Below are 56,727 nucleotides of genomic sequence, written 5' to 3' on the forward strand. Positions count from 1 at the left end.
TGTTATCATGTTCATTATACATTTACCAATATACATTTGATCACAAGGAATAAACATGGGTCTACACGCATTTGTAGCTATGATTAAGGAAATAATCAGAAATTTAATTGATATGTATTATTTTGTACTATTGAAATTATCTTAAGACGTTGATAAATTGAAGAGAAAAACATTTTAGCAATATTCGAACTCATATTCTCGTATAAGATACATGTACTTATTACTTAGCGACTAAATCACCGAGCTACCCCGGCTTATATTTAGATATATACAACTATTTGTTTTCGATAGATAGAAATAAATAACAACAAAACACAACTATTTTGCGTATTTTCGAGGTTAATGGGCACTTTTCGAGAAAAGTGTTTTGCTCTGAAAAGAGCCGTTGCTATAGGATTCAAGACTGCTTCGATTCTTGGTCACTCTTCATCATCGTCTTCGGATCCGGAAACAACGTCTACAATTTCGCCATACAGGTCTCTTCGTAATCCGGATATGTCTTCAGCTTTTTGGTGGGCATAGTCGTAGTACATGTTACGCAGGCCTTCTACAACCGACATTCTAAGTCTGTAGCTGTAGCGAAAGGTTCTCAGTCCGTCTCTCTTGGCACCGAGGTAACGGGACTGCAACTCGTCTAGCTTGTAATTCAGTTGTACGATCTGTTCACAGGCTCTTCGGAATCGACGTTCGCTATTCAGCAGAGTGAATCGTTGATCGAGTCGGGAGTTTCTTGCTTTCGTCTTCATGATTGTCTCAAGATTAAGTGATGACAGTAGATTGTCGTCGGGTATTTATACCCCTGACTTCAAGTGTCATAGGCCATAACGAGAAACTCGTGTACACATTGTCAGTACACATTCTGACGCGTGTCAGCGCATTTAGTATATTGAGTGAAAGGCACACCATTTACCGTTACGCGGTCACGGTCTGTGCGCTCGACTGCAGGCTTGACCAGACACTGGACAGTAGAAATAACTGCATGGTATACTAGTGATATATATATAAGCCACATAACTTAGAATTGCCGAGAAAGATATTGTGACGCTCCATGGTAACGTTATTGATGACGTCATAGAACAATGGGATACAATCGCAACATCTCGTCGGCAGTCTTCGGAAGTTAACGGTTGTAACCGAACACTATAGGCAGTGAACTTCCGTTAATTACACGCGGCTAATTATGAAAATGTACGCCGGGCGAGACGGTTCGATTTACAACATACCGTCGCATGTATCGAAAAGCAGTATTTCATACTGGTCGGGCGCCTCTTATACGTGTATGTATCAAATCTAATTTATATCAACGGAATCGTGACAACGGGGGGTGGGTTGGGGGGGGGGCTATTTCATTGTCATAAACAAAGTAGTATTTACGCACAAAAAGCTATTTCATTGTCATAAACAAAGGAGTATTTACGCACAAAAAGGTGAAGACGCGTCTTTAGTTATACCTCTGTATGTGGTATATTTAAGCATATTATACGAGTGATTTTGTTGTCGAGTAATTATACATGTATACCAGCTTGATTCAAGGGACGTAACTCGTGTTATCATGTTCATTATACATTTACCAATATACATTTGATCACAAGGAATAAACATGGGTCTACACGCATTTGTAGCTATGATTAAGGAAATAATCAGAAATTTAATTGATATGTATTATTTTGTACTATTGAAATTATCTTAAGACGTTGATAAATTGAAGAGAAAAACATTTTAGCAATATTCGAACTCATATTCTCGTATAAGATACATGTACTTATTACTTAGCGACTAAATCACCGAGCTACCCCGGCTTATATTTAGATATATACAACTATTTGTTTTCGATAGATAGAAATAAATAACAACAAAACACAACTATTTTGCGTATTTTCGAGGTTAATGGGCACTTTTCGAGAAAAGTGTTTGGCTCTGAAAAGAGCCGTTGCTATAGGATTCAAGACTGCTTCGATTCTTGGTCACTCTTCATCATCGTCTTCGGATCCGGAAACAACGTCTACAATTTCGCCATACAGGTCTCTTCGTAATCCGGATATGTCTTCAGCTTTTTGGTGGGCATAGTCGTAGTACATGTTACGCAGGCCTTCTACAACCGACATTCTAAGTCTGTAGCTGTAGCGAAAGGTTCTCAGTCCGTCTCTCTTGGCACCGAGGTAACGGGACTGCAACTCGTCTAGCTTGTAATTCAGTTGTACGATCTGTTCACAGGCTCTTCGGAATCGACGTTCGCTATTCAGCAGAGTGAATCGTTGATCGAGTCGGGAGTTTCTTGCTTTCGTCTTCATGATTGTCTCAAGATTAAGTGATGACAGTAGATTGTCGTCGGGTATTTATACCCCTGACTTCAAGTGTCATAGGCCATAACGAGAAACTCGTGTACACATTGTCAGTACACATTCTGACGCGTGTCAGCGCATTTAGTATATTGAGTGAAAGGCACACCATTTACCGTTACGCGGTCACGGTCTGTGCGCTCGACTGCAGGCTTGACCAGACACTGGACAGTAGAAATAACTGCATGGTATACTAGTGATATATATATAAGCCACATAACTTAGAATTGCCGAGAAAGATATTGTGACGCTCCATGGTAACGTTATTGATGACGTCATAGAACAATGGGATACAATCGCAACATCTCGTCGGCAGTCTTCGGAAGTTAACGGTTGTAACCGAACACTATAGGCAGTGAACTTCCGTTAATTACACGCGGCTAATTATGAAAATGTACGCCGGGCGAGACGGTTCGATTTACAACATACCGTCGCATGTATCGAAAAGCAGTATTTCATACTGGTCGGGCGCCTCTTATACGTGTATGTATCAAATCTAATTTATATCAACGGAATCGTGACAACGGGGGTGGGTTGGGGGGGGGGCTATTTCATTGTCATAAACAAAGGAGTATTTACGCACAAAAAGCTATTTCATTGTCATAAACAAAGGAGTATTTACGCACAAAAAGGTGAAGACGCGTCTTTAGTTATACCTCTGTATGTGGTATATTTAAGCATATTATACGAGTGATTTTGTTGTCGAGTAATTATACATGTATACCAGCTTGATTCAAGGGACGTAACTCGTGTTATCATGTTCATTATACATTTACCAATATACATTTGATCACAAGGAATAAACATGGGTCTACACGCATTTGTAGCTATGATTAAGGAAATAATCAGAAATTTAATTGATATGTATTATTTTGTACTATTGAAATTATCTTAAGACGTTGATAAATTGAAGAGAAAAACATTTTAGCAATATTCGAACTCATATTCTCGTATAAGATACATGTACTTATTACTTAGCGACTAAATCACCGAGCTACCCCGGCTTATATTTAGATATATACAACTATTTGTTTTCGATAGATAGAAATAAATAACAACAAAACACAACTATTTTGCGTATTTTCGAGGTTAATGGGCACTTTTCGAGAAAAGTGTTTGGCTCTGAAAAGAGCCGTTGCTATAGGATTCAAGACTGCTTCGATTCTTGGTCACTCTTCATCATCGTCTTCGGATCCGGAAACAACGTCTACAATTTCGCCATACAGGTCTCTTCGTAATCCGGATATGTCTTCAGCTTTTTGGTGGGCATAGTCGTAGTACATGTTACGCAGGCCTTCTACAACCGACATTCTAAGTCTGTAGCTGTAGCGAAAGGTTCTCAGTCCGTCTCTCTTGGCACCGAGGTAACGGGACTGCAACTCGTCTAGCTTGTAATTCAGTTGTACGATCTGTTCACAGGCTCTTCGGAATCGACGTTCGCTATTCAGCAGAGTGAATCGTTGATCGAGTCGGGAGTTTCTTGCTTTCGTCTTCATGATTGTCTCAAGATTAAGTGATGACAGTAGATTGTCGTCGGGTATTTATACCCCTGACTTCAAGTGTCATAGGCCATAACGAGAAACTCGTGTACACATTGTCAGTACACATTCTGACGCGTGTCAGCGCATTTAGTATATTGAGTGAAAGGCACACCATTTACCGTTACGCGGTCACGGTCTGTGCGCTCGACTGCAGGCTTGACCAGACACTGGACAGTAGAAATAACTGCATGGTATACTAGTGATATATATATAAGCCACATAACTTAGAATTGCCGAGAAAGATATTGTGACGCTCCATGGTAACGTTATTGATGACGTCATAGAACAATGGGATACAATCGCAACATCTCGTCGGCAGTCTTCGGAAGTTAACGGTTGTAACCGAACACTATAGGCAGTGAACTTCCGTTAATTACACGCGGCTAATTATGAAAATGTACGCCGGGCGAGACGGTTCGATTTACAACATACCGTCGCATGTATCGAAAAGCAGTATTTCATACTGGTCGGGCGCCTCTTATACGTGTATGTATCAAATCTAATTTATATCAACGGAATCGTGACAACGGGGGTGGGTTGGGGGGGGGGGGCTATTTCATTGTCATAAACAAAGGAGTATTTACGCACAAAAAGCTATTTCATTGTCATAAACAAAGGAGTATTTACGCACAAAAAGGTGAAGACGCGTCTTTAGTTATACCTCTGTATGTGGTATATTTAAGCATATTATACGAGTGATTTTGTTGTCGAGTAATTATACATGTATACCAGCTTGATTCAAGGGACGTAACTCGTGTTATCATGTTCATTATACATTTACCAATATACATTTGATCACAAGGAATAAACATGGGTCTACACGCATTTGTAGCTATGATTAAGGAAATAATCAGAAATTTAATTGATATGTATTATTTTGTACTATTGAAATTATCTTAAGACGTTGATAAATTGAAGAGAAAAACATTTTAGCAATATTCGAACTCATATTCTCGTATAAGATACATGTACTTATTACTTAGCGACTAAATCACCGAGCTACCCCGGCTTATATTTAGATATATACAACTATTTGTTTTCGATAGATAGAAATAAATAACAACAAAACACAACTATTTTGCGTATTTTCGAGGTTAATGGGCACTTTTCGAGAAAAGTGTTTGGCTCTGAAAAGAGCCGTTGCTATAGGATTCAAGACTGCTTCGATTCTTGGTCACTCTTCATCATCGTCTTCGGATCCGGAAACAACGTCTACAATTTCGCCATACAGGTCTCTTCGTAATCCGGATATGTCTTCAGCTTTTTGGTGGGCATAGTCGTAGTACATGTTACGCAGGCCTTCTACAACCGACATTCTAAGTCTGTAGCTGTAGCGAAAGGTTCTCAGTCCGTCTCTCTTGGCACCGAGGTAACGGGACTGCAACTCGTCTAGCTTGTAATTCAGTTGTACGATCTGTTCACAGGCTCTTCGGAATCGACGTTCGCTATTCAGCAGAGTGAATCGTTGATCGAGTCGGGAGTTTCTTGCTTTCGTCTTCATGATTGTCTCAAGATTAAGTGATGACAGTAGATTGTCGTCGGGTATTTATACCCCTGACTTCAAGTGTCATAGGCCATAACGAGAAACTCGTGTACACATTGTCAGTACACATTCTGACGCGTGTCAGCGCATTTAGTATATTGAGTGAAAGGCACACCATTTACCGTTACGCGGTCACGGTCTGTGCGCTCGACTGCAGGCTTGACCAGACACTGGACAGTAGAAATAACTGCATGGTATACTAGTGATATATATATATAAGCCACATAACTTAGAATTGCCGAGAAAGATATTGTGACGCTCCATGGTAACGTTATTGATGACGTCATAGAACAATGGGATACAATCGCAACATCTCGTCGGCAGTCTTCGGAAGTTAACGGTTGTAACCGAACACTATAGGCAGTGAACTTCCGTTAATTACACGCGGCTAATTATGAAAATGTACGCCGGGCGAGACGGTTCGATTTACAACATACCGTCGCATGTATCGAAAAGCAGTATTTCATACTGGTCGGGCGCCTCTTATACGTGTATGTATCAAATCTAATTTATTTATCAACGGAATCGTGACAACGGGGGTGGGTTGGGGGGGGGGGGCTATTTCATTGTCATAAACAAAGGAGTATTTACGCACAAAAAGCTATTTCATTGTCATAAACAAAGGAGTATTTACGCACAAAAAGGTGAAGACGCGTCTTTAGTTATACCTCTGTATGTGGTATATTTAAGCATATTATACGAGTGATTTTTGTTGTCGAGTAATTATACATGTATACCAGCTTGATTCAAGGGACGTAACTCGTGTTATCATGTTCATTATACATTTACCAATATACATTTGATCACAAGGAATAAACATGGGTCTACACGCATTTGTAGCTATGATTAAGGAAATAATCAGAAATTTAATTGATATGTATTATTTTTTGTACTATTGAAATTATCTTAAGACGTTGATAAATTGAAGAGAAAAACATTTTAGCAATATTCGAACTCATATTCTCGTATAAGATACATGTACTTATTACTTAGCGACTAAATCACCGAGCTACCCCGGCTTATATTTAGATATATACAACTATTTGTTTTCGATAGATAGAAATAAATAACAACAAAACACAACTATTTTGCGTATTTTCGAGGTTAATGGGCACTTTTCGAGAAAAGTGTTTGGCTCTGAAAAGAGCCGTTGCTATAGGATTCAAGACTGCTTCGATTCTTGGTCACTCTTCATCATCGTCTTCGGATCCGGAAACAACGTCTACAATTTCGCCATACAGGTCTCTTCGTAATCCGGATATGTCTTCAGCTTTTTGGTGGGCATAGTCGTAGTACATGTTACGCAGGCCTTCTACAACCGACATTCTAAGTCTGTAGCTGTAGCGAAAGGTTCTCAGTCCGTCTCTCTTGGCACCGAGGTAACGGGACTGCAACTCGTCTAGCTTGTAATTCAGTTGTACGATCTGTTCACAGGCTCTTCGGAATCGACGTTCGCTATTCAGCAGAGTGAATCGTTGATCGAGTCGGGAGTTTCTTGCTTTCGTCTTCATGATTGTCTCAAGATTAAGTGATGACAGTAGATTGTCGTCGGGTATTTATACCCCTGACTTCAAGTGTCATAGGCCATAACGAGAAACTCGTGTACACATTGTCAGTACACATTCTGACGCGTGTTAGCGCATTTAGTATATTGAGTGAAAGGCGACCTGCCCGACTCTTGTAAAAACACACCATTTACCGTTACGCGGTCACGGTCTGTGCGCTCGACTGCAGGCTTGACCAGACACTGGACAGTAGAAATAACTGTATGGTATACTAGTGATATATATATAAGCCACATAACTTAGAATTGCCGAGAAAGATATTGTGACGCTCCATGGTAACGTTATTGATGACGTCATAGAACAATGGGATACAATCGCAACATCTCGTCGGCAGTCTTCGGAAGTTAACGGTTGTAACCGAACACTATAGGCAGTGAACTTCCGTTAATTACACGCGGCTAATTATGAAAATGTACGCCGGGCGAGACGGTTCGATTTACAACATACCGTCGCATGTATCGAAAAGCAGTATTTCATACTGGTCGGGCGCCTCTTATACGTGTATGTATCAAATCTAATTTATATCAACGGAATCGTGACAGGGGGGTGGGTGGGGGGGGGGGCTATTTCATTGTCATAAACAAAGGAGTATTTACGCACAAAAAGCATTTCATTGTCATAAACAAAGGAGTATTTACGCACAAAAAGGTGAAGACGCGTCTTTAGTTATACCTCTGTATGTGGTATATTTAAGCATATTATACGAGTGATTTTGTTGTCGAGTAATTATACATGTATACCAGCTTGATTCAAGGGACGTAACTCGTGTTATCATGTTCATTATACATTTACCAATATACATTTGATCACAAGGAATAAACATGGGTCTACACGCATTTGTAGCTATGATTAAGGAAATAATCAGAAATTTAATTGATATGTATTATTTTGTACTATTGAAATTATCTTAAGACGTTGATAAATTGAAGAGAAAAACATTTTAGCAATATTCGAACTCATATTCTCGTATAAGATACATGTACTTATTACTTAGCGACTAAATCACCGAGCTACCCCGGCTTATATTTAGACACTATAGGCAGTGAACTTCCGTTAATTACACGCGGCTAATTATGAAAATGTACGCCGGGCGAGACGGTTCGATTTACAACATACCGTCGCATGTATCGAAAAGCAGTATTTCATACTGGTCGGGCGCCTCTTATACGTGTATGTATCAAATCTAATTTATATCAACGGAATCGTGACAACGGGGGTGGGTTCATAAACAAAGGAGTATTTACGCACAAAAAGCTATTTCATTGTCATAAACAAAGGAGTATTTACGCACAAAAAGCTATTTCATTGTCATAAACAAAGGAGTATTTACGCACAAAAAGGTGAAGACGCGTCTTTAGTTATACCTCTGTATGTGGTATATTTAAGCATATTATACGAGTGATTTTGTTGTCGAGTAATTATACATGTATACCAGCTTGATTCAAGGGACGTAACTCGTGTTATCATGTTCATTATACATTTACCAATATACATTTGATCACAAGGAATAAACATGGGTCTACACGCATTTGTAGCTATGATTAAGGAAATAATCAGAAATTTAATTGATATGTATTATTTTGTACTATTGAAATTATCTTAAGACGTTGATAAATTGAAGAGAAAAACATTTTAGCAATATTCGAACTCATATTCTCGTATAAGATACATGTACTTATTACTTAGCGACTAAATCACCGAGCTACTACCCCGGCTTATATTTAGATATATACAACTATTTGTTTTCGATAGATAGAAATAAATAACAACAAAACACAACTATTTTGCGTATTTTCGAGGTTAATGGGCACTTTTCGAGAAAAGTGTTTGGCTCTGAAAAGAGCCGTTGCTATAGGATTCAAGACTGCTTCGATTCTTGGTCACTCTTCATCATCGTCTTCGGATCCGGAAACAACGTCTACAATTTCGCCATACAGGTCTCTTCGTAATCCGGATATGTCTTCAGCTTTTTGGTGGGCATAGTCGTAGTACATGTTACGCAGGCCTTCTACAACCGACATTCTAAGTCTGTAGCTGTAGCGAAAGGTTCTCAGTCCGTCTCTCTTGGCACCGAGGTAACGGGACTGCAACTCGTCTAGCTTGTAATTCAGTTGTACGATCTGTTCACAGGCTCTTCGGAATCGACGTTCGCTATTCAGCAGAGTGAATCGTTGATCGAGTCGGGAGTTTCTTGCTTTTGTCTTCATGATTGTCTCAAGATTAAGTGATGACAGTAGATTGTCGTCGGGTATTTATACCCCTGACTTCAAGTGTCATAGGCCATAACGAGAAACTCGTGTACACATTGTCAGTACACATTCTGACGCGTGTCAGCGCATTTAGTATATTGAGTGAAAGGCGACCTGCCCAACTCTTGTAAAAACACACCATTTACCGTTACGCGGTCACGGTCTGTGCGCTCGACTGCAGGCTTGACCAGACACTGGACAGTAGAAATAACTGCATGGTATACTAGTGATATATATATAAGCCACATAACTTAGAATTGCCGAGAAAGATATTGTGACGCTCCATGGTAACGTTATTGATGACGTCATAGAACAATGGGATACAATCGCAACATCTCGTCGGCAGTCTTCGGAAGTTAACGGTTGTAACCGAACACTATAGGCAGTGAACTTCCGTTAATTACACGCGGCTAATTATGAAAATGTACGCCGGGCGAGACGGTTCGATTTACAACATACCGTCGCATGTATCGAAAAGCAGTATTTCATACTGGTCGGGCGCCTCTTATACGTGTATGTATCAAATCTAATTTATATCAACGGAATCGTGACAACGGGGGTGGGTGGGGGGGGGGCTATTTCATTGTCATAAACAAAGGAGTATTTACGCACAAAAAGCTATTTCATTGTCATAAACAAAGGAGTATTTACGCACAAAAAGGTGAAGACGCGTCTTTAGTTATACCTCTGTATGTGGTATATTTAAGCATATTATACGAGTGATTTTGTTGTCGAGTAATTATACATGTATACCAGCTTGATTCAAGGGACGTAACTCGTGTTATCATGTTCATTATACATTTACCAATATACATTTGATCACAAGGAATAAACATTGGTCTACACGCATTTGTAGCTATGATTAAGGAAATAATCAGAAATTTAATTGATATGTATTATTTTGTACTATTGAAATTATCTTAAGACGTTGATAAATTGAAGAGAAAAACATTTTAGCAATATTCGAACTCATATTCTCGTATAAGATACATGTACTTATTACTTAGCGACTAAATCACCGAGCTACCCCGGCTTATATTTAGACACTATAGGCAGTGAACTTCCGTTAATTACACGCGGCTAATTATGAAAATGTACGCCGGGCGAGACGGTTCGATTTACAACATACCGTCGCATGTATCGAAAAGCAGTATTTCATACTGGTCGGGCGCCTCTTATACGTGTATGTATCAAATCTAATTTATATCAACGGAATCGTGACAACGGGGGTGGGTTGGGGGGGGGGGGGGCTATTTCATTGTCATAAACAAAGGAGTATTTACGCACAAAAACCTATTTCATTGTCATAAACAAAGGAGTATTTACGCACAAAAAGCTATTTCATTGTCATAAACAAAGGAGTATTTACGCACAAAAAGGTGAAGACGCGTCTTTAGTTATACCTCTGTATGTGGTATATTTAAGCATATTATACGAGTGATTTTGTTGTCGAGTAATTATACATGTATACCAGCTTGATTCAAGGGACGTAACTCGTGTTATCATGTTCATTATACATTTACCAATATACATTTGATCACAAGGAATAAACATGGGTCTACACGCATTTGTAGCTATGATTAAGGAAATAATCAGAAATTTAATTGATATGTATTATTTTGTACTATTGAAATTATCTTAAGACGTTGATAAATTGAAGAGAAAAACATTTTAGCAATATTCGAACTCATATTCTCGTATAAGATACATGTACTTATTACTTAGCGACTAAATCACCGAGCTACCCCGGCTTATATTTAGATATATACAACTATTTGTTTTCGATAGATAGAAATAAATAACAACAAAACACAACCATTTTGCGTATTTTCGAGGTTAATGGGCACTTTTCGAGAAAAGTGTTTGGCTCTGAAAAGAGCCGTTGCTATAGGATTCAAGACTGCTTCGATTCTTGGTCACTCTTCATCATCGTCTTCGGATCCGGAAACAACGTCTACAATTTCGCCATACAGGTCTCTTCGTAATCCGGATATGTCTTCAGCTTTTTGGTGGGCATAGTCGTAGTACATGTTACGCAGGCCTTCTACAACCGACATTCTAAGTCTGTAGCTGTAGCGAAAGGTTCTCAGTCCGTCTCTCTTGGCACCGAGGTAACGGGACTGCAACTCGTCTAGCTTGTAATTCAGTTGTACGATCTGTTCACAGGCTCTTCGGAATCGACGTTCGCTATTCAGCAGAGTGAATCGTTGATCTTACTGCACAGGGGCCGGATGGGAGAAATTGTGTAAAGACCATATTTGTAATAACCATTTTATGACGCGGGTTTTGATTGGCTGACCAATCGTTATCTTGCTTCGACTGCTGTATCCAACATGGCGGCAGATAACAAATGCGAGGGTTTCCTGAGCGGGACAACCAATATGCAGTCAAAAGAGGACGAGTGGTAGGTATCTTGATGTTTGAACTAATAAGATAATCATTAATATTCTCTAAGAAATTGTTTATATTTTAATGTACATGTAATATGTGTACCCCCACCCCTAGGCTCCAGCTCCATCACAACGTGAAGCTTAGCAGTTACTCACTAGGCCTAATTACTGGTATGTTAAAGTTTAGGCTACATGCCATGCGATGGGATACGTAAACATTGATATGCTGGGACATGTCTTTTTATATTTGGATTTGATGAAACTATGTATATAAAACGAAAGTATACATGTTTTAGTATAAACAGAATACAGCCCAGGGGTTTTGAGGGGACACATGCACCCAATACTAGTCTAACATATAAATACACCCGTATCATTACAGAGACGGCCGTAGGGAGTGTAGATAACGTTTAGATTCCATTACACTCCATTGATGTAGTAAGGTGTAGAAAATGCATTTGACCTGAAGTACAGGTGGTCTAAAGGTCACCCGAACATGACTCCTTATGGGATGTTGTCAGATCCTCTATTGGATGGATTGGGTATAAGGATCATCATCTTATTTTAATCAGTTTGGCGTGTCAGTCTAATTTAAATTACACTTGTAATTCTGCTCCACTACGATGCTTTATGTACGTTACGCTCCCATACAAGATCTAACAAATCCCTGTTCAGATCGAGTCACCTCAGCATGACCAATGGCCTAGAATCGTAACATTTCGGGACGTACTGTTAGCCGTTTATATTTCCAAATGACACAATAACCACACCGAAGATTCCGTAGACGCTGATTGGCTAACCTCAGGGGTCATGCTGAGGTAACCCCGAATGGGGCATTGTTAGCTATAGATCTTGTATTGGAGCACAACGAAGAGCATCGTAGTGGAGCGGAATTACAATATAATTTTAATTAGTTTAACTGGCGTGTGCAAGGTCATGAAGGGTCAAAGTGACACTCTCGACCAATTCATTTGATTGACACAGGGACATGTAAATTCAGACAATACTCAGCGTATGTATTTAAAACACTTAATTTATATATATTATATATATACAGCGAATTTAAACACAGATGTTTAAATGTTGGAGGCTGATTTAGTTCTTACGATAGCTGACAGTTGGCGTCGCCTCGCACATGCTTATCAGAAAAATGTGAAACGTCAATTGTTCCATTTTGTGTGTATGAGATGTCATGGTACGCATTTTTCTAATATGCGTGTACTAGATTACAGCCACTGTCAGCCATATATATATAGTAAGTTTGATAGTCTGTGATAGATGTGGGATTGTAATTGATCCACATTTTCCAAGGAATAGATACTATTAGTAAAAAATGCAATCTCCAGCGAAAAGACAAAATACATATGTCCAAGGACCACATCCTGGTAGACGTCATAGTTAAAAGAGTGTGTTGATGAGCGTTTGTCATTGAGAACAACTGATTGAGAACAACTGAGTAAGAGTCTGATCGCACGCGGCTCCATTTCTTTATATATGTACCAGAATATACGGGACAAGGAAGTAATTCCAACCGTGTGGACAAAACAAAATTGTCAAATTTTCGAGGCGATCTGCCCCTTTATCAAGACATACAAAACGAACACGATTACATAATAGGATACGAACAGTAATGCGGGACAAAGCAGACAGATATTAAACTATATAGCACATTGGAGCGCAATTAACCTTTCGGCAAGTGGCAGCCGAAGGCCGGATCTACACAAATTTATCCATGCCGTTCGGCAGAACGCTAAAGTATGAGCGATGACTGGAAAGCGTGCCACGTGTGACGTCAAATGTGTGGCGAAATTTATTTATGGTGCTCATTGGTATAGGATGCAAATTTAGTCGCCTATTTCCTCGGTGTGTTTGCAAAGAAACAAAGCCCCAAATTTAGTCGCCTTTTGCTGGGCAGCATATGTAAAGGATCAAAAACGCGTAGAACAGAACGGGAAAATGCTGGAAGTAGGTATTAGTAATTGAAGAGCAAGTGCGCAGAATTGAAGAGCAGTGTACCAGATATATATATATATATATATATGCATGCCTAAAGACGCCTGTGAAGGCAGTAAGGCCTAGCGACCAAGTCTAGTGTTTCTTATATTTTATATAAAATATCAAAGAAACACAATTTAACAAAGCATGACAATTTATTGACTCGTGCCATATCCTGGCCAACTCACGATCTACGGCACCCAATCGCCTAGGTAAACATAGCTGCGCCTTCTACCACTACCACTATGTGTTGTTGATCCATAGATTTAATTGACAATTTCCACAGTGATCATGTCAGCATATCGAACCGACTATCACTTCGTCATTGAAACATCCTTTTTTGGGGATGTGGATGTGGCGCAGTGGTAGAAGGCGCAGCTATGTTTGGCTAGGTGTTTGGGTGCCGTAGATCGTGAGTTCGAGGCCCGGATAGGGCACGAGTCAATAAATTGTCATGCTTTGTTAAATTGTGTTTCTTTGATATTTTATATACATGTACATGTACATGCTTATAGATTGATATAAAGGTTAATAATTAAAGCTAGTTGTGTAATCAAATGGTTGATTTTGATTTTATATGGTTATATAATGATCTTGGTGGCTACTGGCACGTACATGATATCATGATCATTGTGACTACTGGCAAGTAAATGCAAAAGGTTACAAAAATCAATTTAAAATAAAATAATAATTCTTTTTAGGCGTTTGACCTATGCTGAAGTAGTGTGGGCTATGCCAGCTGTGCATGTTCCAAGTGAAAGAAAGAAAGAAACAGTAAAAGTAAGTATAATAATATTAATGTATATACATGTACATACAACCTGGTATGGTATTTCAGATATTGTTTTCTATGTACCAGTATATATAACTCTTTAGATTTTTTCTGTGAAGGATGATTTAAAGGGGACTTGTAGTACATTTGCATGTATATATTTCTTTTTTTAGCATATATAAATGTTATTAGAAAATGTAATGAAACTGCACATAGTAAGGCTATGAAACTTTTTTGTTATTCATCTTTATGCAATACACATTTGAATTAGTGTTTTAATGACTTCAATAGGCAATGATATATTGTAGGAACTCTGTTTGACGTTTTTATTGTGTGATGATTGCACTTAATTATATTATTGAACATTGATAGAAAAACACCTGCAGAACTGAATGTACCGATAAATTGAAGAGGAGGAGGAGGAGATTCAAAAGAAAGAAATTTTCTAATCGTAGAGTGGTAAGTGATATATATTCTTGTTCTACTTCACATTTAGTTATAATGTGTTTGTAATGAATTTGCCAATATGCTATATATGTCCACTTCATTTCATTTCCGTTCTACATCCATATATATAGAGGCTGTGGACTGTTCAGATTTTTATTTTTTTCTATCCTTTATGTTTCTCTTGTGTACATATTGAAGTTGTATGTGCCGTAACTGTGCGAACATTTTGACATGTTATTTTTGCTTCAGTAATACATTGAAAACCATAAGGTTTGATGAATTAATTAAGCTGTGAAAATCATTGAAATGGACAGACAAATATGTATGATACTTTATAAACATTACCTACGATTAGCAGTAAAGTTATTGTTTTTTTATGCCTGAACTGAAGAAATTACTTTACAATTACAAATAATGCTACACAAATGTGAATGAGATTGTAGACCACAACTTAGCGTCATGGTCTGACTCTATGTACTCATTCCACTACACTGTAAACATAAATATAATGTCAGCTCTAATTTGTACTTGTAAAATTGAAACCTGTACATATACATGCATTGCAATTATTGTAATTTTCAAAATATTGTGAACTTTTTAGGTGAATAACATATAGGAAGCTCTTATTGATTCATGGGACATATAACTTTAACTTTTTATTTGTAAAGTCTTTTGATCATGTAGAAAATGAGCACTAATTTTAAACCAGTATTTAAAGCATTTATAAAATTTTGCATAACACTTTTAAGTTATATTTTAACAATGTACATGTGTAATATGATAATATCTTAGCATTAATTATTTATTTGCTCTGAACATGTTTCTGTTGTTGGTGAATGAATATGCTTTGCTGTGTGCTCACAATTAATACGGAATATTCTTCTGCATATTTTTCACAACATACATGTTTTTTCTTAGCTGTCCTCATACTCACTAGATGGTGAACATATTTATCAACGGTATACATTTATAATTAAAAATATCCTGTTGATTAACTTTGTTCATACTAAAAAGAGTTGAGCATGTAATGTTGATTAACTTTGTTGATACTAAAGCTCTGTTTTTGTTTGGTAGACTAGAAACCGCATTAATGCTTTTCTCACGAAAAGTTTATTTTCGTGCAATTTTTCTTCTTTTTATGGACTTTTAACTATTGAGTTATCTTAGCTGTTAAAGTTTTAAATGTAGTATACATTCAACTATACCATTAAGTATTGTATAAAAGCTATTTTTAAATGGAATTATATGTCTATACATTATGTCATTTGTATATTAGAGTTATTAATTATTTGATAGAAGTTATTGTGATAAAACAAAATTACCTAGTATATTTTTTATGTCCTTGATTTTAAACAAACTACTTGGGTGTTTCTGACCTAACTCTTTATATTGACATTATGTGGCTGCCAAGGGCTAAAAAAAAAAAAAAAAAATTTGCATTGAACTGATCTCATGACTAGGGGTGAAATGGTACGCTTTCTCTGGTTCGGTTCGTATTGTGATACATTGTTCATGGTTCGGTTAATACATTTGATATTCATATCTGCCAAAATGGGAAAATATCAAGAGTATATCAAAAGTAACACCCACCATTGTAAACTCTTACATCATAGATAATACATTTCTAATATTAAGACCTAAATCTTACATGCTACAATGTTTCAAATCTTGAATCAACCATATGCTAGACAAGTACACTCTTTAAATTTGTTTATATAACCGTTTCTACATAGAATATCCCAAATAATGCCATATAGCAGAGCGTTAAGATGCCAAGGCAGATTATATTGACAGATTACATTTTTCCGTCAATAACAAGGTTACTGTAATGCCGCGTGATTGGCCGTTATGAAAACTGGCTACACTAATCAGAAACCCGCTTATATACAGTATATAAGTGCTTTGGACTGCCACAAGCCACCCAGAAAAAGTTTTCGGTATATTCATGTACCGTAATTCTGAGAATACTGTGTATAGAACGAAAAGAAGTATACCACGGTTCATGACGTTAGAACTGTTTCACTCCTACTAATGATATCACATGCATGAAGGATTCGTTTGTTATATGAATGCTTCATTATCATTTTTCTGTAATTGCATGCTGGCATCAATGTTTATTGCTTTACTAACTAAATGTGTAATTTCGATTTAGTGCATTTTGTTATTAATTTGCATATCCTTGTTTTCATCTGCTTTAACTTTAATTGATTTGTGGCTGTCTCTCTTCTTTCTACCACAGTTTTTTTTCTGTAATTGTAAAAAGAGCACCTGATGTGGTTGGATGTTTATAAGCAAAGCCTCTAAATCTTTGCTGTCAGATGGAGTATGGCGCCTCTTTCACTCAGTTGGTAGAGAGATCTAGCACTGTTGATCATACAGGAAAGATTTGATAGTATTGAACATTGTCTGTACTGTACATTTAAAAAAAAAGTTATTCACATTTATGTACATATATATATATTTATATATATAGCTGTGTATTGACACCCGACATCTTTCCATAGTATATTTACTACTTATAATTGTAGGAAGTGTGGTCATTAATTATCAATATGTCTCATTTTATTTTCATTCAATTTCATTTCAATAGGCTGTCTCCATACAATGTTACACTGGACATTGACGACAGCTTTGCGATTGTTGTGAAACCAAAGTGTGTTGTGTCATTATTTGAGGAGACCAAAGTCAAAAATGAGGTATGTTAAAGAAAGATGTTATCAGAATTCTCGGTTAATTTGTCCTCTTGATCACCTTTCTTATATTCATCAAATTTTGACGAAGTCTATGTTAATATTTTACTTATCAGTTACAGTTTGATTTGTTAAGTATAATCTTTCGCTTGTTTAGAATTCCATTATTCATTTAATTATATGTTGAAATTGGTATACATCTCCATGATAATTTTTTCGATACTTCTTGGACCACTTGTTAAATTTGTGTTTAAATTTCAGGTCAGTAACTCCTTTGAAATTTAATTAGATTTAACCTTTGCTCTTTCCATATTCTTAATTCATAAAAAAAAGATATTATTGACATTATGTATTAACTAAAAATTGTACATTATTAGAGATTTTTTATAGATACATGAATTTAGTGCTTTATTTCTAATTGCAGAACAATCACATTCGATCGGTCAAGAAGACAACAAAAAGAAAAGATACAGTAAGATAACATCATGAAATATAAGTTACAATAACTCGGAGTTTAATCAGTCAGCATGTTCAGATTTCATTTCCAGTGATAATATGTTATGTTATCTACATTGTACAAAGTGCAATTGATTTTTTTTAGAGATTCATAATAATAAAATGGTAAATATCTTGGTCTTTAAAAACAATAAAATAAAATGTGTGTAGATTAAAGTAGAAGCATAGTACATTTTATAAGTAAAATAAAATAATTTGTTTTATTATTATCATTTCAGCAAATCACCAAGAAGCTGGGGACGCATTGTTGTGGCACATACCACAACAATGACATAAAATTCCTTGACCACTATCGCAAGTGCCACAGGAGCCAGGGAAATAGTACTGGTATGTATAATTGACTCAGTGATATAGTTTTTATTTGCATATTCATTTGAGGACATTTTCTGGGTGAAACCTACAGTAAGTGGAGAATACCACAACAACAGCAAATTTCATTGCAACACATAGATTTTCAATTTAAAAAGCAAGCAGAAAGTAGCAATATAGAGAGAGAAAAAGAAATTTAAAGGAAGTACTACGGATATATTAATTTTAATATGTAATATATACCAAGACAATTAAATCGATTTTTTTTTAAATAATGTGATAACTTGTTTAATGATTTCCTTTTGTGTAATGTTATTATTATCTATACATGTATATTATATATTACTTTCAGACAAACAAACAAGTCACAAACACACCAGCACACATAACACACAGCCAAAATCATTAAACAGAAACAATAACACAACCAACACAACATCCCAACCCAACATAAATAACCATTTCGCACAAGAAGACCCAACTACAAGCAACACAAACACTAGCATCATTGGTCTTCACACAGGAACATCTATACCCTTGTTGTCCTGTGGTGATATTGAGGCAAATCCTGGCCCAATCTATAAGGTAAGTAAATCAGCAATGCATACATTCTTTTACACAATAGTTTGAATTGTCTTAGTTTTCATCATTTTGTTTCAGATATAATTTCTTGTATTATTTTTAAAGTAACAAACTTATATTAGGATATTTATGTTGTCTACTATTGATGTACTGAACTGTATTTTACGGCTTGCAACAAATGCATTTGTAATAATTTTGTTTATCTATGTTTGGATGCTATAGATGTAATAATGTTTTGCATCGTTTTGTAGTGTGAACATGAAACATGTGGAGGTAATGAGCAGACGTTTCCATCAATACAAGACCTTGCCAGACACATATCTGGTACCCATGTGTTTGACATCATATGTGGATGGGGAGATTGTGTCTGGGGAGCTCCTGACATTATTGATAGAGATATGGAATCTCATATTCTTCAACACATATACAAGGTAATAAATAACACCATTCTGTTTTTATACATTCTAGTAGTTTGTTTTGAAATAAGTGTTGAGCAAACAATAACATAACATTCAAAATTCATAAAGCTTTATTTTGGATTCTTTTAAAAGAAATTCTTTACTTTGTTTTTGATAATTGGTATTTTAATTACAGACTACTATTTTCGAATCACTCGATTCCTGGTGTGAGGCATTGCCTTCCGGTTATCTTGATGAGCATTCCACAGATCTACGGCTTTGCCCGCCTGCCTTGGTTAGTATAATGCTATCTATATTTGTTACTTGAAATATAAATCATTGAAATGTATTAACTTGTTATTGATAAGCTTTGGTTGCATTGCCCTGATTTTTAACATTTATAATATTAAAGCCATTTATTATTGACATTAACTACATTTTTAGCCCACCATCATCAGATGGTGGGCTATTCAAATCACTTTTTGTCCGTGGTCCGTCGTCCGTCCGTCCGTCCGTTAACAATTATTGTTATCGCTATTTCTCAGAAAGTACCGAAGGGATTTGTCTCAAAATTCATATGAAGGTTCCCCTAGGGCCCTAGTTGTGCATATTGCATTTTGGGACGGATCGGTCAACAAGACAGCCATCTTGGATTTTGATAGCTTGAGTTTGTTATCGCTATTTCTCAGAAAGTACAGAAGGGACCTGTGTCAAATTTCATATGTAGGTTCCCCTAGGAACCTGGTTGTGCATATTGCATTTTTGGACCGATCAGTCAACAAGATGGCCGCCAGGCAGCCATTTTGGAATTTGACATTTAAAGTTTGTTATCGCTATTTCTCAGAAAGTACTGAAGGGATCTGTCTCAAATTTCACATGTAGGTTCCCCTAGGGACCTAGTTGTGCATATTGCGTTTTGGGACCGACCGGTCAACAAGATGGCCGTCAGGCAGCCATCTTGGATTTTGATATTTAAAGTTTGTTATCGCTATTTCTCAGAAAGTATTGAATGGATCATTCTCAAATTTCACATGTAGGTTCCCCTAGGGCTCTAGATGTGCATATTGCGATTTGGGACGGATCATCAACAAGATGATCGCCAAGGAACCATCTCGGATTTTGATAGTTGAAGTTTGTTACTGCTATTTCTCTGAAAGAACTGAAGCGATCTGTCTCAAATTTTATGTGTAGTATATGTTTGAAAAGGTTTAAAAAGTAGAGAAAAGATCCATCTTTCCATTGTCAGACATAGATCATTCTTTGGTGGGCGCCAAGATCCCTCTGGGATCTCTTGTTATAAAACTCACAAGGTTTGAAGACATAGACTTTGAGCAGAAGTTCCCTTTATATTATATTTGACAACTTATATTACTCTTAAATGAGTTTCCCTCCATATTAGATTTATAATGCAAGTTTATAATTTTTCATGGCCTTTTAAGAGCAAAAAATGAAAAATTTGAAAAGAATATCATCAATCTAATATGAAGGGAAACGAATGATAGATTCTATTTATCATATGGCTAATATATGCCTATGTTTCTTCCTGTTTGGAGTTTTCTGCTAGATGATCAATCAATCGATCAGTTGAAATACGTACCATTCATCAGAATCAACCAATCACCATGCAGATAGGTTATATTACACGTGTAAATAAGATTTATTAAATGGATATATTGAATGGGAAAACATGGAAGTCATATGATAAATAGTAATCTTAATATGACCTCATAGCATATGTACTGATAAATAAAATCATTTATTTCTCACGAAAAGCGACTGAAGCATTGAAGGCACTTGGGAAAGCAGATTTTATGTTTAATGAATAATCTTGAACATGTTATTTGTCAAAGTGATCTACTTTAATTTTAAAATTAATTTCAGATTTACAGTAAGAATCTTGAACTGAAGCAACAACATGTTTTATATTTATCTTATAGACAAAATGGTTTAATTGATATTGATTAGTAATTTTGCCATTTGGGAATTCAGTACCGATTTACCATTTGAGTATAAACATGTGGATCAAGTTTTGTTTGAAAGCACTCTTTGTGGAGAGTGACAACTTGGCAAGTTAAAAACCTCATGTCTCAAACTGAGAATAGAAGACAAATCAAAACTTAAATTCTTCTCCTTATGTAATTTATGTGACAAAAAATTACTTTGGTCAGAATTTGACTTTAATAAGTTTATTTGAGAAATCGGAACCAGTTACTCAGTTCACGACTCATTTGATTTGTGTATTCTTTTTCTTTACAGAGAGGTGACTTGAACCTTTTACTGTTGGATTCTTCATTTACCATCAAGAAGAGGTACACCATATTTGACCACATGATGTACCTTTTCCATTTACAACAGAAGAGTCCAAAAGAATATTACGAAAAGGTGGAGAATTTCATTTCAAGGCAGCCACCAGGAAAATGGGAATTCAAGGGTAATGAATATAGAATCGTTGATGAGCAATATTGTATTAATGACGATACTGATAAACAGGAACTAAATATGCCATTATTTAATGATGTGTATTGTGTGAAAATGCCTGACAACACTGATCACACTAGAATTGTAACTTCTAGACCTGAACTCCAAGGTACAAGTACTACCTTCACTCTACATAATACTAAAAGAGTTAAAAAAATGAAAACTTCTCATTCGCAACCACATCTTTATGACTGTCCATGGAAGACAATTTTAATGAAAAATTTAGAGAGGTGTAACACTGCTATAGTTACAGAGTTGAAAATAGTAGAAAAATTACAAGAAAATAATTTTATTACAAAAAAATCTAAATTTTTACTAGAAGCAGAAGATTGTGCAATAAGGCTTTCTACATCACCGGATACTACTGAAGGTGTATTTGTTTGTAATGTGTTTATGGTAGAGGTTGATGAAAGAAGCATTTTTTATGCAAGATATGTTGAATCAGGTTGCTATACTGGTTTCATGTCTCAATGGCTGAAAAATTACTTACTCGAGGCATTAGACATTTCTTCTGAAGCATTATTTTTGAGTCAAGTTGTTACAAAATCTGACATTAAAACATTAAGTAAAAATCGTGAAAGTGAAAGGACGATCAAAGGCAAAAAAGGAAGAACTGATAAAAATTATAAGTATAATTTGAAAAACTTTAAACAACTTTTGGGAAATAGTTTAAGTCATGCTGAAAATTGTGGTGTGAATTTTGTGCTTAATCTCTCTCATTGTGTCAGAAAGGGATTTCATGCACATATAGAGTCAGAGTCCTCAGATGATTGGTTTTTACATACAAATACTTCTGATTCTGACAGAAAAAAATTTCAAGATCAATTTCTGTCATTTCCTCTCCAAAGACGGACCGAACAAAGCAAGTTGTCTGAGCATTTTGCTGAAGAAAATTTTCCCAATTCTCTACCTCTTTTAAACCAGTCTATTTATCTGAATTATTTATCAAATAGCCATTCACTATTGAAAGAAAAAGTTAGATTTGAGGAAAGACTGCCAACATCTAAGTCAATACCAAAATCTTTCCGTTACCAAATCTCATGGCTGTTTTTGAAAAATGATACTCATAAGTTATTCAATATTTTTGAAAGTTCAATGGGGTTAAGTTTACAAGGAAATGTAACTTCCACACCGTTAGTTGCTTGTCCTAATACAGATAATAATGTTGAAGTTGCTCCTGCAACAAAACTTACTAGAAATGGCATAGCAACTAGGGAAATGCTTTCTATTGCCCTTGGAAGCTCACCTGTAGAAAATTTAGCAGAGACATGTACAATTTTCGATAGCTTCAAGCGAGATGTTATACAGTCAGGTACTTTAAGTATCCATTTAAATACTGATGATAAAATAGTCATAGTTTTAAATGATTACAATCCTGAAAATGGAAAATTTTCGAATTTTGATTATGTTCATACCTCTCGGCAAAGAACAGAGGATGGTTTTGTGTATAGGTGTTCGTGTAGAATATACAGAACTCTAATAGAATGCGCCAGAGGAGAAGATGTTTTCCAAAATAGCTTAATTGATGTTTCAACTAGTGTAAAATGCATGCATTGTCGCTTTTTGAAAGAATGTGTTATTCCAAGTATCCTTATTTCTCAGGAAAATAAAACTGCACTTGATCTTAAAGTCTCTGAAGGTTTAGAATTATGTGAGAAACCATATGTTACTTTGATGGGTAGAAATAATACAAGGAAGTTTTCAGTTTCTAATTTACCTGATGGAGAACCTTCATTTGTGCACATTACTTTCAATGCATCTACTGGTAAATATGTCATTTCATGTTTAAATGGATACTGCAAATCCATAAAAGGAGCCAAACGCAATATTGAATTGTTTGATGATTCAAATTCACTGTGTGAACATTTAAAATGCATCCACAAGTCCCAAGAATGGCAGACGTTCAAATTAGAAAGTATTGAGGATTTTGATGAACAACCTTTTGATGATCCTCATGCAGACTTGCCTCAAATTGAGCTTGACATTGGGTCAGATATATTGGAAGACTTTAGCAATAATACTGAATGTTTTGATGTTTCCTCTGGTTTGTGGAAATTCACATGTAAAAGTTCTCATTCGGCCAGGAAGGAATGTTCTGAAGAGTTAACAGCTGCTGTACAAATACGGGATTTGTTAAATGATAAGAATGAAGATTGTATCCCTCGGGTAGATGGATGCCTTAAAGGTCCTATATTTGTTCAGTCTATACCTTTGACAACATGTCCATGTGGGGCAGGTTGGACAAGATCTGAATATCCTGATGGTGTTACAATTTTTAAAAGACGCATCCGCCTGTACACTGAGATTGCCCCAGTTTTATGTAATATTCATACACGTACATGTACAGCTTCCTGCTGCCTGTTACCATGGGATGAAGGGGAATCATCATGTATCCATGTGTATAGCTCTGATACAGCTGCAGGTGACGAAATTGGTTGGATGTATGTACATCAAGTTTTGAATTCTAAAACAACATTTTCAGGGTTTTGCAAAAGTATGACATCAACTTATATCAGACGTTTTCCAAAATCTCGAAGTTTTATGGACCCTGGAGTTTTTTTAAAATGGTGGTTCAGCTGGGCATCAAACATGCATATTGATTTCAGAAAACCATGCGAAGTATGTAAATTTTACACCACACCAATTAGCATGTGATGGAACAAAAATAGGGATTGGCTTTCGAAATGCTGTTTTTGAACCTATTGAAAAACCATCGGAACCTGCAGTTTATCAAACGCTACATCGTAGATTAGATCGTTGTTTCTTAAAAAGTTCAGTTGATATTAGTGCTGAAAATATGAAAGTGTGTAGAGAGCACCTGTTTTTTCTTGCAAACAAAGTTTTCGGGGAAGAAAAGCAAATTGCAGACGTTAATCTTGATGAAGATAATGTTATTGCTAGGACAGATTTTCTTCAGACCGTTTTACCTGAAGATGTTAAGGACTCATTTGAGCGCTTCCTTGTAGGTAATATGCCAGATGTTGAAAAAATTGCCTATGCAAAGTTGTTGATTATGCTATCTACTACTGCACCACTGTCTACTATTATTCCAAAGTGCATTGTGTCATCATTAGATGAACTACTTGTTTACATCAGTAGTAGTAATAATCCAGATGAAAATGGGGATAGATATTTCAATGCTGCCATGCAAAACTTACGATTTTACTGTCCAGAGGTCAGAGATCTCATTGCAAATTCTATGTATTGCAATCAGAATGAAAATTTGTTGCCACAAGATATTGTCAAATTCATTAAATATATATTAACTTGTGTAGATTCCTTTGTTTCTTTCCCACCAGAAGAAGCAGTAGAACAGATAGGTACATATAATCCTGCAAAATATGGGCGGGCCTATTACTTCACACCAAGTGGTAATGCTTTGAGAAATATTCGTAAATTTACCATAGATGAGGGAAAGGCAGCAAGGAATACAGAAGCTGATGATCATCCCATGTCTTTTGAGACCTGTCATAAACTTTTTTCGAAAGCCCAAATTTCAGCAAGAGGATCTACATCTTTATTTTTATGGTTTTGTCCGTCACACGGACATTGCTATGGATTCCACATGGCATATGCTGAGGGTAGAAAAGACCCTTATGCATCCCTTTATAGTCACATTGAAGTCCCTCCAAAAGATATTTTCTATGATTTTGGATGTAATTTGCAAGAATATTGTCTCAACAGAGAAAGTGGATTTTTTGAAAAGGTGAGATTTTTTCATGATATATTTCATGGTTTCTCCCATAAATGTTCAAAGGGCTATAGGTCATCAAGGCTTCTTGGTTTAGATACCATAAACTCTGAAATTTGTGAACAATTCAACAGCTTTTTGCAATGCATTAAGCCAGCTGCTCGCCAAATGAATCAAACAAATTTTGTCTTTTACCTACAATTTTTCTTGCATATCTGGAATGAACAAAAACATGAACGATACAGGAAAAGACTTTCTGTTGCTCTTGCTGGCTCCTTCTAATGAAAAGGATAGGTTGTTTCCAACAAACTTGGTTTGTTACAGTAATATAAGGGTTTGATGAAGAATTTGTAATAGATCAGGTTTGTTATGGTTATTTGAGGGGTTATTATGAGATTTATAGAAGTCATTACACTTTAACATAGAATAGGCAATCAAGAAATGTTTCCACAAGATTTCTGACTTTTTTAACAAGATTTGGTACATAATGGCAATTACATGTGGTACTGGCCTGAAATCATTTCATATTATAACCATACATAAATGATTTAAAGATTGTGGTGCGTGGTCAATAATGGCGATAACTCCTTTGACGTGGCAAGAGTTGATACGACCAACACAGAAGCTGAGTTCGCCATGATTGATCAGGTTACCTGTGACACAGAAGTAACTGTGATATTTTTTCGTCTATCTTTCTTATTTCATCAACCTCCAGTTTTATATTTCTGGTATTATTCTCCCTCATTTTTTAAATTGAACTGTGATTTGTTGTTAATTTGTCCCCTAATGAAAGTCTATTATTATTATCATTAATAATAATACATAGTCGGTAGAGTTACCTCCTGGGCATAGGGTCGAGGAAAGTTTCTAGTGTAGTTTATTTATTTGAACATGCAAATATTCATAAACATAGTGCAAATTACATGTCACTATACATACATATATGCTAGTTTCGTTTTGCGTAGGAATGCAATTAACTTTGTTGGTGCATGTAAGTTTTGAATAAAATTTTAACTGCATGAAGAGTTATCTCCTGGGCATAGGGCCGAGGAATACTTCTGGTGCATTTAACTATTTGTATAAGCAAGTATTCATAAACGCACATAGTTTTTGACAAATGTTGGAGTAATGAATATGATTATAAAAAGTACTTTAGCATTATCATGTGTCCATATTCAAAGTTATGTTCTTGAATATATTTACATGTACAAGGATGCAACAAAGAATACATTTATTTTTTATATAAAACTGATATTGGTTACTTTTTGTCTATGTTCGTTTGATTATGAAAAACATATCAGTGCTGTCAGGTATTTATTTGAAATAATTGCATGTTTTTTACCTGTTTTCATCATCTTTTGTACATTATACCAGGTATATTTTATGGAAATAAGGAAAGGAAGTTTTTTTTGCTAATTGACATTGGAATATTCAAATAATTTGATTTAAATTATTTGTAAAGGTTGAGTTTTTGATGTTATGTTTTATGTCAGGGTTGTATTTCACTATTTGCCTAACTGATTTAAGTTTTTAACTGGACATTATTGTAACTTGTGTTGGATTTGAGATCAAGATTATACCCCTGGGCATCAGATGATATTCTAAGCTACCTCATGTCATCCAATCAATACTTTTTGTATGTCACATCCTTTAATATCACATTTTGTCGGACAAATATAACAAGACATAAACTGTTAACATGTTCCACTTTATTCCAAAATTCTATTGTTATATGTTGAAGTTAAAAATGTTGAAAATCCAACTTTTCGTGATATTTATTATTATCTACATAATGTGCTTCAAAGGAAGAGGGAAATAATGGAAAAGTAAAGAGAACAAATATGTAAAATCTGTTTTTTTCATTGGTTAAAAACATGTTTTAGCTATAAGATATTAACAGCAACATATTAGTAATTCCTTAGGACTTCAATGTCTATAGATAAGCATTGCTTGTCTATGCAATCATATAGGGTTTTACATCAATATTTTGTTGTCATTTTAGTAATTATAGGCTAGTTGATGTACTTTTTAATCAGCTTTGAGTGATATATATATGAAAGTTGTAAAAATCAAGTACATTGTTCGAAATAAAGGCAAGAAGCTACAACCTCTTTTTTTTGTATTTTGCTTGTATTACACAAGAACAAATCATCCAGTGACTTGTAAGAAAACATTTTGTTTGTATAAGATATGTTTTTTACATTTGCTTTTCGACTCCCAATACGGTAATCATACTACAAAAAGTATGAGGTATTGGTAAACTTGAGTGTATTATGTGTTACTATTTTCTACAGTACTGTGAACTAAACGGTATATGTAATAAAAACAATGACTACTAAACTCTTCTGAATGTTACCGGAGAAGAAAATGCAACTTTGATGTTGGGTCTAATATTAATTACATATCACATATAACATAATGTCTGCTTTATTTACACTTGTTATATTTTTTTTTTTTTTTTTTTTTTTTTCATTTTTCATTACACATGCATATTATTATTTACATGTGTAACATCAATACTGTGTCATTATAGTTAATGTGTTGTTGGTTATACATATTTATACACTTGTATTCACCAAAAATGTATTTGATGTAAAAGCCATAGGCAATGTGCACATACTAGCACAGATCTTCTGGAATTTATTGTAAGTTGCTGCAGGCTATACTCGGGTGTGAGACTGTGTATTCAATCTTAAGTGAGTGAAATATTCACAAAATGCTTGGTCATGAAAATGTTATGTAATGTTATACAGATTATACAATTATAAAGTGCTTGGTTTTAATTTGTGTACTACATGTACCGGTAGTTAAATGCATGTTGCAAATATACTAATTTATTTCTGACTATCACATCTCTTTATTTTGAATAAAAATTCAAATTGATATACTTTACTTTTCCAGTGTTTGTTTTTTATACTGCACAATATGTCAGCCTTTATGTCATCTGCAACTCTTTCTCTCTCTACCTTATGGTGGTGATGAGATCTGAGTGGTCTGTTTTTATGTCATCTGATCCCAAAGGGCCAGGATGACCTATAGTCATCATGTTTTTTTCCGTCACCCTGCACCGTGCGTAAATTTTTCATTCAAACAACTTCTTCTCAATAACCGGAAGACCCAGGGTTCTCATTGAAGGGCTACAAAGTTTGTTCAAATGAATTACCTTTTCAAGAACTTCATTAAGGTTGCAGGGGTCAAAAAGGCTAAAATCTTTAAAAGACTTCTTCTCAATAACTGAAAGGTTCGTGGTACTCTTGTTGGGCATGCAGCATGCTGGCATGAAGAACTATAAAATTTGTTCAAATGAATGACCTTGACCTCCATTCAAGGTCACATGGTCAAAAAGGCTAAAATCTTTAAAACAACTTCTTTCCAATTACTAAGAGTCTAAAGACCTAATATTGAGCTTTTAATGTAAATTTATCTCATAACTGGCCCGTCCAGTCATGTCATCAATATCGTAAGACACGTGTAATAACACTTATGACGTCACGTAGTTTTAACGTCATAATCTATATACGACGTTGCATGATTCTTTCAGTAGACGGAAACGTCACAACTAAGCCGGATTTCTACTGTCTTATATAGGGACGAATTTCTATTTCTATTAATAAAAGTTATGTGATAAATAGAATCATTCACTCGTGACTATGTAATGTGCAATTCATCAAACTCGTTAAATAATTCTATACATATCAAATTTTTTAAATCGTTTATAAATTTTATATAGATAGCCACACATGTAAGATCCTCTGAATTGCATTCACTCATCATACACATAATCTTAATTAATGTCTGCAAAATTCAAAAAGGTTTTAAAAATACAAACAACAAATTTGGCACTAACAGAAATGATATCAATTTTAGAATCGACATCGAATGCCTGTGATCAAATAACATGGATATATTTCGTTATTTTAACTACAAAAACCATATAGTAAGTGTTAACTTTCTCATATTTATACAGATTGTCTGCAAAGCTCTAGCATCTGTATAGACCCATAGATTCCATTTGAACACTTGTGTACTGAAATATTCTTTAGATAGGTGTAGATTTATTATTATTGTTAAATTCATAAAGCCTTAATCAAAATACACATTAATTAACCAGTCGTAATACATTAGATCTAAATGGATGTTGGGATATTCAACAAATATCGATGTAAATGATCATTTATCCGTTGATTGAAATTAATATCATCGATTTCACACGAACCACTCTTCAAACACAATATCAAAACGATAGTTAGAATATCAAACAATAACATTTTGGTTCTGATAGTTTTCGTCAAAACATGTTGAATTCTTAATAAAATCAATGAATTTTAAACCATTAAATATACGCATTATTAACGGAATAGTCGAAGTCGCCATTCGTCAAACAGTCACCATATATATACCTATGAAACGTTATTTTATATTTTACAGAAAGTAAAATGATATTGGATTTTTCTAATTTCTTGAAATAGCATAAAAAAACAATATAATTACGTTGGTGTGAGAGTTAAATAGGCGAGTGCTAGAAACGTTATCAAGTATAAGTGATAAGTCATTCATCACAAACACAATGTGAATTTAATGGAATCCTTATCAAACTTTACACCAAGGTTATAGACTTTCATAAATGTCCAAGACACAAGTTTGTTTCTATTTCCTGTTTTGAGTAAATGTTAAAATCATCTTAATAAAGAAAGATTAGACTTAACTTAACACCAAAGTACGTGGATCAAACATTCTAAACATAAGAAACCATATTATTTAATTTGGCATTACCATGAAATTTGCGTACTCTTTGCATAAATTCAATGGAAATATATGATACATGTAGGTAAATGTTGAATTATTCATCAAATATAACAATATGTTGTTGAATGTTGGAATATCCAACAAATATTGATGATATGACCATTCATCACACAAACTATTTTAATGAATAGAATTTTCATCAAAGCCTGTGCAAGATATAATGAGTAACTACATGTAATATTATATATTATGTTAAGTCGCCGTCATATGCAGCAATTTGTGCATTGAATACTAATTTTATAATATGAAAACTACCATCAAACATCCATGAAATGTGTAAATGAACATTTCATCTGCGAATATAGCCCTAGCGCTAGCGCTATCAGCATGTATAATGTCTAAATTAATTTTAGAACTATCATAAATAGCGACATCGACATTCATCCTGCACAGAATCTAAGAATGTTAGAACTATCATAAAAAGCGACATCGCCATTCATCCTGCACAGAATCTAAGAATTTTATAACTATCATAAATAGCGACATCGCCATTCATCCATGCACAGAATCTAAGAATTTTAGAACTATCATAAATAGCGACATCGCCATTCATCCTGCACAGAATCTAAGAATTTTAGAACTATCATAAATAGCGACATCGCCATTCATCTGCACAGAATCTAAGAATTTTTAGAACTATCATAAATAGCGACATCGCCATTCATCCTGCACAGAATCTATAGAATTTTAGACTATCATAAATAGCGACATCGCATTCATCCTGCACAGAATCTAAGAATTTTAGAACTATCATAAATAGCGACATCGACATTCATCCTGCACAGAATCTAAGAATTTTAGAACTATCATAAATAGCGACATCGACATTCATCCTGCACAGAATCTAAGAATTTTAGGACTATCATAAATAGCGACATCGACATTCATCCTGCACAGAATCTAAGAATTTTAGAACTATCATAAATAGCGACATCGCCATTCATCCTGCACAGAATCTAAGAATTTTAGAACTATCATAAATAGCGACATCGCCATTCATCATGCACAGAATCTAAGAATTTTAGGACTATCATAAATGCGACATCGCCATTCATCCTGCACAGAATCTAAGAATTTTAGAACTATCATAAATAGCGACATCGCCATTCATCATGCACAGAATCTAAGAATGTTAGAACTATCATAAATAGCGACATCGCCATTCATCCTGCACAGAATCTAAGAATTTTAGAACTATCATAAATAGCGACATCGCCATTCATCCTGCACAGAATCTAAGAATTTTAGGACTATCATAAATAGCGACATCGACATTCATCCTGCACAGAATCTAAGAATTTTAGAACTATCATAAATAGCGACATCGCCATTCATCCTGCACAGAATCTAAGAATTTTAGGACTATCATAAATAGCGACATCGACATTCATCCTGCACAGAATCTAAGAACTTTAAAAAATTATCATGAAATATCAATGGATTATGTATTCTTATACATATTAACTTGAAGTTTTAAAAAGAAAGAGACCAAAGATCCACAACAAATTTTAGTGATGTCGCAATACGAAAAAGAAATCCTCCAAAGACGGTGTTTCCGATATCAATCACAATCGTAAATTCTTTTCAGAATAGTCTAGATTCAAAAGGGAACATGTTCATATTAGGGTAAAATGCAATGTATATCATGTACGGGAAATCAACTGATCAATTTGATTTCTACTAAATAGTAACTTGACTGTTAATAATATACTGGGAAACAACCATACATGATCGATGACACAGCCTTTAAGCGATAACTATATGTTCTGATCGATAGCTTCTGGTCGCATGGTTCATGCCCATAATAAGATAACCGTGTATATCATTACGCCATAGGTCTTTGTGATCAATTTCTAAACGGATACGTAATATTTATATACTGATGGTAATATATCTAATCTCAAGGTCAAAATAATATTTTATTTACACAAATTTGGTAGTAGTTCACTCACGCTAAAGCTTCGGGTATAAATATCAGATCTGTTATGTATCTAATCATTGAAGAGTGGTTGAATTAATGTCATAATCTGTTTTTCCCAGTATGCCAATAGGAGTATTGATTGAAAAATGCCTTATTAGGTCAATCTGACCTGTGTGGGTTAGGAATGAACCTACATGTATAGTCACCGTTGCATCGTCTGTCGTGTCGTTCGTAAAACTTTCAAATTTCAAATCTTCCTTCCCACAGTAACAAGAAAGGCCCAAGGTACTGACACACCCTGGGCATGTAGAGTGGAGAAATGATGCGACTAACAATATTTGTTCAAATTAATGACCTTGAACCCTTTATTTAGAAATTCACAAGGACAAATAGGCCTATAATATATCTTATAAACATACTTTTTTGAGAATAACTATGAGGTCAATATATATACATGTAGACCTGATATTGAGTCTGCAGCAGCTGGGATGAAGGACTATAAAGTTTGTTGGGCGGGGGATAATTACGGACCTTTATTGGGGTCCATATGGCGTTAAATCGCCTGAGTAAAATAAATAATGACCAACGTCATTGGAAACGCAGAGTCAATATGCTATTCATGTACATTGTATATTAAACATCAAATGACCATATTGAAAATATTGGAAAATCAGAGCATATCTAATATATTCAAATCAGACCTATCTTAGTAAAACACAAAATTAATAATTTTTACTATTTTCAGTTTTCTGCAAATTTGCACAGATAATGTAAATCCGTAATCGAAGATATGATTTTAATCAGATTGAGATAATATATATTCCAAGCTAAAATGTCTCAAAAATAGTATGAGAACCCCAATAAGAAAATAAGACCTATTAGAAAAAAAATATATGGGTTTTCCCGAAAGCATAGAAGCAATCTTTATAAATGTATCAATCATTATACACAAGAAGTCAAATATTTTTTGCATTATATTTTTGCGCATTTATGTTAAATGCTAAATAAGCCAAAATATCCTAATTTATGGTATATTGATGTGGTACGTTTTCTCTGGCAAAGCAATAATTCTTGTTGATCGGTATATTTCAAATGTTGTTAATATATCAATGTAATGTAGCTATACTATATGTATACATTGAGATAATATGGATATGGTCATATTTTGGCTTTTAGGCCCCATGTACATGCAAACACCTTAAATTAAACAAAAGCCCTTTAATTAAAGAAACAAAAATTTTGATTTTATAATTTCAGTTAGTGGTGTTCCGATTAAGCGAGTTCGTCGAGTAGTGTTGGTTTGAGGTGTTTTATCAATTAATCGAGAAAGAAATCTGTAATGGAGTTTGTCAGAATTTTCCAACACCATGATAAACGAAAGTATAAAGTTAGCTGATCACATGCAAAAATATCTTAGCCAATTTGTTAAAATAATTCCATTGTGTGTGGTTGTCACTCATATCATTTCAAATCTCAAGCGTCTAGACGAATTGAAGAGTGTATAAGCACTATGTTGTAATGTAAACCTTCAGATGAGCATGATTTGAGTTTTACACAAGGCTTAGTGTCAAATGTTCATATGAAAATAGACGCAATTGGTACGAAATCACCACAATTTCCTGATACCCACATATCCAATAGTGCAATATTGGGGAAACAATCTCTTTTTCTTTTTATAAAATTGAATTGATGTCATGCTCCAGCGTAGTATATTGATGTCACTCCAGCGTTGTGTATTGATGTCACTCCAGCGTTGTACATTGATGTCACTCCAGCTTATGTTTGTATTGATGTCACTCCAGCGTTGTGTATTGATGTGTATTGATGTCATATTGATGTCACTCCAGCGTTGTGTATTGATGTCACTCCAGCGTTGTATATTGATGTCACTCCAGCGTTGTGTATTGATGTCACTCCAGCGTTGTGTATTGATGTCACTCCAGCGTTGTGTATTGATGTCACTCCAGCGTTGTATATTGATGTCACTCCAGCGTTGTGTATTGATGTCACTCCAGCGTTGTGTATTGATGTCACTCCAGCGTTGTGTATTGATGTCACTCCAGCGTTGTATATTGATGTCACTCCAGCGTTGTATATTGATGTCACTCCAGCGTTGTGTATTGATGTCACTCCAGCGTTGTATATTGATGTCACTCCAGCGTTGTATATTGATGTCACTCCAGCGTTGTATATTGATGTCACTCCAGCGTTGTATATTGATGTCACTCCAGCGTTGTATATTGATGTCACTCCAGCGTTGTATATTGATGTCACTCCAGCGTTGTATATTGATGTCACTCCAGCCTTGTATATTGATGTCACTCCAGCGTTGTATATTGATGTCACTCCAGCGTTGTATATTGATGTCACTCCAGCGTTGTATATTGATGTCACTCCAGCGTTGTATATTGATGTATCTCCAGCGTTGTATATTGATGTCAGTCCAGCGCTGTATATTGATGTCACTCCAGCATTGTATATATATTGATGTCACTCCAGCGTTGTGTATATATTGATGTCACTCCAGCGTTGTATATTGATGCTACTCAAGTTCTGTATTCTGATGACTATTAAGCACTATCTGCAAATATATAAGTCAAATTTAAAACCAATGAAAAGTAATTTTGGTAGTTGACATTTCAACATATAATCCATATTCCATAAAGGATGTATTCTTCTGAGGTTTCAGTCTCATTGAATTCTCGTTTTGACATAGATCAAAGAAATTATGATATTTTCAATTAAAATCTATCAATATCTGTAACAAATTGCCAGTTGCTAATTTTGTCAAAAAATTACATTTCTATTCTAAGTAGATTTTTTATACAGGGATTTTAAGAAATTGACACATTTGGTGGCCATTTTGAATTTTTTTTTAATTTTTTTTTCTTTGCTTTGAGTAGCGCCGAAGTTTTACAATTTTTTTTCTGAAATTGTTTTTACTTCAATCATCACTGCGCCAGTATTTTTAGCTGTATCGAGCTAATTTTTGTTGTAATTTTTTACAAGCTTTGTGGTAATTAAAACATTAAAGATGCTCCACCGTTGACAAATAGTATTTTTTCTCAATACAAAACAAGCGCAGACGAAATAGTATTTTTCTTCAGTTACAAAAGTAACTTTCTTTACACCATTACCACCATTGAATAGTTTGAGCTTCTACTTTTTCTTCAATATAGAAATATTTAAAATAATTTATTGCATCCCGAAAAAATTCCGTGGCACTATGTCCTATATGGAATGAAGTACTGATTGTGCATACACCAAAAGCAATATGAATTATTTTATATTATTTTTTGTGTTAATTAGACATGTATATACATGATCAAACACCAATTAAAGTTCAAATGACGAGTAACGTTTTTGCTCTATCGGCGGTGGAGCATCTTTAAGCATTACTGTGTGAAATGATACGTTTTTGTCACTCAATGTTAACATTAAATGGTAATCTTAGCACTTTTATTTTTACTCTAAAATATTGAAAAATAACTGATATTGAAATGGGGCAAAAAAGTAAGCACACACATCCCCACTTTTCTACCTGATTTAAAAAGAGCAATCTTTTTCCCTATTGATATGCAAAATATTTCCAAAAGTTTAATACTACAACTTTTTAAAAAAAGTTAAATCTGGCAATCATGGCTGAAAATGGTGCATTTTGTTGCTCAAAATTAAGGGGTAGGGGTAGCATATGTCGTTATTCGGAGAAAAAATATGAGTCTTACTAATCATCACTGCTATTTCTCTAAAGAATACCACTGGAAAATAAATTCTACAAACATCCATACATATCCAACATCTCATTAGGAAATTAAGGCATTAATCTCTGGTGTATATGGTCAAAACGACAAAATTCCCATAAAATCCAATATTTTGTCAATTAGGAATCTTTGAGTGACAATAGCTCAAAAACAAGCACACGGACATATGTTTTTTTCTTCCATTTTCTTCTAAGTATGAACTCCTATTTCCAAAAATCTGTATGAGAAAAAAAAGTTTAATGCAAGAAAATTTTGACTTCTCAGAGGAGTACATTCTTAATATAAACTCTATGTACAACATTATAACATCTGCTCATTTTTGGTGTCTTTTTTCACTTCAGATCAAAATCAGTCTAATGAAATACATAACAGTACAGATAAGCAAGTCGGTAAAATGGAAAAAAAAAATCTTAATATGAAACTCTATACATCTACTAGTGATTTGCTTGTCATCCTGCTTTCAAAACGTTGTTTCCTCATTGCTTTATCCTATAAGAACATCAAAAGTATCATGGTTTTAGGTTAGCGTTATGCTCAGATGATCTTTTGAATATTTTATGCGGCATCAACCATCAGAATTTCAAAGGTTTAGGATTTTGTTAGTTTAATGTCCAGGGTCATGTAAGGACGTGCCAGGTTTGTTTTGTGGAGGAAAACCGGACTACCCGGAGAAAACCCACTGACCAACAGTCAGTACCTGGCAACTACCCCACATGGATTTGAACTCGCGGCCCAGATGGAGGGGTTGTGGTAATATGTTGAGACATTTGGCCACTTGGCCACCACCGCCCCTCGGAAATTCAAACTATAGTACATTATTGTCAAAGTAAATCTGAGACAAGATATTGATGGTATACAATAAAAAAGTCCCTATATGGAAATGAAAATGAAAAATGTCCTAAATATTTGTATGGGACAAACAAACTCCTCAAACAAAAGTGTCCTATCAGTGTATATGTCAATTGACCTAATCAATGGTAAATTCTACTGTATCATTAAAGCAAGTACAATACATGATTTTGTGGCTTCACCTATAAAGTCTTATTCGTAAATACAAAACAGATTCCCATTTCATCACTTTAATATTTGGAGTTGACCCTGTCATATTAATGTAAATATGACTAACCTTCAACCAAAAATGGTAGAAATCTCACTTATCATTATGGGGAAAAGTACAGGCACATGAATAATATGCATGGCTCATGGCTATCTATCATTATTACTTCAAAATTAAGTTATACCTATACTACATTGAGCACAATATTGTACCTTTAAAAGGCAGTCTTTGTGAGTCTTTATCCTGCATCCTTTAATCGAATGTATCACTGTAATGCTTCTATTCGCATGATTGTCTACAATAAAGAGATGAATACATATAAGTACTAAATCATACAACTGCTGCAACAATTAAAGTTTTATATTCATAGTAAACAATATTGAAGTTATTTTTTCAAAATGCACACCATCGTGTGAAAAGGACTGTTAGGCTAAAAAAAACTTTAATAGTTAAAGGTATATATATGTAAGCACTGTGCAATTAGAATTTCTACAATTAAGGACCATTATTGGCAAACACAGTCATGTGTACCATATAACACTACACACACTCAGATACATAGAGACTTAGTTGGAATTTTGTGTTCTTTGAATCTTGATAAAATCTTTTTAAAATTTTGATCAGCAGGTTTGAAGGAGCCCCACCCTGTTATTAAATTGACTCAGCTAAGCAATATGCACATCAAAGGTCTTTACACAATCACAGACAAAAGCAGTCTGTGACTTTAAACACTAATCTGGTGCCCACAACTAGTAATTTTATCTCTGAAGTGTCAAATGTAATGAACTAGTCCGATAGGACTAGTGGCTCACCATTTCAAAGTGATAAAAATTGGTAAATATACTAAATTTACAAGAGCGGTGGTCAATTGCATTTTTCTATACATTTTGAGTGCATTCTGTATCCAATTATTTCAGCCCAGATGCATCATTTTATACTGGAATTTGAGTCCAAAATCATAAACTAATCATGACTGATGTGCTGAAGCAAAATGGCTGTATATATTTAATTTGGACTGGTGATTAAAAATGCTCCACCGGTCCGCTGACAGAGCATAAACGATACCCATCATTTGAACAATAACTGTTGTATAATCGTGTTTTTACGTGTCTAATTAACACAAAAGTGCATATAAAATAATGTGTTTTGCTTTTGTTAAATGCACAATCAGTACTTAATTCCATATAGGGCATAGTGGCACGGAATTTTTTCTGGATGCAATTAAATTATTTTTAAAATATTTTTAAAATAAGAAGCTCAAACTTTTAAATGGTGGTAATGGTGTAAAGTAATTAACTTTTGCAACTATAGAAAAATACTATTTCGTCTGCTCCTGTTTTTGATAGAGAAGAAATACCATTCGTCGGCGGTGGAGCATCTTTAAATCGTAGGACTAGTAAAATTTTGGGGTTTACTAGTCCAAATGAATAGCAGTGAAAAAAATTAATGTCACAGACTGCAAAAGAAAATTTGAATAACCAACTATTAACAGATGGTGCACTTAAAAAAAAAAAAGTGCATATAGATTATGTTACAATCGGCCAACTGACTTACAATTGAGTATATATCGGTTAAAGATGCTCCAGCCCTGACAAATGGTATATTCCCTTTCAACATAAAAAGAGCAGACAAATAAGTATAATTTTTTTCTTTAGTTACAAAAGTCATGCAATACTTACTTTACACCATTACCACCATTGAAAAGTTTGAGCTTCTTATTTTACTTCAAGATTAAATACTAAATATAATTAATTGCATCCCGGAAAAAGTACATGGCAATATTACCCTATATATGGAATTAAGTACTGATTATAAATCAGTTATTGTTCAAATGATGGGTATCGTTTATGATCTGTTGGCAGTGGAGCATCTTTAATACTTACCTATTCATGTACATGAATTCTTACACCAATCTTGAAATTTCAACATTATCCAAGAAATTTAAGTAGAGTGCACATTTGAGTGATAATATGTGTGTCTTAATAATCCTTTCTCAAAATATACTATAGCTATTTCATATATGCATGAAACATAGTTATATATATATAGTTATATATATATATATATATATATATATATATATATATACATGTATATACATACAGATATCTGAACATGCATGTATAGAAATTCATTGTTATGTAATGCATTTGTGCATCAATTATGTTTCTCAGAGAAAATATGGTATGTCACAATCAAAGCCTACCCAAAAGGACAATCAACTCTGTTATATCTGCAAAGACAAACAATTTCATGTTGTGTACATACCAGTGTGATAGTTATCCAGGTGCGAATTCCGAAATGTTGCAAAAATATTCTCCATGGAAGTGTTTATTTTAGGCAAATATCTTCATCCTATGCAAGATTCTTGGTCAGCTAGACTAGCTTATATCTCATGGTCTTGGAAATCTAGAAAGCAATATAAAAAACACCAAAGGTTAAAGAATTCAGACCTTGAAGGAGGTTCTATGTCTTATGATTTACATTAACTTTTTTCAGCGATGTAGCATCTCTAGTATTTTCTTCAGTTACAAAAGTTACTTACCGATAATTTACACCATTACCATTATTGAAAAGTTTGAGCTTCTTTTTTTTTTTACTTCAAGATAAAGATATTTACAAGAGATCCCTCTTGACACCCATCAAAGAATGATCTATATCTGACGCTGGAAAGAGGGATCTTTTTTCTGCTTTTTAAATTTCAACTATCAAAATCCAAGATGGCGTCCTGTAGGCCATCCTGTTAACCGACCAGTATCATAATATAATATGTGAAATTTGAGAATGGTCCCTTCAGCACTTTCTAAGAAATAGCAGTAACAAGAATTGTTAATGGACAGACAGATTGACTCTGGACCACAGACGAAAGCCGACTTGAATTAATTGCACCCTGAAAAAAACAAATCCATGTCACTATGACGTATATATATGGAATGATGTACATTATGTACTGAGTGTGCATGAACCAAAAACAAAATGAATTATTTTATATGTATTTTCGTGTTAGACACACAGACACATATCAACATGATTATGCATCAGTTATTGTTCAAATGATGGGTAACATTTATGCTCTGTCGGCGGTGGAGCATCTTTAATCTTAACAGACATTCTCCAGGCTTTTTCATGAGAAAATTACTCATTTTTCCAAAATGATGATTTTAAGTGATTATGTGTAGCTACTAGCTAGCAGGCCATTTAAATTTTAACAGGGGCATGCAATAAAAAAGGACTTTTAGGTCTAAATAAAGGGAATGTTTTATCTGATATTTAGCAACTGGGTCTGGGGACTTTTTTCGGGCATTACATGTAGCATGAGGATACACTTGTGTCTTAATTGAGGACTTACCGTAACATTTAAAATGGGAAGAGGGATGGTATAGGAACTTATATTTTGGTTGATTAATACAGTCAATACGTTATCTAGTTTCAGCTTCCTAAATTAAATTTGTAGGTTCTTCTTGGTTATTCTACATATTCTTTTTGGAAAAATTCCAAACAGACATTAACAATATTAGATTTGACAATTAAAATGGCTGTTTCTGCTTAGCAACTTACAAGCTTAATCAAATGGGAATTCAGTTTCCATATGTGCATTAAGTACTTGAAAGTGAGAGGGAAAAGAGAAAAGCTTGGAACAAATCCCTCTTTCCATTATCAGAGACAATTTATAACATTCTTTAATGGGCACCAATTCAATATCCCTCTGGGATCTCCTGTTTGAACCTCCTTGTTTACATATTGTTACATGTTTTGAAACACCTCAAGCTTACATGTACAACCATCGCTTTGCTGATATTGATGATCAGAACTGTCAAATACAATGTATTATTCTGAAACAGAGAAACTAAAGATGAGCAAGTATTGAATTGTTTAAGGTAAACATGGCATGATGCGAGAAAAATAATTTTGGAACAAGAGGGAGTTCAAAACCAAATTTAGAGCATAAATGATTCCATCATTTGAACAATAACTGATGTTTGATCGTCTATAGATGTGTCTAACTAGCACAGAAATACATATTAAATAATTTCTTCTGCTTTTGGTTCATACGCAATCAGTACTTCATTCCATATATGGCATTAGTGCCTACTAGAGTTTTTTTGGGATGAATTAATTATTTCAAATATTTTTATCTGGAAGTAAAATGAGAAGCTCAAACTTTTCCATGATGGTATTGCATGGTGTAGTGTAAGTAGCTTTTGTAACAGACTGAAGAAAACTACTAATTTCTCTGCTCAAGTTATTGATAGAGAAAAAATGCCATTTGTTTGGGTTTTTTTTTTAAATGGATCTGGCTTATCTTCTCAATTCAAGCTATAGTAGATTAACACGGAGATGAAAGTAGAAGTCCAAGAATGAAGCAAAAAAACTTGTATTAAAGGATTTGTGCAGCCAAAATTTTTGTTCATAATACATCAGAAAATTGCTTTAAGAGATATATAGAAAAATTCCCACCCAACAAATCGTGAAACGTTTAGCGCGAGCTTGGTCGTAATGTAAGGGTAGTGTCGACTACGGTTCAGATATGATGAGCTAGGCGCCCGGCCGTCAAGTGGATTTGTGATGTCATACTAGTCCACGGCTTCACAAGGTAGGCCTACCATATATATACAGCTTATACCTATTAAAGGCAAGAAACTTATTTTGAAAACCACTTGCCCGAATTTAAGATTTCAATCTAATTTTACCCAAAACAGGTTAATTAACATTAAAACCTTGCAAGCTATTTCATATAGCCCGGGAGCATATTTTACTGGTCTCGGCCAATCGGACCTGGGATATTTCTTTCCCTGCCTATACTGTACATTAGATCTTCAGTTTGCCTGTTCGCTACATGTACACGCTGCAATTTCCTATTTGACTGGAATAAATTTCAAGAATAAACCTTTAGTTGAAGTAATTCTTGGATCCATTTTTGTTGCTGAATGAGTCAATTTATATGTTTCACAAATATGTACAACATAATAAGTGTACATGCATATATAAATTCCTAGGTGTGATCATGGATTTACATTTCATATGGAGGTGTCAATGAAAAACCTAGAACACAAGTGTATGGGCTATCTATAATTCAAACAAGAACTGTCGCCAGAGTGGACAACTTATACCTCCCACTTCAAAAATTTAGTAATTATATAACTTCATTAATATGGGACATTGTAGAACCCTATACTAAGTTTACTCCACTCCCCTTTATGTCACGAGTCTGTATGTGTACCAGATTTAAAAAAAAGTCTATGGGGGTATATATAACTGACACCTAAAACGTGACCATTATGATATGTCTCTAATGTTGACATGATTACATCAACTGATCACTGTCAAAATGGCTGTTCCATCTTGTGGATTAAATCGTCATTACCACGGTTTACAAAATGGCGGTTCCATCTTGTGGATTAAATCGTCATTACCACGGTTTACCTTGTCTGGCTTAAACTATGTTAATGCAGAGACCCCCAAAATGAGTTAATAATTTAAATATAGGTATTAGACTATCTTCCTATGGTATCTATTGAAACTATATATACTGGTAAATTTGTGGTCATTACCAAATTTTAAAAATATGAGGTTGATACGTTGTCAACTATTTCACAGTGTAGCGGGATTGGACTGGGTTCATCATCGGCTACTGTGGTCCGTGGTCCTGGGTTTGAATCGCTGGCCGCTATAGCAGTTGCAGGTGTCCATATGTCTCCATTTTTTACTTGATTTTCACAGAGCACATTTTTATTGTCTGTATAAGAGATATAATATAGAGGTTTCCCAATGCGTGACTGTTCTTTATCATATGTTTATCAAATTTGCGTTACTTAATTTTCAAATTTTGAAAAGACACAAACTTTAGCGAGTCACGCATTGAGGAAATTATTTATCCCATAACTTTAACTCTAGTCTATATTTATACCGTGGTGACCATTTTCTCGTCTTCATTCAGAGAATTTAACTTACCACCATACAATGTGTAGTGATATATCTTTACGCCATAAAATATAGTGCCTAAATAGAGCCAATATTCAGATTCTACTATTTAATACTTTAAATAAGCAACTACCTGTTAAACAGTATTTATTTAAAATGTGAAAGTTGAGAGCCAATCGGAGCTTAAGAGCTGACCAATCAAAGGCTCACAATGGAGTGTGTAGAAATATGTGATAACTAATTGCTATGGAATTTATCACATGGGTTTTCCATTGTGAAATGGGATCAAATTAATAAATAGTCTAAATCTTTTTTGTATGAATGGGGTTCCAATACCTCACAATTCAAGATATCATATTTTGCCATTTTGGTAAATAAAAGACGATTTTAATGTAAACATTAACCTAATATTATTGAAATTTATGTTCTTGCACTATTATCTGATTATTAAAAAAGCTACTCATACAACATTATGCGGAATCGGACACAATTAACAACATTTTTTGTCACCTTCCTAAGAAACGTCCTGGAATAAAGGTCTGACTGCCGATGCAGAATGAAATTTTATTGTTTGAATATCGCTATAAAGATTATCTTTATTTCTTAATGATACGTGCTGATCACGTAAGGTCATAGTTACCCAAATATCAGTAGTTATAATAAAATGGTGAAATTTGGACCACGGCGAAATATGGACACCCGCTACTTGGAACCCAACCAGTAGTCGTGACTGAACAATAGTTTGTGTGCATATCCTACTCTGCATCCAGATTTCTGAATGTCTGGAGCTGCTGACAAATATTTCATGATGTCAGATGTTGTTTAGTTTATGTAGAAACAGTGTATTTCATGATATGCAAACGATTCTTTTTTTTCCAGATCAAGACTAACTGTTCCTTCACGACTACTGGTAGGGTCCCACTAGTATACATTTTCTCCTCTCCTGCTACTATATTTATTGCAGCAAGTACCAAACGTATGTACATTGACAAAACTTCATAATTTGTGGTTATTTTTTGTTAATAGAGGAAAGTTTGGCTGTGCACGGGTTAATTTGTATTCATAAATGTGTAGTAAGATTGGACAAAGTCGTTCATTGGTGACCAGGTACATAATGTAGCTCAGTCAGTTGAGCACTCGGCTTGTATTTTGGGGGACCCGGGTTCAAATCCCGGTCTGACCGCTACATTTTCTTCTCTACTGTTACAGAATTGGCACCCAACTATTTTAAATAACCCACAGTGGTGGTGTTTAAAGGTCTCGTATGTCTTCGAGGAAGAAGACTTCGAGAAAGGAGGAGGAGTATAGTGGGATTGGACTTGGTCGATCATCGGTGATCAGGTAGAGCACTCGGCTAGTGTTCTGAGGGTCCCGGGTTCAAAACTGATCTGGCCGCTACATTTTCTCCTCTCCTGTAACAAATGTAAACCCATGGCTAAATGGAAATGTACTTCAGTATCCATCCATGTTAACAAACTAACATAATTAAAGTTACATGTTTAATAAGAGCGCATCTTGACATGCCTCCGTTCACAGGAGTTTGACGTAGTATATGGGGTATTTTTTAATATATGTATTCTATATATTATTGACAGAACGTCAAACTCCTGTGCTCTGTTCTTAACTTACCACATCGTCGATTAGGCCTAGGCCTACTTATTTGTGTCAACACCGTACCGGGTACCACACTGCTCCATCACTTCCTTCCCGCTCTCATCAAGCGCAGATCTGCATCAATCTGGGGTCAATCAAAAGCTTATCGCGGGATTTCCCCAATTCCGAATCTCGTTTAAGACCCGACGCTTCATTGGTTAATCCATATAAGGCTATTACACATTTTCTCCACTCTATCTACTGATTTTGATAGTTAAAGTTTGTTATCGCTTTTTCTCAGATAGTACTGAAGGGATCTGTCTCAAATTTCATATGTAGGTTTCCCTAGGGACCTTGTTGTGCATATTGCATTTTGGGACCGATCGGTCAACAAGATGGCCGCCAGGCAGCCATCTTGGATTTTGTTATTCAAAGTTTGTTATTGCTATTTCTCAGAAAGTACTGAAGGGATCTGTCTCAAAATTCATATGTAGGTTCCCCTAGGGCCCTAGTTGTGCATATTGTGATTTGGGACCGATCGGTCAACAAGATTGCTGCCAGGCAGCCATCTTGGATTTTGATATTCAAAGTTTGTTATGGCTATTTCTCAGAAAGTATTGAATGGATCTTTATCAAATTTCACATGTAGGTTCCCCTAGGGCCCTAGTTGTGCATATTGTGATTTGGGACTGATTGATCAACAAGATGGCCGCCAAGGAGTCATCTTGGATTTTGATAGTTGAAGTTTGTTACCGCTATTTCTCAAAAGGTACTGAAGCGATCTGTCTCAAATTTTATATGTAGTATGTTTGAAAAAGTTTAAAAAGTAGAGAAAAGATCCATCTTTCCTTTGTCAGATATAGATCATTCTTTGGTGGGCGCCAAGATCCCTCTGGGATCTCTTGTTATAGTGGGAATGAGTGTATTTAAATGTAAATATAAGCATTGGTTGTCATACATTTGACATGCATTGGTGTGTAACATACCAATGTTACTAGCATTGGCTATGCTAGAACACCCAATGCGTGTCGAAATATGACAACCAATACTTAAATGATTTATATATCATTCTTGATGTTTACATTCTATTGTATATAAGGGAGATATTTCGATTCAATCAGTGATGCAATCCACTTTATTTTCAAATTTAACAAATTTTTACTGGTAAATAATTACATTTTCCCCAGGTACCTGGAGAGCAATGTCACAATGTCAGCTGGTTGGAGGGAACCATCAGGCTCTGTTCCAAAAGAGCTTCATAACCGGCCCAAATACCTTGTACAACATATTCGTGAAGCAACGGTTAGATGTTCGGACATCACTTCAGACATGGTCACAATGGTAACTGAGAAAGAGTTTCTAGTGCAGTCATCTAACCGCCAGTCTCACTTCTATCGTATTAACCTAGGTGATGAATCCAGTCACACCATGCCATCTTGTGACTGTAGGGCATTCAAGAAAACACATTTCCCCTGTAAGCATTTCTGTGCTTTGATATGCCACATCAATAACATCACATGGAACTCTTTGCCAAACTTCTACATGAACAATCCTCATTTTATCATTGATGAGGATTGTGTCAAGCTGCCGAAAGATCAACTTTTTAACATACAAGAAGTGGAGCATTCTACAACAGCATGTGCACCTTGTAAAGACCTAGATAACACCATCACAGAGCCACAGCAGCCGCAAGGTCCTTCTCTTTCTGACTCTGCCTGGAAGGTCAGGGAAATCTTGAAAGATTTATACAATCTCACGTACATTGCTGATTCCGTTCAGGCTATGGAAGAGGCAAGAAAACATCTGTCCTCTGCATCAGAGCAACTCCGAGATGGTTGCCCTGCCAATGGTTCATTGCTGTTGGTGAATATTCCTCCAAAGAGACCATCCAAAAAACGAAAATTGTCCACTGAACCTCTTCTTAAGAAACTGCCAACAAGAGCCAAGAGGAAACGTACAATCAAACGTAAGGAGTCATTAAAAGTATATTTTCAAGACAACATACACATATATGATATGTTTTGTATAACATAAAAATGCCAGCCATTAACAGTAGGATTAGGATCTGGTAAAAATCCAACCATTAACGAGAATATATACTCCAGTCTACTAACGTGGGAAATATATTGGCGCATTTGCAAACAGTACCAGTTTTATTAGCCCACCATCATCAGATGGTGGGCTATTAAAATCGCCTTTCGTCCGTGGTCCGTCGTCCGTCCGTCCTTCCGTCCTTCCGTCCGTCCGTCCGTCCGTTAACAATTCTTGTTACCGCTATTTCTCAGAAAGTACTGAAGGGATCTTTATCAAATTTCATATGTAGGTTTCCCTAGGACCCTAGTTGTGCATATTGGATTTTGGGACCGATCGGTCAACAAGATGGCCGACAGGCGGCCATCTTGGATTTTGATAGTTAAAGTTTGTTACCGCTATTTCTCAAAAAGTGCATAAGGGATCTTTCTCAAATTTCATATATAGGTTTCCCTAGGGTCCTAGTTGTGCATATTGCATTTTGGGACCAATCGGTCAACAAGATGGCCGACAGACGGCCATCTTGGATTTTGATAGTTAAAGTTTGTTACCGCTATTTCTCAAAAAGTGCAGGAGGTATCTTTCGCAAATTTCATATACAGGTTCCCCTAGGACCCTAGTTGTGCATGTTGCATTTTGGGACCGATCGGTTAACAAGATGGCCGACAGGCGGCCATCTTGGATTTTGATACTTTAAGTTTGTTATCGCTATTTCTTAGAAAGTACTATAGCGATCTGTCTCAAATTTTATATATAGTGTGTTTGAAAAAGTTTGAAAAGCAGGGAAAAGATCCCTCTTTCCATCGTCAGACAAAGATCATTCTTTGGTGGGCGCCAAGATCCCTCTGGGATCTCTTGTTGCAATTTGTTAATTAATGAATGGGAATTAATCTATTTTCAGACCAATTCCAGAGAATTTCTGTAAATGACCGTGAGTATTTAACATTACATTTTGGAAACTGCTTTCAATACTGTGACATAGGCTCAAGTAAACAAAATGTTATCTGCATATGAAGCATTCAATACTGTAAAATGTATTGGTTTGTTTTTGTGACACACTTTGACCTTGTACTTAAATATATATCTTTAGTGTTAAACAGTTGTCATGCGCATTATTCGGCCATGATAATTGATTTTGACTGCATTTTTAGCCCACCATCAACAGATGGTGGGCTATTCAAATCGCTTTTTGTCCGTGGTCCGTCGTCCGTCCTTCCGTCCGTTAACAATTCTTGTTACCGCTATTTCTCAGAAAGTGCTGAAGGGATGTTTCTCAAATTTCATATGTAGGCTCCCCTAGGGCCCTAGTTTTGCATATTGTATTTTGGGACCAATCGGTCAACAAAATGGCCGCCAGGCAGCCATCTTGGATTTTGATAGTTAAAGTTTGTTACCGCTATTTCTCAGAATGTATTGGAGGGATCTTTCTCAAATTTCACATGTAAGTTCCCCTAGGGGTCTAGTTGTGCATATTGCATTTTGGGACCAATCGGTGAACAAGATGGCCGACAGGCTGCCATCTTGGATTTTGATAGTTTAAAGTTTGTTACCGCTATTTCTCAGAAAGTACCAAAAGAATTCTTCTTAAAATTCATGTACAGATTTGCCTAGGGCCCTAGTTGTGCATATTGCATTTTGGGACCGATCGATAAACAAGATGGCCGACAGGCCGCCATCTTGGATTTTGACAATTGAAGTTTGTTACAGCTATTTCTCAGAAAGCACTGAAGGGATCTGTCTCAAATTGCATGTGCAGGTTCCCCTAGGGGCCTAGTTATGCATATTGCATTTTGGGACCAATTGATGAACAAGATGGCCGACAGGCGGCCATCTTGGATTTTGATAGTTAGAGCTTGTTACCACTATTTCTCAGAAAGTACTCAAGGGATCTGTATCAAATTGCATGTGCAGGTTCCCCTAGGGGTCAAGTTGTGCATATTGCATTTTCAGACCGATCGATGAACAAGATGGCCGACAAGACGCCATCTTGGATTTTGATAGTTGAAGCTTGTTACCACTATTTCTTAGAAAGTACTGAAGGGATCTGTCTCAAATTTCATGTGTAGGTTCCCCTAGGTCCCTGGTTATGCATATTGCATTTTTGTACCGATCGGTGAACAAGATGGCAAACAGGACGCCATCTTGGATTTTGACAATTGAAGTTTTTTTCCGCTATGTCTAAGAATGTACTGAAGGGATCTGTCTCAAATTGTATGTGCATTCTATGGGTCTAGTTGTGCATATTGCATTTTAGGACCAATCTGTGAATAAGATGGCCGACAGGTAGCCATCTTGGATTTTGATAATTGAAGTTTGTTACTGTTATATATCTCAGAAAGTAGTCAAAGGATCTTTCTCAAATTTCATGTGTAGTAATATGTAGTAAAAGCTTGAAAAGCAGAGAAAAGATCTGTAACGAAGCTGCGGTGCGCTTCGTTGCTATATTTTCCGGAAATTATATTAACCGAGACTTTGACGGAGAACGGTGTTTGTGAAATTGGAGGTTAAACTATCGATAATCGGCCCGGTGTGTAGCGCCACGTGCTCGGTCTTTCATTGATGGGTAGGAGTTAATTCTGATAGCGAAAACGTGAAAATATTAGCAGCAAAACTGTCCATTTCACGGTACTTCCCACTGAGCCACGCGGGTATTTTCTTGTTGTCACCTTTACACATGTTAAATATTAATAAACTGTTAAATGAATTTGATGTCGTCCATTGTCCATACTCACTGGTACCTTTGAATATTGCAGCGAGACATAGGAATCTGCAAGCTAACGCGGCAGTCGAACCCAGGGCAAAACAAATTAATTGTATCATTCTTACTCTACGCTAATGACTACGGTCGTAGCGAAACAAGTCGTTACAATTTGGAACCTCCGGGGGGACCCTAATTAACTAATTAATTGAATTTCTGATCGTTGACTTACTCGTTTATTTACTACGCGGTGTGACGAATCCCTGTGGTTGTGGAATTTATACAGGTGTACTGTTTACGTTTCGGTTGAGTGGGTACGCTTGTGTGTATAATTTCTCAGGTGTGAGCTATTTATAGCTTGCACTGTGTTTCTCTTTAATATTTTGGACCTAGTCTTGTTAGCTTGATTAACGAAACTTGTGTAGGCGTTTCACATTAGTACTGGTGAGAATGTGGACAATGCGGATTTGGGAAATGAAATATAGGCTTTACAATCCTGGGTAAAAAAACTTTCATTGCGAATGCTCATGGGAGGTGTCGTGTAACAGGGTACGGGGAAAGGATGGGGGACAGTATTACTGGGGAGGCCGCTCATAGGTAAAGGGGACTAAGTAGGATTTATTGTAGTAACTGATATTGGGTTAGAGTGAGTTAAATTCCGAAACTGATAGGCCAGTACTGAAAATACAAACTTGTAATTTGGATATTTGAGGGGTTGTTGTAATTTAATAGTATTGATATTACAATTTGATAGGACTAACATTTGTTGTTCAACTTGTTTTTCATGTTTGCTGTGTACTGGTGCCCCTGACCTGGGGGGAGGAACTAAGGAAGAGGACCCAGGCCCCTGTGTCATTGCTGGTGCCACAACGTCAAAGCGGTTTGGGGAAATGCGTACGGCCCTGCCTGGACCCAGACGTCCTTATTGTTATTCCGGAAAGTGTGATATAAAGTGCCCGGAGGAACTTTGATGTGATAAGTATCGGGACATTGGGGTGTTGTCTTTGGCCATGGTAACAAAAAAACCCTGTACATGATTCCAGGGAATTTCAGTGTTACACAAGGAGAACATTATAGTTTGGGCCCGATCGGGCAGGGTAATAAACCCGAACCGCGCAGCACAGGGGTCTGGAGGACACCGTGTCGACCCCTGAATATCCCTTCCCCCCAGGGGGCATCAGAACTTTAAGGAATAATACGCATAGTGAGGAGCATTCAATTTATTCAGACCTAGTATTGATGAGTAGTTTCAGTATGTTCATGTCTAATCTGCGGATGTATTTATGACGTGTTTTTATATATATATTCTTTTCCTTTTGTATGTTGTAGGTATATATACAGGCAAATATGAAACGACTAGTGTCAGGCCAAGTGGCCATTATTGGCCATAGCTATATAACAAGACTTAGCAATCTTATCAATAACCCTAGGGAGGGGAGGTTTACTCGGGATCTGGGATTGACGGGGGTGGGTGTTCGTCTGTATGGTAAGTCTGGGGGGAAAATTTGGGATATTGTGGACTTGGTGGATCGGATGAAGAGGGAGGGGTTTAGTCCGGGGTTAGTAATCTTGCAGGTGGGGGGGGGGGAACGACTTAGATAGCAGGGGGGATAGGTTGCAACATTTTATGGGGGTCTTGCGTATGATACTAGATACATTAGATAGCTGGGGGGTAGAGCGGGTGGCCCTCATGGCGGTGTTTCCGCGGACCCGGCATCGTGCGGTGACCGGGGCGGAGTATGCGGCTCGTCGGGCACGCATGTCTCTGGCCCTCTCCCTCGAGATGAGGGACCGGGGTCAGAGCTATGTGGCTCGGCGACGCCTCATGTCCCCCGGCTGCTGAACGATGGGGTTCATTTGAACCCCACGGGAATGCGGCGATATTTTCATGAGTTGCGCCACCTCTCTATCCGGGAATTAAAGAAAATTTAAGGGGAGGGGGAAGTTGATTCATGGTAGGTATATAGCAGGGGTTGGGGGGGGGGGACACATATGTACAATAGGGAGGGGAGGGGGGAGGTTGTTATGTAGGTGAACTGGTGGTATGTAATGTTAAGTGTAATTGGTGGGGGCGACCAGGGGCATGTAGATAGGACTGTAGGTATAATTGTAGTTAGTTAGGGAGAGGATCCAGGTGGTTGGGGGTGTCTCTGGTGGTAAGAGTTGATATGACCAACACCTCGAGATAACCCTAACAAGGACTTCTCCTATTCAAAATTGTTGGGGTGGGTATTTTTGGCTGTTAGGTATTCTGGCCACTGTGGGGACTATGGTTCTGGTGGTTAGAGTTGATACGACCAACACTGGGGTCTTGTACTCACGTGGTCAGACTTAATTAGTTTGGGGGGTATATAAGTAACGGGGAAAGTCTCTGGTCAACCCCAAATTTTCATTCGAGCTGGGTTAAGTAAAATCATAAGAGTGGCTTCCCCAGTCTTGTAGGATTGTTTAGGGCCCGGTGGAAAACTTTGTTTTGTTAATTGTATGTTTTTGTATTTGTGAACTTTTTTTTTCCCCATAATGTCATATTTTTTTCCTTTTGTTCTAAAGTCGTGTAAAAAGGAGGTGGTGTCCAAGGCAGAAAGAAAAATTATCTATGAGTACTCTTCTGATTTTGGAATTGTCTAAAAGTATAAAGGAAATTTAACTTGGTTAAAAGACTCTTGGGACATTGTTCTGGTTTTTTTCTTTATAAATGCTGGAATCTTGGGATTATTACGTTTATCTATAATCTTAAAGTTTTCGTGTACGGAGTTCCGAGACATGGAGCTTAAACTTTTTCTGCCTTGGAAAATTATTCAACTCTCTAAGTTATGTTTGGTGGTGTCTAACTTTGCACAGTGGAAAGTGTAACGCGTGCAAATATATATGTTAGGGGTAAAATCAATTGCTGATTGATGTCCATTTCACAATAACAATTATTATGGTCTCACCATTGTAATACTCGACAACATCTTCTAATATACATTCATTGCAAAAGTAAGCAAGGGGGCCTGTTACAATTCTTTAAGCACCCATTTCTGCGCTGAAATTCTCCAGTCTGCTCCGAGGTCACTTGGCATTGTACATACGTCAGGTGGGTAGTACAATATATATATACGAGGCATCTGTAGTTGATTGCTAGGGCTGTAAAACAAGTATACAAAGAGAAAGAAATACAAAAGAAAAGGAATGAAAAACAACCATGCCCTAAGCTATATATATATAATCACTACTAAACAGTTGTGATTGATGTACTCGTAGAGAAAATAAGTGATATTACAGGTGAGCTGAGTATTGAATTTTGCTAGCCACCAGCTACTACCTAGCGGAATATAATAAGTTTTATTTTAAATTTATTATTATTATTTCAAATTATAACTAATTTTAAATAATTATTAACAAGGGGACGTAATATAATATAATAAGTTTTATTTCATAAGATACTGATATAGACTTACAGCTATTCGTGTGTGTCCCAGGTCTAAACGTATATATATTATCAGTTATCAGTGCCATGCGATAGCTGGCCAGGTCTGTACATAATAGTCTGGGTTATAGGTATAAGTTTCTCGTTGTTGTGTAATGGTATGTGGTGCCTGAACATCTTATATGTAATGCTAATTGTGAAACTGGTCAGTATTAATTGGTTCAGCGTGTTACTTATGTTATGCAGTAGCTATCCATGCATCAGATGTTTCAGGTGTTAGATATCATGGCCAAATACTGATCCCCATGCTCTCGTTGTTATGTATAAATAGAGCTGACCACTTATTGTAGAAGAGAGAAGGAGAAACATAGAGGAGCACACACCTTGTGTGTGGTCCCATTTTGGGTCACATGTATCAACAATGACTCTATGTAACGTATGAAGTACTAAAGAATAAATTGTCGACAAAAAACATCAGAGTCAATCATCATTTCAACGACAATTCTCAACGTTGTACGGACCCAACAAACGAAGACTACATATACCTGATGGCCACCTTTATAACAGCTAAATAATACAACTTTACAAAACAAGATTCAAAAACCATTTTATTATAGGGGCCCTATAGGGGAAATATAGGTAAATCCTTTAAATCGCTACTTGTCATAGAGTTCTGAATGGAATGTCACAAAATTTGGCCACAAACATCCTTGGGGGAAGGGGAACAGAACTTGTATAAATTTTGGCTCTGACCCCCCGGGGGCAGGAGGGGCGGGGCCCAATAGGGGAAATAGAGGTTATCCTTTAAATCGCTACTAGTCATAGAGTTCTACATGGATTGTAACTAAATTTTGCCACAAACGTCCTTGGGGGAATAAGAACTGAGTTTGTATAAATTTTGGCTCTGACCCCCCCGGGGGCAGGAGGGGCGGGGCCCAATAGGGGAAATAGAGGTAAATCCTTTAAATCGCTACTTGTCATAGAGTTCTACATGGATTGTAACCAAATTTGGCCACAAACATCCTTGGGGGAAGGGGAACAGAACTTGTATAAATTTTGGCTCTGACCCCCCCGGGGGCAGGAGGGGCGGGGCCCAATAGAGGAAATAGAGGTAAATCCTTTAATTCGCTACTAGTCGTAGAGTTCTGCATGGATTGTAACCAAATTTGGCCACAAACATCCTTGGGGGAATAAGAACTGAGTTTGTATAAATTTTGGCTCTGGTCCCCGGGGCAGGAGGGGCGGGGCCCAATAGGGTAATTATAGGTAAATTCTATAAATTGCTACTTAATTGTCCTAGAGTTTTGTATGGATTGTAACTAAATTTGGCCACAAACATCCTTGGGGGTAGGAGAACAGAACTTGTATAAATTTTGGCTCTGACCCACCGGGGGCAGGAGGGGCGGGGCCCAATAGGGGAAATAGAGGTAAATCCTTTAAATCGCTACTTGTCATAGAGTTCTACATGGATTGTAACCAAATTTGGCCACAACATCCTTGGGGGAAGGGGAACAGAACTTGTATAAATTTTGGCTCTGACCCTCAGGGGGCAGGAGGGGCGGGGCCCAATAGGGAAATAGAGGTAAATTCTATCAATCGCTACTTCTCATAGAGTTCTGCATGGATTGTAACCAAATTTGGCCACAAACATCCTTGGGGGAAGGGGAACAGAACTTGTATAAATTTTGGCTCTGATCCCCCGGGGGTAGGAGAGGTGGGGCCCAATAGGGGAAATAGAGGTAAATTCTTTAAATCGCTACTACTCATAGAGTTCTGCATGGAATGTAACCAAATTTGGCCAGAAACATCCTTTGTGGAAGGGGAACAGAACTTGTATAAATTTTGGCTCTGACCCCTAGGGGGCAGGAGGGGTGGGGCCCAATAGGGGATTTAGAGGTTAATATTAAAATTCCTTCAGAAAAGAAACAATGAACCTGTATTCAGAAAATTATTTGGCATTACAAATCAGGTGAGCGATACAGGCCCTCTGGGCCTCTTGTTAATATTTCCTTTGATTGTGTTTTTAGCTTACTGTAATACTATGCATTTATAGCTTCCATTTTATTATAGCTAATGTGGTTTAGTGATTATGCTACTTGCCTTAACCTAGACGGCCAGGATTCAATCCCTGGCACCAGTGTTCTCCCTTCAGGATATTTTCCGGCTAGTCCTAAGGACCGACTGACCCTAAAAGTTACTGGTCCTTTAACAAAGTTACAATTCATCCTTGTAGTTTATTTACTAGCAAAGTCATAGTTGTACTTACAAAAAATATCCACATATCTGTTTTAGAATCATTCGCTCTCAACAAAGTTGACTGAAAACCAGAATATTACGAAAATCTGTTTTGCTCAATTTGATCTTTAACCTTTCTACAATGCTACTGCTATTTTTGTTTTGTATATCTTTAGTAGTCTATCAGAACTGGACCAAAAGCGTTACCGTTAAAAGGACCAGTTGCATGGCAAAAAATGTCTACCCTACTGTAAAGTTGCCGGTCATGGGCAGACAGACAGGCGTTTATTTGCCCGATTATGTGGTTTTTTTCCGGGCACTCCTGTTTTTTCACACTCTATAACCCCAACCCAAGCACATATTTATTTATTGGTATCATGGATATGGAAAATCTTATTTGACTGTCAACAGACATGATCAGGGAAATGTCGGAGGAAACCTGGATGGCATTGCTCCAGACAGCCAGAAGGACTGCCAGTTATTCTTACGATAGTGAAACTAGAAAAGCTCAAGCTGTCTTGGATGAGTGTTGTGATGAAGATGATCACCATGACTTCATCAAGGAAATTTCGGAGCTGGCTCCAGAAACCTTCAACATTCATGAAAGGTTGAGACTCTCCTTTCTACACCTCTGTCTACTTGGTAAGTGTTATCAATAATCAATATCTTAGCATCATTCAACTAAACAGTTATTCAGTTAAGATCTGATATAAAATTTGGAAATTTAAGACAAGTGGCCCAATAGTCTTGACCATCATTTCACAAATTTAGCAATTAATGATCTAACATGTAGTCTTTGAGAGATATGAGGAGATTACACTCTGGTATTTCAAATTCTTTTTTAATTAATATTCTACAAAAATCTAATTCTCTTAAAGGGACAATTCACTCAGGCTAATTCTTTTACATAACCAAGAAGCAAAATATGTCATAAATGTATTGTTCTACATTTCTTATGAAACATTTAACACAATATATTGACAAATTCCACGTCATTGTTAAGTATTTTAATTGATACCGTTGTAATTACAAATCGTTGATCAATACGATTAAGCAGGTACAGTATGTACTCTGTACCCATACCCGAGCCAAAGTCACGCATGTTAAACAAATGAACTACATAACCACTGAGGAGGTAATAAAATGATTTTTAGACAAGACAATTCACCTAATAAGGTAAACCACTACCGTCAGAGCGATTTGAGCAGTTCTAGACAAAAGTTGCATTACTCTACGAGCAAGGGACAGGGTTCGGCATACAAGATGTTCGACCACAATGTATAATGGAGGACAGCAAGCGAGTTTGAAAGTTTCACACGCATTTCACCACCATGGACTTTTCTAGCATATCACAGTAAAACCGACTGATCTAATTTCAATTGGAACTGGGTTTTTCCCAATATATGTACAAATTTTAATGTTCTCTTAGATTGAATTGTCCCTTTAAAGTCTGATTCTATGAATACCTTGTTTGTTTTGATAAAACTAAATCCTTCACATGATTTATTTAAGCATTAAATTACCTTCTTGGGGGATTTATGGTCCTATAATTCTCCCTGGATTGCAGACAAATTGAATAACATGCCTTAGCACATTATAATTAATTAGTCAATTAATCATTAATCAATTTACATTTTCCAGACCCTGAGCAAAGTCCATCAGATGTCACATTACCAGAGCCATTGCTGTCAGTTTCTCCAAGCCTTAAGAGTACATCAAGTGGGTATCTATAAATTAATATTTACATTTTCACTTCGCTCCGCCTCAATGAAACTAGTAAACTCCGATC

The 56,727-nt window shown here is 36.1% G+C and overlaps 2 protein-coding genes and 1 long non-coding RNA gene across 10 annotated transcripts; 2 read left to right on the top strand and 1 right to left on the bottom strand.

Moving 5' to 3' along the window:
• Positions 1–11,570: 11,570 nt before the first annotated feature.
• Positions 11,571–28,397, top strand: LOC138312730 (uncharacterized). Its single transcript, XM_069253503.1, has 10 exons — positions 11,571–11,641; positions 14,324–14,422; positions 14,806–14,853; positions 17,432–17,537; positions 17,956–18,003; positions 18,266–18,374; positions 18,709–18,941; positions 19,190–19,369; positions 19,533–19,631; positions 21,593–28,397. The coding sequence occupies exons 1-10, from the start codon at positions 11,571–11,573 to the stop codon at positions 24,467–24,469; spliced, it is 3,870 nt and encodes a 1,289-aa protein (XP_069109604.1). The 3' UTR covers positions 24,470–28,397.
• A 6,299-nt stretch (positions 28,398–34,696) lies between these two features.
• On the bottom strand, positions 34,697–44,838 carry LOC138312729 (uncharacterized). Of its 5 annotated transcripts, XR_011207038.1 has the most exons (5): positions 44,602–44,838; positions 42,603–44,384; positions 39,319–39,459; positions 37,263–37,345; positions 34,697–34,813 (listed from the first exon to the last, which is right to left on the bottom strand). It is a non-coding gene; the product is annotated as an uncharacterized lncRNA (long non-coding RNA). The 5 variants fall into 5 exon arrangements; XR_011207036.1 differs by lacking the exon at positions 42,603–44,384 and having other exon boundaries at positions 44,602–44,804; XR_011207039.1 differs by lacking the exons at positions 42,603–44,384; positions 44,602–44,838 and adding an exon at positions 41,509–41,533.
• Positions 44,839–45,692: 854 nt separating this feature from the next.
• Positions 45,693–56,657, top strand: LOC138312727 (uncharacterized). Of its 4 annotated transcripts, XR_011207034.1 has the most exons (5): positions 45,693–46,531; positions 47,498–50,498; positions 50,624–50,780; positions 55,350–55,580; positions 56,580–56,657. XR_011207034.1 is itself a non-coding variant. In XM_069253502.1 (2 exons), the coding sequence occupies exons 1-2, from the start codon at positions 45,775–45,777 to the stop codon at positions 47,608–47,610; spliced, it is 870 nt and encodes a 289-aa protein (XP_069109603.1). In that variant the 5' UTR covers positions 45,693–45,774; the 3' UTR covers positions 47,611–51,260. The 4 variants fall into 4 exon arrangements, 1 of the variants encoding a protein (XP_069109603.1); XR_011207033.1 differs by having other exon boundaries at positions 47,498–50,780; XR_011207035.1 differs by lacking the exon at positions 50,624–50,780.
• The last annotated feature ends 70 nt before the right edge of the window (positions 56,658–56,727 follow it).

This window comes from Argopecten irradians, unplaced genomic scaffold, assembly GCF_041381155.1.
Source record: "Argopecten irradians isolate NY unplaced genomic scaffold, Ai_NY scaffold_0448, whole genome shotgun sequence".
In the NCBI taxonomy this organism is placed as follows: Eukaryota; Metazoa; Mollusca; class Bivalvia; order Pectinida; family Pectinidae; genus Argopecten; species Argopecten irradians.

What these genes read in the sequence shown, in the direction of transcription:
- LOC138312730 (XM_069253503.1), top strand. Translation starts at nt 11,571, where the DNA reads ATGGCGGCAGATAACAAATGCGAGGGTTTCCTGAGCGGGACAACCAAT. An exon ending in GAGCCAGGGAAATAGTACTG is followed by an intron (nt 18,375 to 18,708) that starts GTATGTATAATT and finishes TATTACTTTCAG; the next exon opens with ACAAACAAACAAGTCACAAA. An exon ending in TTCTTCAACACATATACAAG is followed by an intron (nt 19,370 to 19,532) that starts GTAATAAATAAC and finishes TTTTAATTACAG; the next exon opens with ACTACTATTTTCGAATCACT.
- LOC138312727 (XM_069253502.1), top strand. Translation starts at nt 45,775, where the DNA reads ATGTCAGCTGGTTGGAGGGAACCATCAGGCTCTGTTCCAAAAGAGCTT. An exon ending in GAGGAAACGTACAATCAAAC is followed by an intron (nt 46,532 to 47,497) that starts GTAAGGAGTCAT and finishes ATCTATTTTCAG; the next exon opens with ACCAATTCCAGAGAATTTCT.